The sequence below is a fragment of the Pelobates fuscus genome, chromosome 6 (assembly GCF_036172605.1).
Source record: "Pelobates fuscus isolate aPelFus1 chromosome 6, aPelFus1.pri, whole genome shotgun sequence".
In the NCBI taxonomy this organism is placed as follows: domain Eukaryota; kingdom Metazoa; phylum Chordata; class Amphibia; order Anura; family Pelobatidae; genus Pelobates; species Pelobates fuscus.
The window spans coordinates 27,820,161-27,892,249 of record NC_086322.1 but is presented as its reverse complement, the minus strand read 5'-3'; positions in this window follow the sequence as shown (position 1 = coordinate 27,892,249).

Sequence of the window (72,089 nt, the reverse complement as noted above, 5' to 3'; positions counted from 1 at the left end):
ACAGACACCAGGTGAATATGCAATCTAAATGTCTGAAACATACAGTCAGGGAAAAAAGTATTGGATCCCCTGCTGATTTTGAACATTTGTCCACTGACAAAGAAATGATCAGTCTATAATTTTAATGGTTGGTGTATTTTAACAGTGAGAGACAGAATAACAAAAAAAAAATCAGAAAAATGCATGTCAAATAAGTTATAAATTGATTTAAATGTCAATGAGGGAAAAAAGTATTTCATCTTAGTACTTGGTGGCAAAACCTTTGTTGGCAATTAAAAAAGTTCAGACGGCACTTGTAGTTGGCCACCAGCTTTGCACATATCTCTGGAGTGATTTTGTACTACTCCCCTTTGCAGATCCTGTCTAAGTCATTAACGTTTTGAGGCTGTCGTTTGGCAACTCAAACCTTCAGCTCCCTCCACAGATTGTCTATGGGATTAATGACTGGAGACTGGCTAGGCCACTCCAGGACCTTACTATGCTTCTTCTTGAGCCACTCTGTTGTCTTGGCTGTGTTTTGGGTCATTTCCATGCTGGAATACCCATCCACAGACCATTTTCAATGCTCTGGCTGAGGAAAGGAGGTTCTCACCAAATGGTACATGGCCCATCCATCATCTCTTTGATGCGGTGCAGTTTTCCTATCCCCTTAGCAGAAAAACACCCCCAAAGCATAATGTTTCCACCTCCATGTTTGACAGTGGGGATGGTGTTAAAATTAAAGACTGATCAGTTCTTTGTCAGTGGGCAAATATTCTAAATCAGCAAGGGATCACATACTTTTTTCCCTCACTGTATGTATATACATAACATATAAGTCTTTTCATAATTAATTTGACCTTGGTTTGATTATAATGTTGCATATTTTAATGCCACTGCAAAAAAGATAGACTTAGACAACTATTCTTGGGAAGATACTTAAAATATGTCTAATAAGCGCTGTCTTTATATAAGATTGAAAATTATTTATTTCAGTCAAATAGCCAATAGTGCAGTCTAGCAATATCCATTACTTTAAGACAAGGGATATAGTTGTGTAACAAATCTGAATGCAGGCAGTAGAGATAGACATATCTCACAAGTGGACTCTATGACGAATCTTAATACATTAAATACTAGGTAGACATAACTGTCTGTCTGTCTCTCTCTCTCTCTCTCTATGTAAGGGAGGGTTGTACTCAATTGTACTAAACTTGGTTATTATGCTAATACAAATCTTTCTTTGAAAAAAATATCCCAAGTCAAAGACTATGGGTAACAATTCTCAAAAAGAAAGGTTAACTTACCCACATGAGACATGTATAACTCTAAATGCTTGGTAAAAAAAAACACGAAAATTGTATAAACTTTATTAATATTAGTAAAAAGACAAATCTGCATAATAATGAAAAAAAAATTGTACTCATCCTTGATCTACTCAAATAGAAAAATAGTATCAATAGGACAGATGCTCACCATTACAATGTTATTCCAAGTGGAAGGCTAAAATATAGCCAATTACACGTAATGACTGCAATCTATGGGGATCTAAAGGATAGAGCTCAGCATTTAGATTAAAAGTTAGACACATTGAAATGTAGAGATATTAGAAATATTAGAGATGTTCAGAAAGTGAATATATGGTAGGGGTAGCTACAATGGTAGAGGTAATGTAGGACTATAAATATAAGATCCAGTAAACTGGTATATGGTGAAATATGATTATAAGGAACATGAAGGTAGGTGTAAAGAATAATAATTGCCTACCCCCACCTTAATAATCAAACAGAGCTTAATTTGAGAGAGCTAAATCTGCAGTAAATAAATAAATTAGGTTTAAAGGGAAACAAAAGGGTAGGATCATATGAAAGTTGCCTACCCCCTTCACACCAACCCTAGTTAGAGTATCCAAGATAAAAGGAAAACGAAACCAGCAGTCCTTCAAATGGGCTGGGTAAGATGAATATATTTGAAATATATCTCGGATTAATTAATGTAGCTAACCTAGGTAAATACTGTGTCCAAAGGCACCTAAGCCAGGATAGAATATACCACATAGAATCCCTATTGTGATACCTGTTGTGACGAAATGCCTTTTGTCACTGGGTTTATTGGTGACAAGCTGCCCTTTACCCCTGGCTGTTGGAGGAGCCTGATTGCCAGCCTCTTACCTGTTGACTATGGTCCCTGGCAGATTTGGCCTTTCAGGTGCAACATTTGGGCATATTGTATTTTATTGTGCGGCTACTGGCCCTTTAAGCACACTGAATGGACTTTTATAGTACTGTGCTGGCCTTTTAAAAACAGTGTATGGACATACTGAAACTTTTTGGACACTTCCTCTTCCCCTCCCCGTATCCATTGTTCTACAGCAGAGTGTTGTCCCAGGGACACTGCCAAACCAGTGGGAACACGTTTGGACAGGAAAAGCCATGCTTGCAAGTGAAAACCTATTCAAGTGAATTTTGGATATGTTTGTCCCCAAGTTATACTGGTTAAAATAATATAAGTTTTATGTATGTACGATGTTAACTTACAAAGTTATAAAAATTTATAAAAAGTGTAACTTTTCAGCTTGGAGATAATTGAGTAGATACAGTAATTGACTCAATTATCTCCTAAGCAGAAGGGAGGAATATGCTGGGTGTGTTTCTATTGTCCCATTGTGTCTGATTGGCTGCTGTACTTGCATTGTATGTGTTGTAATGTGTTTATTGGTTGTTCTGCAAAACCCTGTGGGCAGTACTATGTTTTGTGGATTGTGAATATAAGAGACTGCATGTGCCAGTACAGGGAGTTCCTGTTTAAACCCTCAAAGTGAAGTGTCGTCTCATTAATGGGGGAGGATTTATTGTATGCTGTTCCAGTTTGACTGCTAGGAGTGTAAACCTATTCGCATGGTTTTTCCTATTCGGCTGTATACAGCATTCATATGCTAGAGAGGATTCCTATGCTTCTCAGATTCGGTGGTTGTGGTGTCTGCTGCAGTGCTTGGAGTCCTCAGGAAGCGCTAGGAGCATCCGTCAGCGGAAGGTACCCGGTCGGGGTGCCAGCGGTTCCGTTACAGTGGTGGCAGAGGTGGGGTGGCATCCTAGTGCGAGGAGAAGCAGCTCGAGACACAGTTCGTTTGGAATTGCAATTTGAGGGCAACGCTAGTATTCGTACAGCGCCCCTATTCACAGCAAACATGACTTATCGCTTTGAGGGCGAGGCTTACAGGAAGGAGGTAGAGAGGCAGTTAACCAGGTATGGCCCGAATATTTCGGTAGAGACGCTCCTGGCCACTGTGCGCAAGTTGGATGAGGAGAATCGAGCGGCATGGGAATTGGAGCTCCGATTTTGGAGATTGGGGCTGTGGCCAATCGGTCTCTCCTCCCTGCAGCAACCAGCATCCCAGGGAGAGGAGATTATCGGTCCCTCGTCCCTGACACAACCAGCGTCCCAGGGAGCCGAAGGTGCCGTCCTTCCTCCCCAGAGGCAGTGTGTACCCCAGAGAGCAGAAGGTGTTGTCCTTCCTCTCCAGCGGCAGTGTGAGTTCCAGGGAGCTGAAGGTGCCGTCCTTCCTCCCCAGCGGCAGTGTGAGTCCCAGAGAGCAGAAGGTGTCGTCCTTCCTCTCCGGCGGCAGTGTGAGTTTCAGGAAGCCGAAGGTGCCGTCCTTCCTCCCCAGTGGCAGCGTGAGTTCCAGGGAGCCGAAGGTGCCATCCTTCCTCCCCAGCGGCAGTGTGTACCCCAGAGAGCAGAAGGTGTCGTCCTTCCTCTCCAGCTGCAGTGTGAGTTACAGGGAGCCGAAGGTGCTGTCCTTCCTCCCCAGCGGCAGTGTGAGTCCCAGAGAGCAGAAGGTGTCGTTCTTCCTCTCCAGCAGCAGTGTGAGTTCCAGGGAGCCGAAGGTGCTGTCCTTCCTCCCCAGCGGCAGTGTGTACCCCAGAGAGCAGAGGGTGTCGTCCTTCCTCTCCAGCGGCAGTGTGAGTTCCAGGGAGCCGAAGGTGCCGTCCTTCCTCCCCAGCGGCAGTGTGAGTCCCAGAGAGCAGAAGGTGTCGTCCTTCCTCTCCAGCGGCAGTGTGAGTTCCAGAGAGCAGAAGGTGTCATCCTTCCTCTCCAGCGGCAGTGTGAGTCCCAGAGAGCAGAAGGTGTCGTCCTTCCTCTCCAGCGGCAGTGTGTACCCCAGAGAGCAGAGGGTGTCGTCCTTCCTCCCCAGCGGCAGTGTGAGTCCCAGAGAGCAGAAGGTGTCGTCCTTCCTCTCCAGCGGCAGTGTGAGTTCCAGGGAGCCGAAGGTGCCGTCCTTCCTCCCCAGCTGCAGTGTGAGTCCCAGAGAGCAGAAGGTGTCGTCCTTCCTCTCCAGCGGCAGTGTGAGTCCCAGAGAGCAGAAGGTGTCGTGCTTCCTCTTCCGCGGCAGTGTGAGTTCCAGGGAGCTGAAGGTGCACTCCTTCCTCCCCAGCGGCAGTGTGAGTCCCAGAGAGCAGAGGGTGTCGTCCTTCCTCTCCAGCGGCAGTGTGAGTTCCAGGGAGCCGCGAAGGTGCCGTCCTTCCTCCCCAGCGGCAGTGTGAGTCCCAGAGAGCAGAAGGTGCCGTCCTTCCTCTCCAGCGGCAGTGTGAGTTACAGGGAGCCGAAGGTGCTGTCCTTCCTCCCCAGCGGCAGTGTGAGTCCCAAAGAGCAGAAGGTGTCGTCCTTCCTCTCCAGTGGCAGTGTGAGTTCCAGGGAGCCGAAGGTGCCGTCCTTCCTCCCCAGCGGCAGTGTGTATCCCAGAGAGCAGAAGGTGTCATCCTTCCTCTCCAGCGGCAGTGTGAGTTCCAGGGAGCCGAAGGTGCCGTCCTTCCTCCCCAGCGGCAGTGTGAGTCCCAGAGAGCAGAAGGTGTCGTCCTTCCTCTCCAGCGGCAGTGTGAGTTCCAGGGAGCCGAAGGTGCCATCCTTCCTCCCCAGCAGCAGTGTGAGTTCCAGGGGGAGGAGGCAACCGGTCTTCCTTCCCAGTGGCAACTTACCCCACAAAGGGGAGACCCTAATCCCCCAGAAGGTGCAGATGAGACCGTAGTCTATGCACCTGACATACAGGGATGCTGGACGGTCTATCCAGATCCCCAACTACCCTCACAAGAACACCAGACAGAAGAGGTAAGCGATGTCTCTCCTCCCCAACCAAGTTGCGTCCAGGCTACCCCAGCAGAAGCGCTGGCATTGGGGCAGAGCGCAGTTCACCTCTGCCCCCCCAGTCTCCACAGCGTGTTGCCCAGCAGCACCAGAGGAACCACCAGGTGCAGTAAATGTGTGTTGTGGGTGGGCTACTCATGTACTTGTTCACTGTGGGTGGGTTTATCGAATAACTCAGGCACTGACCGAGATCGAGGTCAGGTACCTGGTTAGTCTCCCCCCCCCCCAAAGGGGAGATGTGTGACGAAATGCCTTTTGTCACTGGGTTTATTGGTGACAAGCTGCCCTTTACCCCTGGCTGTTGGAGGAGCCTGATTGCCAGCCTCTTACCTGTTGACTATGGTCCCTGGGAGATTTGGCCCCTCAGGTGCAACATTTGGGCTTATTGTATTTTATTGTGCGGCTACTGGCCCTTTAAGCACAGTGAATGGACTTTTATTGTACTGTGCTGGCCTTTTAAAAACAGTGTATGGACATACTGAAACTTTTTGGACACTTCCTCTTCCCCTCCCCCGGATCCATTGTTCTACAGCAGGGTGTTGTCCCAGGGACACTGCCAAACCAGTGGGAACACGTTTGGACAGGAAAAGCCATGCTTGCAAGTGAAAACAAAGGCCTTCGACCTAACCGTTAAACCCCTGAACCTATTCAACTGATTTTTTACTGGTTAAAATAATATAAGTTTTATGTATGTACGATGTTAACTCACGAAGTTATAAAAATGTATAAAAAGTGTAACTTTTCAGCTTGGAGTAGATACAGTAATTGACTCAATTAACTCAATTAACTTTTCAGCTTGGAGTAGTTACAGTAATTGACTCAATTATCTCCTAAGCAGAAGGGAGGAATATGCTGGGTGTGTCCCATTGTGTCTGATTGGCTGCTGTACTTGCATTGTATGTGTTGTAATTAGTGATGTCGTGAACACGAATTTTTCGATTCGCGAACGGCGAACGGGAACTTCCGCAAACGTTCGCGAACCGGCGAACCGGGCGAACCGCCATTGACTTCAATGGGCAGGCGAATTTTAAAACACACAGGGACTCTTTCTGGCCACAAAAGTGATGGAAACGCTGTTTCAAGGGGACTAACACCTGGACTGTTGCATGCCGGAGGGCGATCCATGGCAAAACTCCCAAGGAAAATTACACAGTTGATGCATAGTCTGGTTTTAATCCAAAGGGCAGAAATCACCTAAAATTCCTAAATCACAATGGATATGGATTGACACCTGACATATTGACACCTCGACATATGGATTGACACCTGTCCTCAGAGACCCTGATACACACTGACACAGAGCATAATAGGGACTTTTCCCCCTACATAGGGTCACTTGGCAGATATGGATTGACACCTGTCCTCAAAACCCCTGATACACACTGACACAGAGCAGAATAGGGACTGTTCCCCATACATAGGGTCACTTGGAAGATATGGATTGACACCTATCCTAAGGATCCCTGATACACACTGACACAGAGAAGAATAGGGACTGTTCCCCCTACATAGGGTCACTTGGCAGATATGGATTGACACCTATCCTAAGGATCCCTGATACACACTGACACAGAGCAGAATAGAGACTCTTCCCCCTACATAGGGTCACTTGGCAGATATGGATTGACACCTATCCTAATGATCCCTGATACAGACCGACACAGAGCAGAATGACTGTTCCCCCTACATAGGGTCACTTGGCAGATATGGCGTGGTCGTGGGAGGAGGAGGATGACTTCCACCTCTTCCACTGTTAGATTCCCGTTGTGCTGTGACATCACCCTTATACGCTGTGTAAAGCATACTTTTTAATTTATTTTGCAAATGCTGCATCCTTTCCGACTTGTAATTCGGTAACATTTCCGCCACTGTCTGCTTATACCGGGTGTCTAGTAGCGTGGACACCCAGCACAGGTCGTTCTCCTTCAGCCTTTTTATACGAGGGTCCCTCAACAGGCACGACCCCATTTGCACAAGGTTGGATGCCGAGCTACTCATTTCCCGTTCCTCCTCCTCACACAGCGCAGAATAGGGACTGTTCCCTACATAGGGTCTCTTGGCAGATATGGATTGACACCTGTCCTCAGAGCCCATGATACACACCGACACAGAGCAAAATAGAGACTTTTCTCCCTACATAGGGTCACTTGGCAGATATGGATTGACACCTGTCCTCAGAGCCCATGATACACACTGACACAGAGCAGAAGAGAGACTGTTACCCCTAGATTGGGTCACTTGGCAGACATGGATTGACACCTATCCTAAGGATCCATGATACACACTGACACAGAGCAGAATAGAGACTCTTCTCAGTCCTCAGAGACCATGATACACACTGACACAGAACAGAATAGGGACTGTTCCCCCTACATAGGATCACTTGGCAGATATGGATTGACACCTATCCTAAGGATCCCTGATACATACTGACACAGAGCAGAATAGGGACTGTTCCTCCTACATAGGGTCACTTGGCAGATATGGATTGACACCTGTCCTCAGAGACCATGATACATACTGACACAGAGCAGAATAGGGACTATTCCCCCTACATAGGGTCACTTGGCAGATATGGATTAACACCTGTCCTCAGAGACCATGATACACACTGACACAGAGCAGAATAGAGACTGTTCCCCGTCCTCAGAGACCATGATACACACTGACACAGAGCAGAATAGGGACTGTTCCCCCTACATAGGGTCACTTGTCAGATATGGATTGACACCTGTCATAAGGATCCCTGTATTGGGGAACATTGTAGCCCAAACTAATTTATATGCCCATCAATTCCGAGCTACAAATCCGGACTCTTCTTTTTGGCAAAGATACACACTGTGACAGAATTTAAAAGATTCTGGGCATTGACTATGCTGATGGGCATCATAAAGAAGCCCTCCATCCGCTCCTACTGGAGCAGTAGCCCCATCTGCTCTACCCCCATTTACTCCCAATGTATGTCGAGGAAGAGTATGAAATGATTCTGCATTTCATGCACTTCAGCAACAACAGCCTGTTTCCTCCTAGGGAGCATCCCCAGTTTGACAGGCTGCATAAAATCCACCCCCTGATTACCCACTTTGCTGCCAGGTTTGCAGAGGCTTATACACCTGGAAGGAATATATGCGTGGATGAATCCCTGATGATGTATAAGGGAAGGCTGGGATTCAAGCAGTATGTTCCTTCCAAGCGCTCTAGGCATGGTGTAAAGATGTATAAGCTATGTGATAGCGAGACTGGGTATACTCAGTACGAGGGAAAGGATAGCCACCTTGACCCTCCAGGTTGCCCAGAACATATGGGAACCAGTGGCAAGATTGTCTGGGACCTGATATTCCCCCTGATGAACAAAGGGTACCACTTGTATACTGACAATTTTTATACAAGTGTCCCTTTGTTCAAGCTACTGTACTGTTTTGATACAGTAGCTTGCGGCACAATTAAAAAGAACAGCACAGGTTTCAAAGGACAACTTGCACGCACCCGTCTACGAAGGGGGGAGACCTCAGCTCTGCGCCAAGAGGAGCTGTTGGCAGTTAAGTACAGAGACAAGAAGGACGTCCTGTAAGCCTGTGTACTTATGCACAAAGCGCTGTACGATCAGATTACACACATGTGCCATGCACGGCACATGTGTCAACTTGCCCAACTTCAATGCCGCAAACAAATTTGTTCCATTGTCACAAACCACTTTGCCGATCTCCAGTTGCTGCGGAGTCAGCCACTTTTCCACCTGTGTGTTCAGGGCGGACAGGACTGCTTGTCCGGTGTGACTCTCTGCTTTCAAGCAAGTCAAACCCAAGACGGCGTGACACTGACGTGCCGTATCCGGGATGTGGAATAGTACCTGGGGAGCTGGGGGTGTGCCGTTGATGTGGAGCAAGATGCAGCAGCAGAAGAGGACTCAGCCGAGGAGGTTATGGAAGAGGATGGAGTAGGAGAAGTAGAGGAGGTGGCAGCAGGCCTGCCTGCAAGTTGTGGCGGTGTCACCAACTCCTCTGCAGAGCCACGCATTCCATGCTTGGCAGCCGTCAGCAGGTTTACCCAATGCGCAGTGTAGGTGATATACCTGCCCTGACCATGCTTTGGAGACCAGGTATCAGTGGTAAGATGGACCCTTGCCCCAACACTGTGTGCCAGACATGCCATTACTTCCTTTTGCACAATCGAGTACAGGTTGGGGATTGCCTTTTGCGAAAAGAAATTTCGGCTGGGTATCTTCCACTGCGGTGTCCCAATAGCTACAAATTTTTGAACGCCTCAGACTCCACCAGCTTGTATGGTAAAAGCTGGCGGGCTAATAGTACAGACAAGCCAGCTGTCAGATGCCGGGCAAGGGGGTGACTTTCTGACATTGGCTTCTTACGCTCAAACATGTCCTTGACAGACACCTGACTGTGGGCAGATGAGCAGGCCTGACACACAGACGCTTGGAGACAACTAACTGCTATTCAATCTATAACAGTGAAAAAGTTTTTTGGTTTTAAATGCACGCTATTGTGACACCAGATATGAGTGGCAAAGTACACTGGCAGAGGTCTGCAGAGCACACGCTGAAGGCCTGACACACCCGCTTTAGGGAAACTGACTGCTATTAGCTTACACTGAAAAACTTTTTTTCTTTGTAAAAGCACGCTATAGATACACCAGATATGAGTGGCAACTGGCAAAGTACACTGGCAGAAGTCTGCAGAGCACACGCTGAAGGCTTGACACCCGCTTTAAGGACACTGACTGCTTTTAGCTTACACTGAAAAACTTTTTTTCTTTGTAAAAGCACGCTATAGAGACACCAGATATGAGTGGCAACTGGCAAAGTACACTGGCAGAAGTCTGCAGAGCACACGCTGAAGGCTTGACACCCGCTTTAAGGACACTGACGGCTATTAGCTTACACTGAAAAACTTTTTTTCTTTGTAAAAGCACGCTATAGAGACACCAGATATGAGTGGCAAAGTACACTGGCATAGGTCTGCAGAGCACTCGCTGAAGGCCTGACACACCCGCTTTAAGGACACTGACTGCTATTAGCTTACACTGAAACACTTTTTTCTTTGTAAAAGCACGCTATAGAGACACCAGATATGAGTGGCAACTGGCAAAGTACACTGGCAGAGGTCTGCAGAGCACACGCTGAAGGCCTGACACACCCGCTTTAAGGACACTGACTGCTATTAGCTTACACTGAAAAACTTTTTTTCTTTGTAAAAGCACGCTATAGAGACACCAGATATGAGTGGCAACTGGCAAAGTACACTGGCAGAGGTCTGCAGAGTACACGCTGTAGGCCTGACACACCCGCTTGAAGACAACCTACTGCTATTCAATCTATAACAGTGAAAAACTTTTTTTGGTTTTAAATGCACGCTATTGTGACACCAGATATGAGTGGCAATGTGCAATGGCAGAGGTCTGCAGAGTACACGCTGTAGGCCTGACACACCCGCTTGAAGACAACTAACTGCTATTCAATCTATAACAGTGAAAAACATTTTTTCTTTGTAAAGGCACGCTATAGAGACACCAGATATGAGTGGCAAAGTACACTGGCAGAGGTTGGCAGAGTACACGCTGAAGGCCTGACACCCAGACGCTTGCAGACAACTAACTGCTATTCAATCTATTACAGTGATTTTTTTTGATTTTTTTTTAAATGTCATGCTTAAGCTATTGTGACACCAGATATGAGTGGTGGCACTGGGCAAATGGGCACAGTATCCACTGAGTCTGACATAGAAGCTGGCAGACAACTAACTGCTCTTCAATCTATTACAGTGAAAAAAAGTTTTTGGGTTTTAAATGCACGCTATAGAGACACCAGATATGAGTGGCAAATTACACTTGCTGAGGTTGGCAGAGCACACGCTGAAGGCCTGACACCCAGACGCTTGCAGACAACTAACTGCTATTAGCTTACAGTGAAACACATTTTTTGTTTTTAAAGGCACGCTATAGTCACACCAGATATGAGTGGTGGCACTTGGCAAATGGGCACAGTATCCACTGAGCCTGACACAGACGCTGGCAGACAACTAACTGCTCTTCAATCTATTACAGTGAAAAAGTTTTTTGGTTTTAAATGCACGCTATTGTGACACCAGATATGAGTGGCAAAGTACACTGGCAGAGGTCTGCAGAGCACACGCTGAAGGCCTGACACACCCGCTTTAGGGAAACTGACTGCTATTAGCTTACACTGAAAAACTTTTTTTCTTTGTAAAAGCACGCTATAGATACACCAGATATGAGTGGCAACTGGCAAAGTACACTGGCAGAAGTCTGCAGAGCACACGCTGAAGGCTTGACACCCGCTTTAAGGACACTGACGGCTATTAGCTTACACTGAAAAACTTTTTTTCTTTGTAAAAGCACGCTATAGAGACACCAGATATGAGTGGCAAAGTACACTGGCATAGGTCTGCAGAGCACTCGCTGAAGGCCTGACACACCCGCTTTAAGGACACTGACTGCTATTAGCTTACACTGAAACACTTTTTTTCTTTGTAAAAGCACGCTATAGAGACACCAGATATGAGTGGCAACTGGCAAAGTACACTGGCAGAGGTCTGCAGAGCACACGCTGAAGGCCTGACACACCCGCTTTAAGGACACTGACTGCTATTAGCTTACACTGAAACACTTTTTTTCTTTGTAAAAGCACGCTATAGAGACACCAGATATGAGTGGCAACTGGCAAAGTACACTGGCAGAGGTCTGCAGAGTACACGCTGTAGGCCTGACACACCCGCTTGAAGACAACCTACTGCTATTCAATCTAAAACAGTGAAAAACATTTTTTGGTTTTAAATGCACGCTATTGTGACACCAGATATGAGTGGCAATGTGCAATGGCAGAGGTCTGCAGAGTACACGCTGTAGGCCTGACACACCCGCTTGAAGACAACTAACTGCTATTCAATCTATAACAGTGAAAAACATTTTTTCTTTGTAAAGGCACGCTATAGAGACACCAGATATGAGTGGCAAAGTACACTGGCAGAGGTTGGCAGAGTACACGCTGAAGGCCTGACACCCAGACGCTTGCAGACAACTAACTGCTATTCAATCTATTACAGTGATTTTTTTTGATTTTTTTTTAAATGTCATGCTTAAGCTATTGTGACACCAGATATGAGTGGTGGCACTGGGCAAATGGGCACAGTATCCACTGAGTCTGACATAGAAGCTGGCAGACAACTAACTGCTCTTCAATCTATTACAGTGAAAAAAAGTTTTTGGGTTTTAAATGCACGCTATAGAGACACCAGATATGAGTGGCAAATTACACTTGCTGAGGTTGGCAGAGCACACGCTGAAGGCCTGACACCCAGACGCTTGCAGACAACTAACTGCTATTAGCTTACAGTGAAACACATTTTTTGTTTTTAAAGGCACGCTATAGTCACACCAGATATGAGTGGTGGCACTTGGCAAATGGGCACAGTATCCACTGAGCCTGACACAGACGCTGGCAGACAACTAACTGCTCTTCAATCTATTACAGTGAAAAAAGTTTTTTGATTTTAAATGCACGCTATATAGACACCAGATATGAGTGGCAAATTACACTTGCTGAGGTTGGCAGAGCACACGCTGAAGGCCTGACACCCAGACGCTTGCAGAAAACTAGCTGCTATTAGCTTACAGTGAAACACTTTTTTTGTTTTTAAAGGCATGCTATAGTCACACCAGATATGAGTGGTGGCACTGGGCAAATGGGCACAGTATCCACTGAGCCTGACACAGACGCTGGCAGACAACTAACTGCTCTTCAATCTATTACAGTGAAAAAAGTTTTTTGGTTTTAAATGCACGCTATATAGACACCAGATATGAGTGGCACATTACACTTGCTGAGGTTGGCAGAGCACACGCTGAAGGCCTGACACCCAGACGCTTGCAGACAACTAACTGCTATTAGCTTACAGTGAAACGCTTTTTTTGTTTTTAAAGGCACGCTATAGTCACACCAGATATCAGTGGTGGCACTGGGCAAATGGGCACAGTATCCACTGAGCCTGACACAGACGCTGGCAGACAACTAACTGCTCTTCAATCTATTACAGTGAAAAAAGTTTTTTGGTTTTAAATGCACGCTATATAGACACCAGATATGAGTGGCAAATTACACTTGCTGAGGTTGGCAGAGCACACTCTGAAGGCCTGACACCCAGACGCTTGCAGACAACTAACTGCTATAAGCTTACAGTGAAACACTTTTTTTGTTTTTAAAGGCACGCTATAGTCACACCAGATATGAGTGGTGGCACTGGGCAATTGGGCACAGTATCCACTGAGCCTGACACAGAAGCTGGCAGACAACTAACTGCTCTTCAATCTATTACAGTGAAAAAAGTTTTTTTTCTTTTTAAATGTCAAGCTTAAGCTATTGTGACTCCAGATATGAGTGGTGGCACTGGGCAAATGGGCACAGTATCCACTGAGCCTGACACAGAAGCTGGCAGACAACTAACTGCTCTTCAATCTATTACAGTGAAAAAATGTTTTTTCTGTTTAAATGTCAAGCTTAAGCTATTGTGACACCAGATATGAGTGGTGGCACTTGGCAAATGGGCACAGTATGCACTGTGAGCCTGACACAGAAGCTGGCAGGCAGGCAACTGCAATTAAATTACACAGAAAAAAAAAAAAGCAGACTGATGTTCTAGCCCTAAAAAGGGCTTTTTGGGGTGATGTCCTTACAGCAGAGATCAGATGAGTCCTTCAGGACTGTAGTGGACACTGAATACGCTAGCCTAGCTATCAATTTCCCTATCTAATGAACAGCAGCTACACTTTCCGTCCTCTCACTAAGAATGCAGCTTCAGAATGAATCTAAAATGGATGCTGGGAGGCAGGTGGGAGGGTGTGGAAGGGAGGGTCTGCTGCCAATTTGCTGGAATGTGTCTGCTGACCATGAGGCACAGGGTCAAAGTTTGCTCAATGATGACGAATAGGGGGCGGATTGAACCGCCCATGTGACCGCCCGCTAGATCGCCTAGTGTTGGCGTCCTCTTCAACGCGCGTTTCAGTGCTATGTTGCACCTTTGTGAAGAGTAGAAATGGACTAAGTTCACCGGCTGTTTATATGTAGTAGCTCCGCCCCTCAAATGACGCCATACGGTCAATCAGTGTCAGGGCACCGCGGGCGGCTGTAAGGGGACCGCAGTCTCCCCTTCCCCTACCTGTCAGCGAGCGGCGTCCTCTCCGCTCCAGGCGCCGCTCGTGTCCTCCTCCTCGCCTCCCAGCGGCAGCATGTATAACGCTGCACGCTGGGAGCCCGCTCGCTTTTACGAACGCCAGGGTCGGTCACGTGACCCGGCGTTAAAGTCACAGTACAATAATCATAGTGGGAGGTGTAAATATCTCCCACGTGTGATTGTTAATTCTGATTGGAAGTTATCCAATCAGAATTAATCATAGGATTTATATACTTACCTTTCCTGTCTCTCAGTGCCCTGTTGTGGTCTTGTGATACCTGTATTGCAGTCTGTTCGTGCGTCTCTCTCTGGTTACTGATTATTTGGCTTGTTATTCCGATTTTCCCGTATTCTCCACTCCTTTGACCACGGCTTGTTTCTCGTTCTCCTGTTTTCTGGCTCCCTTTACTTGGCTTATCTCCTGACTATTCTTAGTGTGCTTAACCAGGCCATTCTAAGGACCGGTATTGCACCCTTTACTTTCTGTGACCTGTTAGCATGTTAGGTTCCCGAATCGTGACAATCAGTTGCCGAGACATCAGAGAAGGCAGAAAAGGGCTGCCCAGGAGCCCCCCCACAATCAGTGATACAGCTAACCTGTAAGTGCAGGTTAACCCCTCAAGGTGGGAAAACAATACAGAAGCCTGTTTGAGCCAATGTATATTATTTATTTATTTATAAAAAAAATTTACCAGGAAGGATACATTGAGATTTCTCTCATTTTCAAGTATGTCCCGGGTCCACAAAACATTGCATTGATACAATAGGGTACAGTAAAATACAAAACCAATATTAATACACAATATATACAAAATTTAACACAGAACAGGTAAGAAATATATAATTAACCATGACAGGTGCATTCTGTTTTGAGATATGTAGGGAGGGATCTCTTAAAGGATTCTAGGCCTGGGGAAGATTTGAAAGTGTGCGGGAGGTTGTTCCATATTTGTGGTGCTCTGTAGAAAAAGGAGGATTGAGCCGCTTTCTTTTTGTATTGAGATAGACTAAATAAAGTGCTGGTACTGGATCGGATGTTATAGGAGGTGGGAACAGCCGGGGAGAGCATTCTGCTCAGGCAGGGCAGGAGCTTCCCAGAAAAGCTCTTAAACACAAGGCTGGAAAGATGAAGTGTGCGTCTGGATTCCAGCAACAGCCAGTTTAGTTCTTTCAGCATGTCACAAAGGTGGGTCATGTAATTACATTGTAGCACAAATCGGCAGAAACTTATACAATGTATTACGTTTATTAAGGCGGCCTTGCAGTGCTTGTGCATATACTACATCCCCATAATCAATGATTGGCATCCGCATTTGCTGTGCAATCTTTTCCTTTACTGTAGAGCTTAGGCAGGATTTGTTTCTGTACAGGGCACCTAGTATTGGATAAAGTTTAGATGCACCTTTTTCTATGTGGAGGCCAAAAGATAGATTGTGGTCTAACAACATACCCAGGTATTTGAAAGAGTGGACTGCGGTCAGTGTGCTATTTGATTTTGTTTTGATACCTAGATGTGAATTTAGTAATTTGTGTAATTTAGGTGCTGTTCCAAATATCCTTGTGACAGTTTTGTCAGTGTTTAGGAAGAGTTAGATTTTTTTTTTCCCCAATTCTTTATTTATGTATCGACAGGCATTCAGCACATTATATTTGGTAGGTTAGTAATGTGTACAATATATAGCGGTGATACAATTCAAGTGGCTTGCACAGAAGCCATTGTTATGGATGGTTTTGCTTTGCCAATCATGTTTTTTCTTTTACTTTCAATAAACAGGTAAATATACACAGTAAAATAACAGAATAAAAGAAAACTGTGGGTAAAGCTAGCTGTATTACCCTGTATTGCACTATTGTCCTCCCCCCGGCCCCCCGGCCCTCACCCCTGAGCGGTGGGCGGGGGCCCTAAAATTAACAATAAGTCGGGGGACCTACTGTCCCCCCCGGCCCCCACCCCTGAGCGGTGGGTGGGGGCCCTAAAATTAACAATAAGAGGGGGACCTATTGTCCCTCCCCGGCCCCCACCCCTGAGCGGTGGGTGGGGGCCCTAAAATTAACAATAAGGGGGGGACCTATTGTCCCCCCCAGGGCCCCACCTTTGAGCGGTGGGCGGGGGCCCTAAATACAAAGGGGGGGGGACCCTAGTCAACCCTCCCCCCCAAAAAAAATGTATCCCCCTACCTACCCCCCTCACCCTAAAAATAATGAGGGGGGGACCTTTAACTAAAAACCTGTAAAAACAAAATTAGATAAAAACAACTTACCATTCAATGTTTTCTTTCTTCTAAAATCTTCTTTTTTCAGCCCCAAAAAAGGCCAAATAAAAAACCATAATAACCGCCGCAATTTAAAAAAAAAAAAAAAAAAAAAACAGCGCAAAAAATAAAGAAAATCCATCTTCACCCATGGAGGGCTCCGCGCAGACTGAGCTCTGCAGGGCGGGGGAAGGCTTATAAAGCCTTGCCACACCCTGCAATTAGACTAAGAACACTCTGATTGGCTGGTTTAAGCCAATCAGAGTGCTATTTGTCATTTTACACAGCGTGGGAAAATTGAACTTTCCCACGCTGTGTAAAATGACACAGAGCACTGTGATTGGATGGATTTTAAGCCATCAAATCACAGTGCTCTGTGTCATTTTACACAGCATGGGAAAGTTCTTTGGAATTTTCCCACGCTGTGTAAAATGACACAGAGCACTGTGATTGGATGGCTTGAAATCCATCCAATCACAGTGCTCTTTGTCATTTTACACAGCGTGGGAAAATTTAACTTTCCCACGCTGTGTAAAATGACACATGTATAATAAACACAGGTTACTGGCTATGGAGGGATAATGTATAATAAACACAGGTTACTGGATATGGGAGGATAATGTATAATAAAAACAGGTTACTGGCTATGGCGGGATAATGTATAATAAACACAGGTTACTGGCTATGGGAGGATAATGTATAATAAACACATGTTACTGGCTATGGGGGGATAATGTATAATAAACACAGGTTACTGGCTATGGAGGGATAATGTATAATAAACACAGGTTACTGGCTATGTGGATAATGTATAATAAACACAGGTTACTGGCTATGGGGGGATAATGTATAATAAACACAGGTTACTGGCTATGGAGGATAATGCATAATAAACACAAACACACAAAAAAAATAATAATACAAAAAAAAAATGCAGTATCAGAATTAATCTAAATTGTATGCTGTCTAGGAGGTGGGAGGGAGGGTCTGCTGCTGATTGGCTAGAATGTGTCTGCTGACTGTGAGGTACAGGGTCAAAGTTTACTCAATGATGACGAATAGGGGGCGGACCAAACATCGCATATGTTCGCCATCCCTGGCGAACGCGAACATGCTATGTTCGCCAGGAACTATTCGCCAGCGAACCGTTTGGGACATCACTAATAACTATCTATAAGGATCTCTTGATCCCTTTTGGATACTTCAATCTACACTAATGCTTATTTACCTAATATTATAATCGTTACTCTAAACATTATTGCACCCAGACGCTGCCTGTATCAAACTGTAGTTCAGACACAATTCTGTGGGGTTCCTATGTTATTAATATGTATTTTGGGGGGTATTTTAGAAATATTGTATGTTTTCCTGTATCTGAGAGATAATTAAGTTATAGTTTTCTCATGCAATTATCTCTCAGAAACAGGGGCTTTTTGGAGGAAAGCCCTTGTATTTTTGATGTAGAGACTCCATGTTAGGGGTCAGTGCATAAAAGCCATGTGTGGCCAAAATGAAGTCAGTTGTTTTCCAGAACTATGTGTCATTTAGTTGTTGGGGGAAAAGGGTCTAGGATTATTACAGTGCTTCTTTCAGCTTTGAGGAAGGAATAGCGGAGATACCTATGCGTGGTATCAGAGCTCAGCTACAACCAGCATATGGAAAAAAGCAGAGAAGAAAGGCAAACCACTAGTGCAATTTGGCAATAAATTATGGGACAGACAACACTTATAGTGGGTGTTAACTCACATATGATACGGCTATAACCAGCTCTAATTGAAACAGCATTTAGTGGTTTACAATGCCCACTTGTAGGATATCCCTCTAAGTATGGCAAATTACAACTTGATAGCGATGAGGTAGATCACATAAAAAGGAAGTCAATAGTGCACTCTACAAGTAAGTAAGTATGATAAAGGTGATTTGAAATATACTTACAATAACATAAGTGGTCTAACCACTCTGTGCATCAGGCGTGGCTTGTACAATCCCCACCTAGGATTCTTTGGTCTTTAGTGCGCAAATAGTTCAAGAGGATAAATCCAGGTGTCAGGTAGAATAAAAGTAATAATAAATATTAAAAGTATATGGCTACAAACAAGCAAAAAGAACCAGAAAATACATTATTAGAATCAAAGATAAAACCACAACGCACAACGAGTTTCTCCCCTTTGGGCATTTTCAAGTGGATAAACATATACCTGACAACATGGAGTTTATATAGGCTACCAAACAATTTAAAAAAATGGTGCCAAATAGTGATGTCCCGAACGGTTCGCTGGCGAATAGTTCCTGGCGAACATAGCTTGTTCGCGTTCACCAGGGTTGGCGAACATATGCGATGTTCGGTCCGCCCCCTATTCGTCATCATTGAGTAAACTTTGACCCTGTACCTCACAGTCAGCAGACACATTCTAGCCAATCAGCAGCAGACCCTCTCTCCCAGACCCTCCCCTAGACAGCATACAATTTAGATTAATTCTGAAACTGTATTCTTTTTTTTTTGTGTTTATTATAAATTATCCTCCATAGCCAGTAACCTGTGTTTATTATACATTATCCCCCACAGCCAGTAACCTGTGTTTATTATACATTATCCCCCCATAGCCAGTAACCTGTGTTTATTATACATTATCCCCCCATAGCCACTAACCTATGTTTATTATACATTATCCTCCCCATAGCCAGTAACCTGTGTTATTATACATTATCCTCCCATAGCCAGTAACCTGTGTTTATTATACATTATCCTCCCATAGCCAGTAAACTGTGTTTATTATACATTATCCCCCCATAGCCAGTAACCTGTGCTTATTATACATTATCTCCCCCATAGCCAGTAACCTGTGTTTATTATACATTATCCCCGCACAACCAGTAACCTGTGTTTATTATACATTATCCTCCCATAGCCAGTAACCTGTGCTTATTATACATTATCCTCCCATTGCCAGTAACCTGTGTTTATTATGCATTATCCCTCCCATAGTCAGTAACCTGTGTTTATTATACATTATCCCTCCCATAGCCAGTAACCTGTGTTTATTACACCTTATTCCCCCATAGCCAGTAACCCGTGTTTATTATACATTATCCCTCCCATAGCCAGTAACCTGTGTTTATTATACATTATCCTCCCATAGCCAGTAACCTGTGCTTATTATACATTGTCCCCCCATAGCCAGTAACCAGTGTTTATTATACCCATAGCCAGTAACCTGTGTTTATTATACATTATCCCTCTCATAGCCAGTAACCTTTGTTTATTATACATTATCCCCCCCATAGCCAGTAACCTGTGTTTATTATCCATTATCCTCCCATAGCCAGTAACCTGTGTTTATTATACATTATCCTCCCATAGCCAGTAAACTGTGTTTATTATACATTATCCCCCCCATAGCCAGTAACCTGTGCTTATTATACATTATCCCCGCACAACCAGTAACCTGTGTTTATTATACCATATCCCCCCACAACCAGTAACCTGTGTTTATTATACATTATCCCCCCATAGCAAGTAATCTGTTTTTATTATACATTATCCCCCTCATAGCCAGTAACCTGTGTTTATCATAATTTGCCCCCCATATAGCCAGTAACCTGTGTTATTATACATTATCCTCCCATAGCCAGTAACCTGTGTTTATTATACATTATCCTCCCATAGCCAGTAACCTGTGTTTATTATACATTATCCTCCCATAGCCAGTAACCTGTGTTTATTATACATTATCCTCCCATAGCCAGTAACCTGTGTTATTATACATTATCCTCCCATAGCCAGTAACCTGTGTTTATTATACATTATCCTCCCATAGCCAGTAACCTGTGTTTATTATACATTATCCTCCCATAGCCAGTAACCTGTGTTTATTATACATTATCCTCCCATAGCCAGTAACCTGTGTTATTATACATTATCCTCCCATAGCCAGTAACCTGTGTTTATTATACATTATCCTCCCATAGCCAGTAACCTGTGTTTATTATGCATTATCCTCCCATAGCCAGTAACCTGTGTTTATTATACATTATCCCCCCATAGCCAGTAACCTGTGCTTATTATACATTATCTCCCCCATAGCCAGTAACCTGTGTTTATTATACATTATCCCCGCACAACCAGTAACCTGTGTTTATTATACATTATCCCCCCACAACCAGTAACCTGTGTTTATTATACATTATCAACCCATAGCCAGTAACCTGTGTTTATTATACATTATCCTCCCCATAGCCAGTAACCTGTGTTTATTATACATTATCCCCATAGCAAGTAACCGGTGTTTATTATACATTATCCTCCTATAGCCAGTAACCTGTGTTATTATACATTATCCTCCCATAGCCAGTAACCTGTGTTTATTATACATTATCCTCCCATAGCCAGTAACCTGTGTTTATTATACATTATCCTCCCATAGCCAGTAACCTGTGTTTATTATACATTATCCTCCCATAGCCAGTAACCTGTGTTATTATACATTATCCTCCCATAGCCAGTAACCTGTGTTTATTATACATTATCCTCCCATAGCCAGTAACCTGTGTTTATTATGCATTATCCTCCCATAGCCAGTAACCTGTGTTTATTATACATTATCCCCCCATAGCCAGTAACCTGTGCTTATTATACATTATCTCCCCCATAGCCAGTAACCTGTGTTTATTATACATTATCCCCGCACAACCAGTAACCTGTGTTTATTATACATTATCCCCCCACAACCAGTAACCTGTGTTTATTATACATTATCAACCCATAGCCAGTAACCTGTGTTTATTATACATTATCCTCCCCATAGCCAGTAACCTGTGTTTATTATACATTATCCCCATAGCAAGTAATCTGTTTTTATTATACATTATCCTCCCATAGCCAGTAACCTGTGTTTATTATACATTATCCTCCCATAGCCAGTAACCTGTGCTTATTATACATTATCCCCCCCATAGCCAGTAACCAGTGTTTATTATACCCATAGCCAGTAACCTGTGTTTATTATACATTATCCCTCTCATAGCCAGTAACCTTTGTTTATTATGCATTATCCCCCCATAGCCAGTAACCTGTGTTTATTATACATTATCCTCCCATAGACAGTAACCTGTGTTTATTATACATTATCCCCCCATAGCCAGTAACCTGTGCTTATTATACATTATCCTCCCATTGCCAGTAACCTGTGTTTATTATACATTATCCCTCCCATAGTCAGTAACCTGTGTTTATTATACATTACCCCCCCATAGCCAGTAACCTGTGTTTATTATACATTATCCCTCCCATAGCCAGTAACCTGTGTTTATTACACATTATTCCCCCATAGCCAGTAACCCGTGTTTATTATACATTATCCCTCCCATAGCCAGTAACCTGTGTTTATTATACATTATCCTCCCATAGCCAGTAACCTGTGCTTATTATACATTATCCCCCCATAGCCAGTAACCTGTGCTTATTATACATTATCCTCCCATTGCCAGTAACCTGTGTTTATTATACATTATCCCTCCCATAGTCAGTAACCTGTGTTTATTATACATTATCCCCCCCATAGCCAGTAACCTGTGTTTATTATACATCAGCATGATGTCTTAGGCTGGCCCAGAGAGTGAGTGAGTGAATAATATAATATATATGTTAAGAAACATATTAGTAATATATGTAAATCGGGTTCATTCAAAGAGGGTGAAAAGGTATTAAAGAAAAACACACTTATTGCATCAAATTTACAAAGCCAAACTTTTAAAAGCTTTCCTCATTTCTTTCTCGGGATGAGGAATATATCAGTTGTAGACTGAGGATTTCCATCTGCCTAATCTTTTAATAATATGTACTGGAGTGTCAGTGTTGAAGGAGACCGAAGCTGCCCCTATTCTAAATGAAAGACCCTAGACATGGATACAACCCAATCTTAGGAGTAGTGTTCTGATGTAGAAGATTAATTTTGCCGTAGTCAGAGGGATTCAGTGAGAGTAGTGGTGAAATGTGTGTGGCATGACTGAGTGTGGGTAAGTAAGAGTCAAGTATTTTAACTGGGCACTAGTTCTAAGTGGGATAAAGTGGTATAGCGGATTGATGAGTAGTTTGGTTCGTTTTAGAGGTTTGTCGAGAAAGTATATAGTGATCATGAATTTTTGCGATATCCAATATTTTTAAGCTGGTCTCAAACAAACATAAAATGCTATACAAAATGTGTGGGAATATTGAATAGTCGATCGGTAACCTGGATGAAGTAGGGGGTCTATCTGTTTTATTAAATACGCGGTAATATGCTTTTAATGGGATAGGACGTTAGGAAAGGTGTGTGATTGGGATAAGTGGTTGTGGCTGTACTTACCTTATCCTGGGACCGACCTGGCTCCTAAGCTTGAGCCGCACGTGGCTGGATCACTCCTGCCTCCACATGAGCCGCATGTTGCTTGATCTTCTCTTCTGACTTAGCCGCGTGCACTGACCGCAGTGATCGGTCACGTGGCCCACCTGGCACTAGGAGCATGGCTCGAGTCACAAGCTCGCTCTTAAAGGGGCAGTGGGAGCCAAAAGTTGATTCAGGCTCCCATTGGCCCACATCATTTCAGCACCCCCACACACTAACGTTTTGGGGGCATAGGCATGACGTGGGCCAATCAAATGTTAAAGGATATTTAAACTTCCCTAGCCCTATCCACTTTCTCCTATCGTGGTTTCTGTGTCAGTACCCTTTAGTGCGTTCCTTGATCTATTTTGTTTATTTTGGTATTGACCATGGCTTTGTTCTTGACTCTGAATTTAACTTTAACCCTTTCCTGTCTTGTTTGCCCGTGTGACTGATTACCATCTACCTGACTCTGGCTTGTTCTCATTTTCGTAGTCTCTCTGTTACCATGACCTTGTCTCGTTTCTGATTACTCTTTATCTCTGTCTGACGTTTAGTCTGGCCATTCTAAGTCCAGGTAATAAGTTATATCCTAGTCTTGTCCCTTGCTATCCTAAACTCTGCATGTTGGGGTATTACATCATGACATTATGATAGGACCATGGGCCCTGCAGGTTTAGGACAGCAAATGGCCTCCTATGAGGCAAGATTTTAAGAACAGGATCACCGTATGGACCAGATTGCCCAGGCCCATCAGACACTTTTGTCCAGAAATGCTTATTTGGCCCCTGAGACACTGGTATGCGTACCATCTCAACCCGTACCTCCCATTCCAGAGGCATCTATCCTGACTAGAGATGTCCCGAATAGTTCGCTGGCGAATAGTTCCTGGCGAACATAGCTTGTTCGCGTTTGCCATGGGTGGCGAACATATGCGATGTTCAGTCCGCCCCCTATTCGTCATCATTGAGTAAACTTTGACCCTGTACCTCACAGTCAGCAGACACATTCCAGCCAATCAGCAGCAGACCCTCCCTCCCAGACCCTCCCACCTCCTGGACAGCATCCATTTTAGATTAATACAGGAGCTGCATTCTTAGTGAGAGGAGGGACAGTGTAGCTGCTGCTGATTTAATAGGGAAATCGATAGCTAGTCTAGTGTATTCAGTGTCCACTACAGTCCTGAAGGACTCATCTGATCTCTGCTGTAAGGACAGCACCCCAAAAAGCCCTTTTTAGGGCTAGAACATCAGTCTGCTTTTTTTTCCTGTGTAATCTAATCGCAGTTGCCTGCCTGCCAGCGTGTGTGTCAGGCTCACAGCGTATACTGTGCCCACTTGCCCAGTGCCACCACTCATATCTGGTGTCACAATAGCTTGCATTTAAAAAATGTGTGCGTTTCAGGGCCTGCCAGGGCACAGTGTCACACCAGTGCAACTCATATCTGGTGTAACAGTAGTGTACATTTAACAAAAAATACAGGGGGCTTGTTGTCACCTTTCGGGGACCCTTGGTGTTGTACGTGGTTGGGTGGAGGAAGAGACCTTCAATGACATCAGTGAGGACAAGGAACGGGACATGGCTAGCTTGGTATCCAACCTTGTGCAAATGGGGAGTTTGTGGTTGTGCAAAGGGACTGTTTGTGGTTGTTTGCGGTGCGTTAAACGGGGAGTTTGGTCTGTCACTGTGTGTAACGCTCAATTGTTGATAAGATGGAAACAACTGCAGATTTCTGAGTTTGATAACGTTTATTACTTTAAATAAAAAAGATAATCAAAATGAACTGTCTCTTTAATTCCTGGCAGGTTATAACCAGCAGCGGTGTTTGAAGTTGTTTTAGGATAAGGTAATTTTAACACAACCAGCGAGAAGTTCCAAAGTAGGATGCAGATAAATAAGTAGGTGTTGGAAATAAGATTATGAGTTGATGTGGAGCAGATAGCGAACCACTTAGATTTAGGATGGTTATATATTAAGGTTGAGCCAATCTGGTTTACTTAACTTATGAAGGAGTGATAATCCAAATTGGTGATGGAGATTCCAGAGAGAATCGAGGTTGCAGCAGGCAAGAGAATATCCAAAAACAGTCCGAGGTCGTAGGAGAGGAGAAGGAGGGTAAATGATTAAACAGTCCGGGTCCGATACACAGTAGAAGTAATTATTCAGGTTGAAGTTCGCGGGAGCTTTCGAGTTGATCAAGCACTGTGGTGTTGACGCGGACTCTCTATGAACCCTGGGAACGACCACGTCATAGGAGGGGGAGTGGCCGCGCTCCGAGAACCCGGAAGTCCACGGTTAGCGAATGCCGGAAGGTCTGACAGAACCCCCCTCATAAGAAGCAGCCACCGGATGCTGTCAACGAGGTCTGGATGGGTAGCGAGCATGGTACGCGTTGATAAGTCGACGAGCGTGCACCGCGGAGGACGACACCCATGAGTCTTCGTCAACTCCGTAGCCCTTCCACCGGACAAGATATTGTAAGGAACCACGATGGATTCGTGAGTCGAGAATCCTCTGAACCTCGTATTCCTCTTCACCTTGTACCAGAATGGGATCAGGAGTGGTATGAACATCCCTCATGAAAGGGTCGGAGTGGTGTGGTTTAAGCAACGACACATGGAAGACTGGATGCAGCTTCATGGTAGGTGGAAGTTTCAATTTAACCACGTTTTCGTTGATGAGTGACAATATACGAAAAGGCCCAAGGAAGAGTGAACTTAGTTTCTTTGAGGGACGGTTGGTAACAATGTTTTTTGAAGAGAGCCATACTAGATCACCAACCTTGTAAGTAGGGGAAGGTCGTCTACCAGTATCGAAAAACTTTTTCTGAGCAGATGATGCATTTTTAAGGTTATCACGTAACCTGAGGAAGAGGGCAGACATGAACGAGTTATGGTTGGAGACGTATGGATTAGAAGAAGGAAGTCCTTGATCGGGGAATGAAGAAGGATGGAATCCAAAATTTGAGAAGAATGGAGTCATTTTGCTACTAGAGTGTACCGAGTTGTTGTATGAGAACTCTGCCATTGGTAACCACGTGATCCAATCATCTTGTAAATGAGAGCAATAACATCGCAAGTATTGTTCAAGACATTGGTTAACTCTCTCTGTTTGTCCGTTGGTTTGAGGATGATAGGCTGAAGATAATTTACGTTGAATGTTGAGGGAGGAACACATCTCATTCCAGAATTTGGAGGTGAACTGTGTTCCTCTGTCTGATATGATTTCTTCAGGAAGACCATGAAGTTTCACGATGTTGTTGATGAATACTTTTGCAAGTTCAGATGAAGAGGGTAATTTCTTTAAAGGAATAAAATGGGACATCTTGGTGAAACGGTCTACCACTACCAGAATGGTGGTATGATGTTGCGAAGGAGGGAGTTCTACCAAGAAATCCATTGAGATGGACTGCCAAGGTCTTTCTGGAACAGGTAGGCTCAGTAATTGACCGAATGGTGGATGATGGTCAGATTTTGATCTCAGACAGGTTGGACAGTTTTTGACATAAGATTCTATGGTTCTGTCCTGGCGAGGCCACCAGTAATATCTTTTAGACAGCTCCAGTGTTTTTCTTGTACCAGGATGACCAGCCATAGGGGAATCATGAATCAGGGAGAGTATCTTATTCCTAAACAAGGGAGGAATGTATAACCTGTCTTTGAAGTAGTACAAACCGTCCTTTTTTGATAGATTGCCTTGTTTGGGAAGTTCAAGATCTTCTTCTTTGAGATGTTTAATATCATCAGTTAATGACGAAATAATACCTATGATTTTAGGAGGTTGAGTTTCGTTTGCAGGAAGATCTTGGTGAATTCTGGACAGGGCATCTGCCTTTTTATTTCTGGATCCAGGTCTGTAGATGATTTGAAAATTGAAACGGGAAAAGAAAAGATTCCAGCGTACTTGTCTGGCAGAGAGTGTTTTGTTGGAATGAAGATATTCAAGGTTCCTATGGTCGGTATAAACAATTACAGGAGTGCGTGTGTCTTCAAGTATGTGACGCCAGTTTTCGAATGCAGCTTTAATACTTAATAATTCTTTTTCTCCTACAGGATAATTTCGTTCAGCAGGAGACAAGGATCGTGAAAAAAAAGCTACTGGATGGAGAGGATCTTGAGGCGTTTGGTGTTGAGAGAGGACAGCCCCGATAGCTGTATCAGAAGCATCCGTTTCCATGACGTAGAGAAAAGCAGGATTAGGTAGTTGAAGAATGGGTGCACTTGTGAATCTCCGTTTTAATTCATCAAAGGCTGCTTGAGCCTCTTCGTTCCAAGCAAAGGACCGTTTACTGCTATTGAGCAGGTTGAGGGGATGAGCAACCTTGGAGTAGTTTTTAATGAACTTCCTATAGAAGTTGGCAAATCCCAGAAAACGTTGTAAGTCTTTAGTATTAGTAGGAGTAGACCAGTTGACAATGCAATCTATTTTGGAGGTATCCATACTTATTGAATGAGGGGAGATAACATATCCCAAAAAAGTGATTTCATTGACTTCAAATATACATTTTTCTGGTTTTGCGTATAATTTGTGTGTTCTTAATCTGGATAATACCCATCTCACGTGTTTTCTGTGTTCTTCAAGGTTGTTGGAGTAGATGAGAATATCATCTAAGTAAATGATGACACAAACGTCTAGGAGATCTCGGAAGATATCGTTAATGAAATGCTGAAAGGTTGCAGGGGCGTTACATAGCCCGAAGGGCATGACAAGATATTCGTAAAGACCATATCGGGTTCTGAACGCCGTTTTCCATTCATCATTGGCTTTGATTCTAACAAGGTTATATGCCCCACGAAGGTCAAGTTTAGTGTAGATGGTAGCTGTTCTTAATCTTTCAATCAACTCATTGATCAGGGGAAGAGGGTAACGATTCTTGATAGTTATTTTATTTAAAGACCTGTAATCGATGATTGGCCGAATAGTCTGGTCCTTGTTTCTTACAAAAAACATGCTGGAAGCGGCTGGTGAACAGGAAGGTCTAATGAACCCCTTCCGGAGGTTTTCATCTAGGTATTCCTTGAGGGTTTTTAGCTCTGATTCAGAGAGGGGATAAATATGTCCAAAAGGGATAGGGGCACCAGGAACAAGGTCAATCGGACAATCATAGGGTCGATGAGGAGGAAGTGTCTCTGCTTCCTTTTTACTGAACACATCAGCGAACTCCGAATAGCTGGAAGGTATAGTGGATTCCCTAGTAACATGCAAAATGGGGATGTGTTGTAGACATGTTTTCTGGCAATATGCAGAGTTAAACGTGAGAGAGAAAGGAGCCCAGGTAATAAGTGGGTTGTGAGTCCGTAACCAGTCTATCCCTAATATTATAGGATAAAGAGGAGAATTTATGACATCAAAAATAAGAAATTCAGAATGGACATAATTAGTAGTAGTCCTTAAAGGGACAGTTTCAAGGCGAATGGGCCCCGAGGAGATTAAGGAGCCATCAATAACTCTGACAGAGACGGAATTACGTTTTTGAACACAAGGAATTTTATTTTTTGTAACAAAGGATGAGTCCAGGAACACCCCATTAGCACCGGAATCAATAATGGCCTTAGTCGTAATTCTTTCTTTGTCCCACTGTAATATGAGAGAGACAGAGGAGAAATGAGAGGTTGGTTTAGAAGGAAGTACACTCATTATAGTCGTGGTAGAACCATGCTTACCGCCTCTTGGACGTTTCAATAGGGGACAGTCTGGGACCACATGTTCTTGCGAAGCACAGTACATGCAGAGGTTCAGTTGTCTTCTTCTGGTTCTCTCTTCTGGAGTAAGAGAACTTCTCACAACCCCTATTTCCATAGGTTCAGCGGGAGTTATAGGTTTCTCCGGTGCCTTTGAAGAGGTGAAGGGTTTTTTCCATAGAGAGCTAGTGAGTGATTTCTCAGCTTTTCTTTCCCTAAGTCTTCTGTCGATACTGATTGACAGTTGAATAAGTGTATTTAGTGTAGTAGGTAGTTCAGTTCTGGAGAGCTCATCTTTGACAGCTTCAGATAACCCAATACGGAACTGGTTACGTAGAGTTATGTCATTCCACTGAGTTTCAGGTGCCCATCGTTTGAATTCAGCAATGTAATCTTCAACAGGCCGGTTTCTTTGCTGCAGTGTTCTAATGGTTAAATCTGCAGTCGCTTGTTTGTTTGGGTCTTCGTAAAGGAGAGACATGGCTTCAAAGAATTCATCCAGAGAATCCAATATGGGATCATCATTCTCAAGAAAGGAATGAGCCCAGGCCATGGGTTCACCTCTCAAAAATGAAATAACAGAACAGACTTTAGATCTTTCTGTGGGATATGATCGGGGTTTTAATGCAATCAACAACTTGCAGGAATTGATGAACTCTCGGTATTGGGACCTGTCTCCAGAGAATTTTTCGGGGTTGGAGACAGCAGGGTCACTAGCCGAGTGTGTAACTGTGTGAGGAGTATGGGTTTGCAAGTCCCTTACATAAGTAAGGATTCTTTCATTGGTGATCTGTAGATCTTGCATGCCTTGAGTGAGAGTATCCACCCTTTGGTTTAATCTGGTGATTTCAGAAGTGAGATCTGCTGTATCCATTAATTAGGCTTGATCAATCTGTAACGCTCAATTGTTGATAAGATGGAAACAACTGCAGATTTCTGAGTTTGATAACGTTTATTACTTTAAATAAAAAAGATAATCAAAATGAACTGTCTCTTTAATTCCTGGCAGGTTATAACCAGCAGCGGTGTTTGAAGTTGTTTTAGGATAAGGTAATTTTAACACAACCAGCGAGAAGTTCCAAAGTAGGATGCAGATAAATAAGTAGGTGTTGGAAATAAGATTATGAGTTGATGTGGAGCAGATAGCGAACCACTTAGATTTAGGATGGTTATATATTAAGGTTGAGCCAATCTGGTTTACTTAACTTATGAAGGAGTGATAATCCAAATTGGTGATGGAGATTCCAGAGAGAATCGAGGTTGCAGCAGGCAAGAGAATATCCAAAAACAGTCCGAGGTCGTAGGAGAGGAGAAGGAGGGTAAATGATTAAACAGTCCGGGTCCGATACACAGTAGAAGTAATTATTCAGGTTGAAGTTCGCGGGAGCTTTCGAGTTGATCAAGCACTGTGGTGTTGACGCGGACTCTCTATGAACCCTGGGAACGACCACGTCATAGGAGGGGGAGTGGCCGCGCTCCGAGAACCCGGAAGTCCACGGTTAGCGAATGCCGGAAGGTCTGACACTGTGAAGCGGGCGTAACCCTTACACTACCTGATCGATACAACATCATACCTGATGTTTTAAAGCACGTTATTCCAAACAATTTAGGAATGTTAGGTGATTTATGCCCTTTATGGATTAAAACCAGACTCTGCATCAACTATGTAATTTTCCATGGGAGTTTTGCCATGGATCCCCCTCCGGCATGCCACAGTCCAGGTGTTAGTCCCCTTGAAACAACTTTTCCATCACTATTGTGGCCAGAAAGAGTCCCCGTGGGTTTTAAAATTCGCCTGCCTTTTGAAGTCTATGGCGGTTCGCCCGGTTTGCCCGTTCGCGAACATTTGCGGAAGTTCGCGTTTTTGAACGGAAAATTTTATGTTCGCAACATCACTAGTGCCAAAATTACGTCATTGTCACATCACCGTAATAGCGATCATGTGACTCTGACTTTAGAAATACAAATTTCTATAGTGCAAACAAATGCCTATGGATTATACTGTTTCACATTTAAGATTGTTTGCACTATAGAAATTTGTATTTTATTACTAATTTTAGTCCAATTGTGTAACATTAATGTTACTATGGTATATGGTAATAAACATTTTTATTGTAGCACAATATTGTATAGTAGTATCTTCGTGTATAAATGCGCATTACATTCTCCAGCAAAAACATTTTTCAGCTTCCAGGTTTAAAAAATTGAGGTAGGTGTTAGAAGGTGCATTAGATTCGAGTAAACACGGTATATATTATCACATATTAATACATTTGGAAAAGCTGATCTCAAAACATTAAACGCTAAATTGTAATCACAATACACATAGAAAATGTAAGTCAAATTAGCCAAGCAGTGACAATAACTAAGTTGGAGAATGTTTTGTTTTACTTGAATTCTGTCATTCATATTTCAGTTTAGTGAATGTTGTTATTTTGCTTTTTCATTTACAGCTTTATCACTACCTAAAAAATACCAAAAACATTTTTACAAAGGTGCAAAAATCATTGTTTGATGAAAGTGGAGAATTTTCCTATTATTATGTTATTAAAAACTGGCTTGTGCTACCCAACCGCTCTGTAACTGAGACGAATGTGGGCATGTTCACAGAAATAGAAGAACAGCAATTATTCCTTCACCCAAAATCAGAAATAACATGGAACAATGAGAACAATGAGGTGACAAAATATATTAATTGAAATCACTTATGTTCAATTAATATTCACTAGCAGGAGTAAATATGAAGCATCGCCATACAGACTATGAAATGCCAGAGAGATCAAAGTAATTTTAGTTTTCATGGAAAATATTTGTCAAACAGCAGGTTTTCTACTTTGCTTAAAGAGAGGCATTGAGTGTATTAACATATACACTTATAACCCACAACATTAAACCTCTGACAGGTCAAGCGAATAATATTGATCATATTGTTACAATAGCACCTGTTATGGGGTGGGATAATTTAAACAGCAAGTGAACAGTTAGTTCTTGAATTTCACGTGTTGAAAACAGAAAAAATGGGCAAGTGAAAAGATCTGAGTGACTTTGACAAGGGCTAAATAATGATGGCTAGACCATTGTGTCAGTGCATCTCCAAAATGGAAAGTCTTGTGGAGTGTTTCTGGTATGCAGTGATTCGTACATGCCAAAAGTTGTACAAGAAAGGACAAGCAGTGAACTGACATAAAGATCATGGGCAACCAAGGCTCACTGATGCATGTGGGAGTGAAGGTTAACCGTCTGGATCACACAGAGATTGGTGCGGGCCACATAAACCCCTTGAAAGCAATGGTGTTCCCTGATGGCAGTGCCCTCTTTCAACGGGATAATGCACCCTGCCACACTACTGAAAAATATTTAGGAATGGTTTGAGGAACATAACATAGAGTTAAATGTGTTGCATTGGCCACCTTGCAACTTAAGTTAAAGGATCTCCTGCTAATGTTTTGGTGCCAGATACCACAGGACACACTCAGAGGTCTTGTGGAGTCCTTGACTCAATGCATCATAGCGGTTTTGGCAGCACGATAGTAGGAACGTGCTTTTAATGTTGTGGCTGATCAGTTATACATGCTAAAAGGTGAGCTCAGCTATTATGTATCTATAATAATAAAGTAGGGACAGATGCATATTTCTCCACAAAACAAAATGTAGGTATTAGCATGTCTTTTAACCCCTTAACGCCGTTACGGCGTTCTATGCCGTCGCGGCTTTAAAGGGCTTTAAAGCCGTTGCGGCGGCATAGAACGCCGTAACGGCTGAAGCCCCCAGGAGGTAAGCTATACTTACCTCCGCCGCGATCCTCTTCTGGGGGTCTGCCTGAGAGCCCAGGCAGCCCCCCTCCGGCAAATGAGGCCCCCGGGGGGCCATGTGATCGCTCTCAAAGAGCGATCACATGGCCCCCTATAGCTGGCTATGGATCTGCCAGCAGGGGGACTGTCTAAAATATTAGAGAGTCCCCCTGCTGGTAGGTAGTGTAAAAAAAAAATTAAATACACATGTTAAAATAAAATACAAGTATTTATATATATATATAATATATGTATATATATTATATATATAATATATATACATATTATATATATGTAACGTCATACGTAATGTATTTTAATATTAATATTAGTATATATATTAGTATTAAAATACACTTAGAATGACGTTACATATATAATATGTATATATATATTATATATATAATAGATCTACATATATATATTATATATATATACGTATAATTACAATAATAAATAAATAAAATATTGAAACAAAATTTAAAATAAATTATATATTCATATGTAATTTCATTCTAACTGTATTTTGTTATTAATATATATATATTGGAAACAGAATACACTTAGAATGACATTCTATATATATCTATCTATATATAAAATACAAATAACCGCAAATATATATAGATAGATAAATACATATAATTACATGAAAGATTACATTAGTATACACGTAGAATTTAAATACCTATAAATGCATATATATTAAAATTCTACGTGTATATTTAAGTAATTTTTTAACATAATTATGTCATTTAATTAATTAAAATTTGATTGACATGCCTGACAACACAGGGAGAAAGTGCAGAGAATTTAATTCGCAAGCACTATATTTGACCCTGTAACTCTCCAAGACACCATAAAACCTGTATATAGGGGGTACTGTTTTACTCGGGAGACTTCGCTGAACTCAAATATTAGTGTTTCAAACTGGTAAATTGTATCACAACAATGATATTTTAAGTAAAAGTGAAGTTTTTTGCATTTTTTACAAACAAACGGCACTTTTATGGACTATATTATTGTTGTAATATGTTTTACTGTTTTAAAACACTAATATTTGTGTTTAGTGAAGTCTCCCAAGAATAACAGTACCCCCCATGTACAGGTTTTATGGTGTTTTGGAAAGTTAGAGAGTCACATATAAGGCTCGCATTTTATTTTTTTGACATTGAAATTTGCCAGATTGGTTATGTTGCCTTTGAGACCGTATGGTAGCCCAGGAATAAGAATTACCCCCATGATGGCATACCATTTGCAAAAGTAGACAACCCAAGGTATTGCAAATGGGGTATGTCCAGTCATTTTTAGTAGCCACTTAGTCACAAACACTGGCCAAATATTAGTTTTTTGCTTTTTTCACACAGAAACAAATATGAACGCTAACTTTGGCCAGTGTTTGTGACGAAGTGGCTACTAAAAAAGACTAAACATACCCCACGTTCAATACCTTGGGTTGTCTACTTTTTCAAATGGTATGCCATTATGGGGGTAATTCTCATTCCTGGGCTACCACGCCGTCTCAAAGGTAACATTACTAATCTGGCAAATTTCAATTTGAAAATGGAACGTTCTATATTTGACCCTGTAACTTTCCAAAACACCATAAAACCTGTTAATGGGGGGTACTGTTGTACTCGTGAGACATCGCTGATTACAAATATTTGCATTTTGTTGCAGTAAAACCTAACAGTATTATGACATTTACAGCTAAAATGTGAGGCGGAACTACAAATTAAAAAAAAAAATTCTAATTTCTTACAGTTTTTTTTTTATTTTATTCATAATAAATTGTTTCATATATAAATATTTTATATGAAATGAAAGCCCTGTTTCTCCTGAACAAAATGATATATAATAAGTGTGGGTGCATTTAATATGAAAGAGGTGAATTACGGTTGAACAGACATATAGCGCAAATTCCAGTTTTTGTTTACGTTTTGTTTTGATCAGAACGTGCACTATTGACTCCGTCCTGAAGGGGTTAAATAGTACTCACAAATTGACACAATTGGTAAGAAGGGAGGCTAAAGAGAGATAGTTAGTAGTTAAATAAAGTAAAATATGGAAGTGGAGTACCTCAGCTACACAAAACCAGTGTAGCCTTTATCAATAGCATTACTGCTGCCTAAACTCAAGCAAGATCATCTACTATAGTACAGAGCCTGTAACCAAACAACAGTTCTGAGGCTTGTTAAATATATAACATAACGTACAGGGATATAATTTATAATTAGTGGGGTATTAGCTGCTTGATCCAAGGAGATATCTAACTGCTATTTTGGGGTCAAGAAATAATTTTTCCCTAGTTTGTTGCAAAATTGAAAATGCTTCAGACTGGGCTTTTTTCCTTCTTTTGGATCAACATCAAAAACATATGTGAGGAAGGCTGAACTTGATGGACACGAGTCTCTTTTCAGCTAGGTAACTATGTAACTATGTAATTATATATCATATGGTCCTGTCTCCTAGCTTAAAAATCCCTGCTAAATATACACTTTGTTACTCATTCTAAAGATACATCTGCTGTGGCTAGTCAATACCTACTTAACCATTTAAAAGACTATTCGATGTACTGCCTATGCTATTGACAAAAAAATCAATCAGCCCTTAAACCCCAATCTCCTTAGTTAGCACTCGGGAAGAAGGAAACCTAAAGTTACAACTAACACATTGTGACAGAGAAAACTAGTGAAGCCATAGTGAAAAACACAAACAAACAAACAAAAAATAATAAAAATGTTTTTTTTTTCAGTGCTTCAATGCACTTTCATTATGGTCAAATCTTTGTAAATAGTATTTAAACAAATGTTAATTTAGATTTTCTTCTTGGGAACCAGGATATGGTTGCAATAACACTGTACAAATGTATTTTCATTTATTAATACGTTACTGCAGTGATGGCGAACCTATGGCACGCGTGCCACAGGTGGCATGCCGAGCCCCCTCTATGGGCACGCTGCCACAGGTCGCCGGAGGGAGGGAGGGTGCGCTCTGCCGGCGCATCCATAAGGCGGTACAAGTGGCCGCCTTAGGGTGCACCAGCCCGGCGGGCGCAAAACCGGAGTGACCGGCAGGAAGTGAGCGCACGGTCTCCCAGCGTGCAGCGTTATACATGCTGCCACTGGGAGACGAGAAGGAGGATGCGAGCACCGTCCGGGGCTGTGAGGACGCTGCTCGCCAACAGGTAGGGGAAGGGGAGACCGCGGGCGGCGAAGAACTGAGGGTGAGTGGTGCAAGCGGATTGCAGCCTCCCCTAACAGCCACCCGCGGGATCCTGACAATAACAGTGTAGCAAACTGTGTTAATTAAATACATGAGACATTATGGAAATATTATCTTCACAGTAAAAATTGTTACTTTGGTAAAATTACATTTAAGGGAACCAGTCATGCCCAACAATACTTTTTTTCTATTTAGAGGAACACTGCTTGGCGCTCCTTGCATCTGGACCCACCCCCAATCAGCCTCTTTTCATTACAGCATAAAAATTGAAAATCTCAGGCAATCACAATGCTTTCCCATAGGAAAGTATTGGATTAGCTGAGATTGTCAAGGAGGCGGATCTGGGCATCGCCAACCACCGATCTGGCCAATCAGCATCTCCCTTGAATCAATGCATCTCTATGGGGAAAGTTCAGTGTCTCCATGCAGAGCATGGAGATGCTGAACATAAATACTGCATAGTGTGGAGGGGGAAAGACACCTACAACCTAGACAATCAATACATTACCAATACTGGTGACAGGGTGATAAAAACACGAGGAATCTGGGGACCTACATAAAGTGTCTGTCTTCCATCCCAAGTGATAGTGAGTACCGTCAAAGTCCCCAATTGATGTTCAGTGCAAAATTTTGTTCAGAAACCTGGTTTTATCATCCTCCAATTTTACAAGTCACTGAAAAAAATGACATACCTGGGCATTATAAGGATTTCAAGGATGTATTTATTTTATCTTTTCCCCCTCACATTATCTATGACTGTCTAATGGATCTCCTCCATGGAGCTTCCTTACCTTTTGGACATATTTATCCTTTTTATGAATATGAACTGAAAGTATTAAAATAATATCTAGAATAAAATATTTGGAAGGGATTCATTAAACCCTCTACATCTCCAGCTGCCTCATGAATCTTTTTTTGTGAGAAACAAGGATAATACTATTTGTGACATAATTGACTACTGTAATTGAATAAAAAGACCATTAAGAACAGATAATCTCTAGCACATAGAACACATGTTAGATGAGTGATTTCAAGATTAAGAACACAATCTCTACGCTAAACCAGAAAAATGTTTATTCAATGTCATAGAGATTACTTTTTAGCATATATATAATTTCTCCTCAAAGCATAAGAATGGATGATTCCAATATCGCTTTTATATTGAATTAGCCTACTCCTTTTAATGTGAAAGAGATACAAAGTTTCCGTGGATTTTCAAATTTCTATAGAAAACTTATGAGGAATTGTTTTCAGATTGTTCATTTTTGGTGGCTTAAATTTCATGAAACTGTTACATCATATGTCTCTACTTATTCCATATGTCAAAAACCATCCTTGTGGACTTCTAATGAATCTACCCATTCCTGATAGACCGTGGATATTCATCTCTATGGATTTTATTGCCAAACGTTCTCCATCTAAAAAACACAACACTATGTTAGTTGCGGTCGATAGATTTACTACAATGTAACATTTCATTCCTTTGCCTAAAGTCCCCACTTTATCTGAACTTTCTAATGTGCTTATTCAAAACGTAGTAAGGCTTCATGGACTTCCTGATGAAATCATTTCTGAGAGAGGCTCTCACTTTACTTCAAAATTTTGGAAGGAATCATGATATTCCCTCAAATTAAAACATGCACTCTCCTGTTCTTAACATCCTCAAACAAATGGTCAAACAGAGAGAGTCAATCAATGTTTTGAACAATGTTCACAGTGTTACTGCACTCTTCTCCAAGATGATTGGTATTCTTTACTTCCTCTAGCCGAATTCGCTTAAAACATGGCTGCCCAACAGGTAGATTCCCAGATGTTGTAGAACTACAACTCCCATGAAGCTTTGCATGCCTTTAGAATGCATTTAGAATGACAAAGCATCATACTCCAGATCCTTTTAACAGACACATTGATCCAGTTCCTGATCCTGTCCTAGTAGATGGAGAATTAGAATAGGAAGTTAAAAAATTCAAGATTTCATCATGGTAAACTGCAATATCTTATCAGTTGGAAAGGATATGATGCTAAAGTAGACACTCGTAAAGACTCTTCTACTGTTCATGCTAACAGATTGGTGAATGCTTTCCATAAGAGACATCCTACAAAACCTGCCAGCGCCTGGGGTGAGCTCCTAAAGGGGGAGGTCATGTCAGGACTATTAAAACAGCAATTCCCTCTGTACCACTTCTGGGTTTCACCAATTGCTAATCTCCGTCCCCTTTTCTGACATCAAACGCCTTCATGATTTATTGAAGCTTTGACAGCTTTGAAATCGCTCAGGTTTTTTGTTTCAAAGCTGGCTTGAGCTCCATCTTACCAAAACTCTGTATACTGAACTTTGCTTACCTGATTGAATTTTTGTCTTCTGTTGCCTTCTGATGTCCTGACCTCGGCTTCGCGAACGGCGAAAGGGAACTTCCGCAAACGTTCGCAAACCGGCGAACCGGTCGAACCGCCATTGACTTCAATGGGCAGGCGAATTTTAAAACACACAGGGACTCTTTCTGGCCACAAAAGTGATGGAAAAGTTGTTTCAAGGGGACTAACACCTGGATTGTGGCATGCCGGAGGGGGATCCATGGCAAAACTCCCATGGAAAATTACACAGTTGATGCAGAGTCAGGTTTTAATCCATAAAGGGCAGAAATCACCTAACATTCCTAAATCACAACGAATAAGGATTGACACCTGACATATGACATATTGAAGCCTTGACATTTGGATTGACACCTATCCTAATGATCCCTGATACACACTGACACAGAGCAGAATAGGGACTGTTCCCCCTACATAGGGTCACTTGGCAGATATGGATTGACACCTGTCCTCAAAACCCCTGATACACACTGACACAGAGCAGAATAGAGACTGTTCCCTGTCCACAGAGTCCATGATACACACTGACACAGAGCAGAATAGAGACTGTTCCCCATCCACAGAGACCATGATTCACACTGACACAGAGCAGAATAGAGACTGTTTCCCCTACATAGGGTCACTTGGCAGATATGGATTGACATCTGTCCTCAACGCCCCTGATACACACTGACACAGAGCAGAATAGAGAATGTTCCCCCTACATAGGGTCACTTGGCAGATATGGATTGACACCTATCCTAATGATCCATGATACACACTGACCCAGAGCAGAATAGAGATTGTTCCCCCTACATAGGGTCACTTGGCAGATATGGGTTGACACCTATCCTGAGGATCCCTGATACACCCTGACACAGAGCAGAATAGGGACGGTTCCCCCTACATAGGGTCACTTGGCAGATATGGATTGACACCTATCCTAAGGATCCCTGAAACACACTGACACAGAGCAGAATAGGGACTGTTCCTCCTACATAGGGTAACTTGGCAGGTATGGATTGACACCTATCCTAAGGATCCCTGATACACACTGACACAGAGCAGAATAGAGACTGTTCCCCCTACATAGGGTCACTTGGCATATATAGATTGACACCTATCCTAAGGATCCCTGATACACACTGACACAGAGCAGAATAGAGACTCTTCCCCCTACATAGGGTCACTTGGCAGATATGGATTGACACCTATCCTAAGGATCCCTGAAACACACTGACACAGAGCAGAATAGAGACTGTTCCCCCTACATAGGGTCACTTGGCAGATATGGATTGACACCTGTCCTCAGAGACCATGATACACACTGACACAGAGCAGAATAGAGACTGTTCCCCCTACATAGGGTCACTTGGCAGATATGGATTGACACCTATCCTAAGGATCCCTGAAACACACTGACACAGAGCAGAATAGAGACTGTTCCCCCTACATAGGGTCACTTGGCAGATATGGATTGACACCTATCCTAAGGATCCCTGTTACACACTGACACAGAGCAGAATAGAGACTGTTCCCCCTACATAGGGTAACTTGGCAGATATTGATTGACACCTATCCTAATGTTCCCTGATACACACTGACACAGAGCAGAATAGGGACTGTTCCCCCTACATAGGGTCACTATGTGCCTTTTTTTTGGTTTGGTTTTTGAAGCCACAGTGCAGCACCAGAGGGCCGAAAAATTAGGCATGTACACATGCCTGAAAAATTAGGTATTGTTGCAGCCGCTGCTGTAGCAACGGCCATAAAAATTGATGTTTGTTTCCCAGGCAAAAAGTGCCCTAAAACATTGCGGCTTGAACCCTAGTTGGTGGCGGATAAGTCACGCAAGTCAACCGGCATTCAGAGCTAAAATACAGCAGCGTGTGGACCATTTTTAGCCCAAGGCAGCTCATCTCATCAGGCCTTTTTTAGTCGAATGTATCGCCCAGTGTCAGTCCCTTCGGGATCCATCCATCATTCATCTTAATAAAGGTGAGGTAATCTAGACTTTTTTGACCTAGGCGACTTCTCTTCTCAGTGACAATACCTCCTGCTGCACTCAAGGTACTTTCTGACAGGACACTTGAAGTGGGGCAGGCTAGAAGTTCTATGGCAAATTGGGATAGCTCAGCCACAGGTCAAGCCTGCACACCCAGTAGTCAAGGGGTTCATCGCTCCTCAGAGTATCGATATCTGCAGTTAAGGCGAGGTAATCTGCTACCTGTCGGTCGAGTCGTTCTCTGACGGTGGATCCCGAAGGGCTGTGGCGATGCATAGGACTTAAAAGCTCCTCATGTCCTCCATCAACAAAACGTCTTTAAAGCGTCCTGTCCTTGCCGGCGTGGTCGTGGGAGGAGGAGGATGACTTCCACCTCTTCCCCTGTTAGATTCCCGTTGTGCTGTGACATCACCCTTATACGCTGTGTAAAGCATACTTTTTAATTTATTTTGCAAATGCTGCATCCTTTCCGACGTGTTTAATTAGGTAACATTTCCGCCACTTTCTGCTTATACTGGGGGTCTAGTAGCGTGGACACCCAGTACAGGTTGTTCTCCTTCAGCCTTTTTATACGAGGGTCCCTCAACAGGCACGACAGAATGAAAACCCCATTTGCACAAGGTTGGATGCCGAGCTACTCATTTCCCGTTCCTCCTCCTCAGTGATGTCAATGAAGGTATGTTCTTCCCCCCAGCCACGTACCGAGCAACTTGAGCAATCTCCGCTCATCTGCCCACAGTCAGGTGTCTGTCAAGGACATGTTTGAGCATAAGAAGCCAATGTCAGAAAGTCACCCCCTTGCCCAGCGTCTGACAGCTGGCTTGTCCGAACTTTTAGCCCACCAGCTTTTACCATACAAGCTGGTGGAGTCTGAGGCGTTCAAAAAATTTGTAGCTATTGGGACACCGCAGTGGTAACAACGAGCACCCTGGGATGCTAGTTGTGGTTGGTCTTCCTCCTCCTCCTCAAAGCCACATTCCTCCTCTGACTCCTCTTCCTCACAATCCTCTTCCAGCGTTGCTGCAGGTCCAGCAAGCGATGCTGATAAGGCTGTTTCTGGTGGTAATGGGGACCACAACTCTTCCTCTTCCTCTTCACGCTCATCTATGGCCTGATCCAGCACTCTTCACAGGGCACGCTCCATGTAGAAAACAAATGGTATGATGTCGCTGATGGTGCCTTCGGTGCGACTGACTAGGTTTGTCACCTCCTCAAAAGGACGCATGAGCCTACAGGCATTGCGCATGAGCGTCCAGTAACGTGGCAAAAAAATTCCCAGCTCCCCAGAGGCTGTCCTAGCACCCCGGTCATACAAATATTCATTAACGGCTTTTTCTTGCTGGAGCAGGCGGTCGAACATTAGGAGTGTTGAATTCCAACGTGTCGGGCTGTCGCAAATCAAGCGCCTCACTGGCATGTTGTTTCGCCGCTGGATAACGGCAAAGTGCGCCATGGCCGTGTAGGAACGCCTGAAATGGCCACACACCTTCCTGGCCTGCTTCAGGACGTCCTGTAAGCCTGTGTACTTATGCACAAAGCGTTGTATTATCAGATTACACACATGTGCCATGCACGGCACATGTGTCAACTTGCCCAACTTCAATGCCGCCAACAATTTTTTTCCATTGTCACACACCACTTTGCCAATATCCAGTTGCTGCGGAGTCAGCCACTTTTACACCTGTGCGTTCATGGCGGACAGGAGTGCTTGTCCGGTGTGACTCTCTGCTTTCAAGCAAGTCAAACCCAAGACGGCGTGACACTGCCGTATCCGGGATGTGGAATAGTACCTGGGGAGCTGGGGGGGTGCTGTTGATGTGGAGCAAGATGCAGCAGCAGAAGAGGATTCAGGCGAGGAGGTTATGGAAGAGGATGGAGTAGGAGGAGTAGGGGAGGTGGCAGCAGGCCTGCCTGCAAGTCGTGGTGGTGTCACCAACTCCACTGCAGAGCCACGCATTCCATGCTTGGCAGCCGTCAGCAGGTTTACCCAATGCGCAGTGTAGGTGATATACCTGCTCTGACCATGCTTTGCAGACCAGGTATCAGGGGTGAGATGGACCCTTGCCCCAACACTGTGTGCCAGACATGCCATTACTTCCTTTTGCACAATCGAGTACAGGTTGGGGATTGCCTTTTGTGAAAATAAATTTCGTCCGGGTACCTTCCACTGCGGTGTCCCAATAGCTACAAATTTTTTGAACGCCTCAGACTCCACCAGCTTGTATGGTAAAAGCTGGCGGGCTAATAGTTCGGACAAGCCAGCTGTCAGACGCTGGGCAAGGGGGTGACTTTCTGACATTGGCTTCTTACGCTCAAACATGTCCTTGACAGACACCTGACTGTGGGCAGATGAGCGGGAACTGCTCAAGGCGGGAGACGGAGTGGCGGATGGTTGAGAGGGGGCAAGGAGGACAGCAGTGGTTGACGTGGCTGAAGATGCTGGACCAGAAGGAGGATGGCGGCTTTGAGTTTCCGTGCTGCTTGTACTCATGTGTTGATCCCATAGGCGTTTGTGATGTGCGATCATGTGCCTACGCAAAGCAGTTGTACCTAGGTGGGTGTTGGACTTCCCACAACTCAGTTTCTTTTGACAAAGGTTGCAAATGGCATCGCTGTTGTCAGAGGCAGACACACAAAAAAAATGCCACACTGCTGAGCTCTGCAATGACGGCATTCTGGTGGTGGACACAGCATGCATTGATTCGCGTGCTGTCGGGCTGACCCCGGCTGCCGATGCATGCTGTCTGACTTTGCCATTAGCTCCTTGCGACGACCTCCCCCTGCTTCCAACTCGTCTCCTCCTCCTCCTCTCTGTCTCCCGATCTGAACTTTCGCCCTGTTCTTCTTCTTGCCGAGCGGGCACCCATGTGACATCCATGGACGCATCGTCATCATCAACCGCTTCACTTGTATCTGACAACTCAGCAAAGGAAGCAGCAGCGGGTACAACATCATCATCATCACACCGTACGTCCATGTGTGTAATGCTGTGACATATCCCTGTTATCTACATCCTTTGGCAATAATGGTTGCGCATCACTCATTTCTTCAAACGGATGTGTGAATAACTCCTCTGACATACCAAGTGAAGCGGATGTCTTGCTAGTTTTGGTGGTGGCGGCAGGCGGGTGAGTGGTATCTTGAGAGGTGCCTGAAGCTAAGCTGAAGGAGGATGGTGCGTCAAGGTTCCGAGCGGAAGCTGTAGAAGATTGGGTGTCCTGTGTTAGCCAGTCATCTATGTCCTCAGAACTTTTCAAGTTCAGGGTACGTGGCCTATGAAAACTGTGCATTATTCTAGGGCCAAAGGGAATCACAGCAACACGACCACGATGGCCCCTGTGGGGTGGCCTGCCTCTGCCTGTAATTTTTTTTTGGATTAGTGGTACCATGCGTGCAAGCTACTGTGAGACCAGATATGAGAGGCACTGTGCAGTGGCAGAGGTTGGCAGAGTACACGCTTTAGGCCTGACACACCCGCTTGAAGACAAATAACTTCTATTCAATCTATAACATTGAAAATTTTCGTTTTTAAAGGCACGCTATTGTCACACCAGATATGAATGGCAAAGTGGACTGGCAGAGGTTGGCAGAGTACACGCTGAAGGCCTGACACTCGCTTGAGGGACACTGACTGCTATTAGCTTACAGTGAAAAACTTTTTTTTGTTTTTAAAGGCACGCTATAGTCACACCAGTTATGAGTGGCAAAGTGCACTTGCATAGGTTGGCAGAGTACACGCTGAATGCCTGACACCCAGACGCTTGCAGACAACTATCTGCTATTAGCTTACAGTGAGAAACTTTTTTTGTTTTTAAAGGCACGCTATAGTCACACCAGATATGAGTGGCAAAGTGCACTTGCAGAGGTTGGCAGAGTACACGCTGAAGGCCTGACACCCAGACGCTTGCAGACAACTAACTGCTATTAGCTAACAGTGAAAAACTTTTTTTGTTTTTAAAGGCACGCTATAGTCACACCAGATATGAGTGGCAAAGTGCACTTGCTGAGGTTGGCAGAGTACACGCTAAAGGCCTGACACCCGCTTGAAGACAACTAATTGCTATTCAATCTATAACAGTGAAAAAAGGTTTTGTTTTTTTTTTTTTAAAGGCACGCTATTGTCACACCAGATATGAGTGGCAAAGTGGACTGGCAGAGGTTGGCAGAGTACACCCTGAAGGCCTGACACCCAGACGCTTGCAGACAACTAACTGCTATTAGCTTACAGTGAAAAACTTTTTTTCTTTGTAAAGGCACGCTATAGAGACACCAGATATGAATGGCAAAGTGGACTGGCTGAGTTTGGCAGCGTACACGCTGAAGGCCTGACACACCCGCTTGGAGGACACTGACTGCTATTAGCTTACAGTGAAAAACGTGTTTTCTTTTTAAAGGCACGCTATTGTCACACCAGATATGAGTTTCAAAGTGGACTGGCTGAGTTTGGCAGAGTACATGCTGAAGGCCTGACACCCAGACGCTTGCAGGCAACTAAATGCTATTAGCTTACAGTGAAAAACTTTTTTGTTTTTAAAGACACGCTATAGTCAAACCAGATATGAGTGGTAAAGTGCACTTGCTGAGGTTGGCCTGACACCCGCTTGAAGAGAACTAACTGCTATTCAATCTATAACAGTGAAAAAAGTTTTTTGTTTTTAAATGTCAAGCTTAAGCTATTGTGACACCAGATATGAGTGGTGGCACTGGGCAAGTCTATCTAATGAGCAGCAGCTACACTTTCCCTCCTCTATCTAAGAATGCAGCTTCAGAATGAATCTAAAATGGATGCTGTACAGGTGGTGGGAGGGTCTGGAAGGGAGGGTCTGCTGCTAATTTGCTGGAATGTGTCTTCCGACCGTGAGGCACAGGGTCAAAGTTTGCTCAATGAACAGCGAACAGTTCGGCACATCACTATTTATTTAATGACAGTTGCAGGAAAATAGTCAGGGTGTGGGGAAGGAAAGCTTTTGACAGTTTAATTGATAAGCTTTCCTGAAGATCTGAGTTTTCAATTATTTTATTAATGAAATGAGAGTGGGTTAAAGTCTAACAGAGAAGGGAAGGGAGCAGTGTAGCGCTAGACAAGTCTTGAAGGCGAGCATCAGAGATGGGCGTATTAACAGAGGTTAGACATAGGTCTTGAACAGAGCACTGGGGCCCAGGCGAGACATATTTGTGCATTAGGGAGGATAGGTAGATTGGAGCAGCATTGTGTAGAGATTTGTAAGTAAGTAACACAATCTTCAATTGTGCCCTATATCTTTCAGAAAGTCAATGTAGGGACTGACAGAGTAGGGGAGAGTGGGAGGTGCAGGTGGACATGAAGATGAGCCTTGGCGCTGCATTCATTATAGACTGTAATGGGGCAAGTTTGGAAAACATAAGACCACTGAGAAGTGAATTGCAGTAGTCAAGGCGAAAGAGGATAGTGGCATGGACTAGCACCTTAGGCCCGTCCGGTGTTAAATAGGGGCGGATGCATGCTATGTTTTTGAGATGGAAGTAGCAGGACTTTACATGAGGGGTGAAGGAGAACACCTAGCCAGTGAGCCTGCGAGGTAGAGCTGACAGTATTGCTGTTGACTTACAGGGAGACAGACACAAGAGTAACAACACTTGAGGGAGGAAAGACCAGAAGTTCTCTTTTGGACAGGTTAAGTTTAAGCAATCCAGTTGGAAATAGCAGAAGGGCAGTCAGGAATACATGTAAAAAGCGGTGGCAAGAGATCAGGAAAGGACAGATAGATTTGCGTGTTATCTGCATAGAAACTATACTGAAAGCCAAAGGAGCTGATGAGTTTACCAGTATAGGCAGTATAGATCGAGTACAGTAGGGTGACCAAGGACAGAACCTTGTGGAACACCAACAGATGGGATTGTGGACAAGAGGCAGAGCCAGAGAAAGAAACATAAGATTGGTAGGAGGAGCACCAGGAGAGAGCAGTATCTCATAGACTAAGATTACAGAGGATGACAAGAAGCTGCTGATGATCAACAGGGTCAAAAGCAACAGAAAGTTCAAGGACAATTAGTGTGCGATACCATGTAATAGGGTTGAGGGAACAGGTGGTGGGGCGGGAAGAATGGAGCAGAGCAGAAAACTCTTCCACTATAGTGGAGCATACAACATTGAAGGGAGTGGGATCGGGGGAAGTTTTAGTAGGAGAATTAGAGAGATGAGAGATTTCTTCTCTGATTGTAGAAATCTTCTCAGTTAAGTGAGCTGCAAAGTTTGTGGCTGTCGAGTTGGTATGAGGATGGGCAGCAACAGGGCAAAGAAGATAATTAAAATTGTGAAATAAACGTTTTGGTTCTCAGGAGAGTGTGGTTATCAGGGTATTGAAGCAGTTTTCTTTTGCAAAGAAAAAAGCCAGACTTTAGGAGCGCTGCATACATTTATAGTCCGATGCAGACCGCTCAGCAATTCTGGAGCATTTTTGGAGGTATTGGGTCAGCTTGGTGTGCCTGGGTTGTAATTGGGGGCTCTTGTTGCATTTAAATGTAGGAGGTGCCACAATGTATATTTGAAAGGAGAATGTGGAATTGTAGAGGGAAGTTGCATGGTTAGGCCAGGTGAGGTTTGAGATGGGTAAAAGGGGAGTTTGGAGGTTGATGGATAATCACTGTTGGTCATGTAAATAGAGAGATTGATGTGCTGAGGGTGGTGTTTAAATTGAGTATGTGGTATGCCGATGACAGGGTCAGCAGATGATGGTCAGATAGAGGAAATGGAACATTGGAGAGATTACAGGAAGTACAGAGATGGGTGAAGATGAGATCAGGAGTGTTTCTTGCTGTATGAGTTACTGAATTAGACCATTGCATGAGGCCAAAGGAGGTGGTGAAGTAGGTCACGAGAGGCAAAGAGAGGAGACACAGTGTTGTAAAAAACACTGGGAGAGGCAAAGAGCAGCGTTGAAGAAAGCTGGGAAAAGTGTAATGTAATGGATTGGAATGAAACAAGTAGAGGTAGAGAGGGAGAAGATTGGATGTTAGGGGTTATGAAAGTGTAGGGGCATGCTGATTAGAGGCAGTTGTGTGTGATATTCTATCTAGAAATTGAATAATGAGCTTGGGTTGAGTGAGTGGGTGAGGTCATCAGGTCTGATGTAAGGTAAGTTTTAACTCAGGCTGTGGGAGAGAGAGATAGATATATGAGGCTCAGATAGGCCTGCAATACAAGAAAAAGGATAGGGAGATGCATCTTCACAGGAGTTAGTCAGGCAAATCAAACATTTGGGACTCTGCAGTGCAAGGCCCAGGAAATCAAAAAGGTATAAATTATAAGGGTTAAACATATATATTGCTATATAAGCATTCTATTGCTTGTATTGCAGGCCTATCATATATGAATCATGTGTGTATATATATATATATATATATATATATATTTGAAGGCTTGGCCTGTAGTTGTGGGAGGGGCTTGGTTTCCCTATAAAAGGGCTACCAATCCACTCTCACCTTACCGTTAATGGTCTGGCGAGTCTGAAACGTTTACTTCTGGTTCAGACCGCCATCTTGGATTCTTCTTACCTGTTCCTCGTGGTCTCCTGGTCCAGTGCTCTCCTGGGTTGTCCGGTGCTTTCCAGGCTTTTCTTCCCACCGCCGGCGTATGCACAGCTCGTCCGGTACTTGCCGCCGAAAAAAACGTAAGTTAGGCCCGCCGTAAAGCAAACCGCTGCAAAATTCACGGCTTACACGCCGGAGCCCCGTTCGCATCAACCACGTTCGGTACTTTTCATTTGTATAAAGCATGCCGCTCGGCGATTTAACCACTCGCATGTCAATATCACTGAAACTAATAAATGCTGCATTCGGCTTTACACATAGCAATTTTTCTCAACTCAATTAAACGTATCTATTCGTATGTAACCATACTCCATCTAAATTCGCGCATTTACTCACGAATTATACACGATTTTCATCCAATTCTTAAGGGGAATTTCGCCCCTACCGGTCAAAAACTATATTACACTCATTATTTCTATAATAGATATAAATATGCTACACTTGATTGGTGTCCTGATTTTCCCTGACATCTTCCCACAGGTTTTTCCTTACCAGGGAGTCGTACTAAGATTTGGGGATTCTGACATCTGTATCATTTGTATTTTCTTTATAGGTGGGTAGGAATTGTCATATGATTCATGTAATGGCCAATAATACATATGATATTAGTTAAGTGTATAATTTACTCTTCTAGGTTCTCAGTCATTGGACGGTAGCTTTTACAAGCAAGAAAGCCGTTCACTTTCTTTCGGTTATATCCCCTCTGCAGATTATCGGGTAGATTCTGGTTCTAAGGTCCATGATCTGGCCTAACCACTACCGCATATTCAAATATTTATATATCATCTTACACCCACAGGTCAACTACCCGACAATATCACAGTTACTCTTCATTGAGAGCTCAGCCTGACTCACTTTTCAGGTACTACGCCAGAACCCATTACTTCCTAAGCTTTAAGGGGTACTGGTCCTAGATTAGATAAAATCCCAATTAGATAAAAAAAAAAATCTGGTCTTAATCCATAGGCTAGTGGTCCCGCGAGGCCAACCTCGCGACCAACCTCATACTCGGAGGTAATACGCCCCTCGGGCCAAATCATAGCTAGCCGCCTCGCAACAGTGCAAAGAGAGGGCCTCACCTGTCACTCCCAATCTTTCTTATGCTTTAATTGACACCGAGAGGCCAACACCCTGCCACAACGTTCGGTGGCCTCAAAACTTCCCCTCGGGCCCACGCATAGATAGTGCCTCTCAAGCCACTTGGCAACTAGCAGGGACTCATCTGTCACGCTCAAAAAAGCTTAATTGTTTCACCGCTTGGTATTTAGCTAGCCCACCAGTACCCACCCACAAAACTATTACATACGACTGACTATATATATTTTATCATTTCAGTTATGTCACTAACGCCTGATATCCCTGAAGAACTATCACTACCTAGCACACCCGCTAGGCCTGCCACCCCTGGTCCTGGTACAGATGTGAATAGCCCTGCATCCCTTAGATCATGGACCATACCACGTCTTACAGCAGAACTCAGAAGACGCTGCATCCCTTTCCCAGCTACAGCTAGAAAGGCGGAGTTGTATAGGCTACTGAACGCTACCACTGACAATTCCGAGGCAGGGGAAGGCCCTAGCGGGACCCAAGTACCAGCATTTCATGCTATGATAACGTCCCTTATGGCATCCATTGGTACAATCAGCGACAGACTGGACAAATTGGAGGCCGGTTGTGCTAGTCAGTCCACAACAAACACAACGGTCACCACTCAGCCTCTTGCTAACACCTTAGCCGGTAATACCCTGACAGCTACGGCAATTATAGAATCTATTGATCCCTCACATATGGTCCCAGCTCACCTTAAAAAGGACATTCTGGAGGGCAAGGATGTTAACCTAGCTTCATTGCTCATTGCCTCCCAGGATGTCCTAGAGAACAGGACATTTGCTTGTGGGGACATTTCGGTAGTCCTAAGGGCTAGAGACCCTCGCCTGAACAAAAAATTGAACATCCCAGAATTTGTATTAGGGTTTGGTATCTATAGGGATGTATATTGCACTGTTTACCCAGGGAAAAGAGCCGAGCTGGATGCGTACATGCACAAGATGGTGGATCTGGGGCAAAAACACGGTGGTACAGCGTTTTACGATTACCACTGTTCCTTCTCTGCAAAGGTGGCTGCAGCTCTGGCTCAGTTAAATTTAAGCATTAATTGGAATAAGTTGGACACTGAGCTATTCTGCAGGCACTTTGCAGGCCTCAGACCCCCAACTTGTGCAGTATGCTCATCAGCAACCCACAGCACACATTTCTGCCCTAATACAGCCGAGGTTGAGCAAAACCAAGCAGCAACTAACCTCCCAAGACCTACTAAAGGTTTGAAAGACAAACTGGGAAGAGATATTGTCTTCTTAGGCAAATCCCAAGTGTGTAACAATTTTAATGCAGGCAATTGTGGTTTTAGCTCTTGTAGATTGAGGCATGTATGTTCACACTGTTTTAGGGCCCATTCCAAGACAATGTGCCCAAATAAAGCTTTCCCAAAACCCTATCTCACATGCGTGAACCTCAGCTTATTCACCGATTTGCTACATCTACACCCATCACGACATTTCAGTGACTATCTCATAACAGGACTGTCAGAGGAATTTCACACAGGGTTGATACATTTACCTACAGGCACACTGGAATGTGACAACCTACTTTCCACACTATATGACCCACAGCTGGTACATAAACTCATCACAACCAAGGTGAACCAAGGGTTCTTGCTGGGTCCTTTCCTTTCACCACCCTTCACTTCTTGGAGAACCAATCCCATTGGGATTGTCACGGGGAAAAACTCACTTAAACCTAGGCTGATCATTGATTTATCTGCACCACATTCCTCCACGGTCCCTAGCCTAAATTCCCTCATACCATCTGAAGAGTTTTCACTACATTACGCCACTATCAACCATGCCATTGGGGCTATCATTAAAGCAGGCACGGGGGCATGGTTAAGTAAAACGGATGTAGTGAATGCCTTCAAATTACTTCCCATGCACCCTACACTTTGGCACCTTCACGGCATTAAATGGGAAGGGTTATATTATTTCTTCACCTGTCTCACTTTTGGCTCTAAAAGCAGCCCGCATATTTTTGACACATTTGCAGAGGCTTTATGTTGGTTGTTACTAAATGTATGCAAATGCCCCTCAGTTATTCACTATTTAGACGATTTCCTCACGATTGAGAACAACACACTTCCACCCACAAGTTTAAAAAACAGGTTGGCATTATTTGAGTCACTTACTATCCCAGTCTCCCCACACAAGACATTGGGGCCCGACACTCAGATGCAATTTTTGGGGATACAACTGGACATCGTACACATGCAGGTTAGCCTCCCTCATGAGAAAATTGAGCGTATCCTGGCAAGCATTGACCATTACCTACGGCAAGGTTGTTGCACAAAAAAAGACCTACAATCATTGCTGGGATCTCTTAACTTTGCGATGAGAATCATTGCCCAGGGCAGATAGTTTATTTCACACTTACTATCCCTATTTCCACAATTTACCTCAGACACAGCTAGTATTTCATTAGACAACCATGCAACATCCGATTTGCGCATGTGGAGAATTTTTCTCACTTCTTGGAACGGGCGAGCCATGTTTATACCACCTCACTCTGACACTTCACCTACACTATGGACAGACGCAGCAGCAAACACAGGATTTGCAGCCATCTGGGGAGACCAATGGCTCGGGGGGCCATGGCCAACTGAGGTCAAATCACTCACAAAATTCACAGAGACCACAGCTTTATTCGAATTGTACCCCATCGTGGCGGCGGCCGTTACCTGGGGACCCCATTGGTCCGGTCACACGGTTAGGTGCTATTCTGATAATATGGCTACTTGCCATATTGTCAATAAAGGCCGGTCATCATCCCTGGTAATTATGAGACTCTTAAGACGACTCACATGGGTAGCAGCCACTTGTCAATTCTTTCTAACATGTATTCACGTTAAAGGGTGCACAAACATCGGTGCTGATCACTTGTCTTGATTTCCTTTTCAGGAATTCTTCACGACACTACCCACCGCCTCCAGACTGGCAACTCCAGCCCCACTTTTCAAAGACATGAGAATGGATTAAAAGCTTTGTTAGATCACGCACGTCACATTTCTCACCTGGCACTTTCGGTAAATACTAGAAACACTTACGATAGAGCATTTCACATATTCAAGAAATTCATCACTGATTTTCACATTCACAACATGTTCACGTTAGAATCAATATTGGGTTTCACTTCCTTTTGCCACATTAACCTTAAACTATCTTTTAACACGATAAAACTATACCTTACGGGAATTCAACACCACATGCTTATTCAACAACCCAACGCTATGAGTTTCCCGTCCTCATATCACATCAAGACAGTACTTAAAGGCATTAAGAAATTAGACGCACATGTCCCCGCAAAACGCCTACCTATAGATTATTATTATTATTATATTATTTATAGAGCGCCGTCAAATTCCGCAGCGCTTTACAATGGGTGGACGAACAGACATGTAGTTGTAACCAGACAAGTTGGACACACAGGAACAGAGGGGTTGAGGGCCCTGCTCAATGAGCTTACATGCTAGAGGGAGTGGGGTAAAATTACACAAAAGGTAAGGATAGTATTAGACTAGTGACAGTTGCAGAAGAGGAATCAGTTGGGAGCTATTAAGAATTTAATTGATACGCTTTTATGAAGAAGTGGGTTTTTAATGATTTTGTGAAGGAGTGGAGACTGGGTGAGCATCTAACGGAGGAGGGAAGCGAGTTCCACAGGAACGGTGCAGCCCTCGAGAAATCTTGAAGGCGAGCATCAGAGGTGGGAGTACGGACAGAAGATAGATGTAAGTCTTGAGCAGATCGTAAGGGCCTAGACGGGACATACTTGTGTATAAGGGAGGATAGATAGGTGGGAGCAGCATTATGTAGACATTTGAAAGCAAGAACCAGAATTTTAAATTGAGCTCTATATTTTATAGGAAGCCAATGTAGGGACTGACAGAAGGGTGAGGCATGGGAGGTGCGGGCGGACAGGAAGATGAGCCTCGCCGCCGCATTCATTATGTACTGTAACGGAGCAAGTTGGGAGCACGTAAGACCACTGAGAAGCAGATTACAGTAGTCAAGGCGAGAAAGTACAGTGGAATGGACCAACACCTTAGTCGCATCTGGCGTTAAGTAGGGGCAGATGCGCGCAATGTTTTTGAGATGGAAATGACAGGATTTGGCGATAGAGTGAACATGAGGCTTGAAGGAGAGGTCGGAGTCAAAGAGAACACCTAGGCAACAAGCCTGCGTGGTGGAGCTGATGGTAGCACCATTGACTTGGAGGGAGACAGACACAGGAGTAACAACACTTGAGGGAGGAAAGACCAGAATTTCAGTTTTGGTCAAGTTTAATGATATACAAACAAGGACAGCAAGATATGTGAACACAACCCAGTGAAAAGTAAATATAAATAAAAGCAAACCAGGACTTCCCCTATATTTTAGGTGGAGTATCCAGGTGAATCCCCGAAGACTTCCTCTTGTCTTCAATAGGTATATGCAAATAGGATAGGGGACAATCTGCTAAATACAAATAAAATAAAACAACATAGCGTATAACTGTGTGGAGACTGGCACTGATATGTATTCACAATTGGTCACTCACAAATTTGTGGAGATAAAACAGCCTTGAGTGATATATTTTTCCTTCAGTGTCCAGAGTGTTGTCCCTCCTCACAAATTCATCAATCCATAGATGTATATATCTCAAGAAAGGGAAAATATATACAAAAAATGTAGTGCACTTCCAGAGTATGAATAAAAAAAGTATTTAATAACTTACATTCAAGTTTAAAACAAACAGCATGTCACCATAAAGCGTCCTACGCGTTTCGTCCTTAGATTGGACTTCCTCAGGGACTTGGTGTCAATAAAGTGCAGTAAAATACAATAGCAGCAATAAATATATCCATCCCACAGTCCTTTTATACATCCCCATTCAGTGTTGAAGATCTTTCAGCTGGTGTTCAATTTTCATTTTCGCGGCATGAAACCGCATGACGTCATCACGTACGTTGCGTGCGTTCCACTTTGCGTTTCACAGACCCGGAAGTGGGTCGCGATCGTTAGTCTGTCTCACTTGTTCTATTACACTGACTCAAAGCATATACAAGTGGGTGGACAAAACGGGGAGGGGGAAAGGGAAACAGTTAAAAAAGTTATCTGGATAGCACTACCTTCACAAAGTAAAAGTGAAATAAAAACGAAAAGGATATATGTTTACAATACGGTCTGAACTTATAAATTTATGAGTATGTATCCCATTTTCACAAATGAAAAATACAGATCTATATAAAGACATATGTTTTTTACTTGTTTTACATATATATACAATTCATATAACTCATACTAGAAAAAATATACACAAAGCTATATAAAAGAATCTGTTATTTAACATCTCATATAATTAAAAATACAAATAAAAATAAAATAAAAAAATATATATATATAATAAAATAAAAATCCATAATTTTTGAATGAGAGAAAAGTGCAATGATTCCCAAGCATTCCACAGAAACAGAATATGAGATTGGTGGTGCATTTAGTTTAAGGAAGTGGGCAGCCATCCAGTTAGAAACAGCAGAGAGGCAGTCAGAGACACTAGTCAAGAGGGATGGGGAGAGATCAGGAGAAGACAGGTAGATTTGCGTGTCATCTGCATAGAAATTATATTGGAAGCCAAAGGAGCTAATGAGTTTACAAAGGGAGGCAGTATTAATGGAGAACAGTAACTGGATACTTTGGTCAGTGCCGTTTCCACAGAGTGCATAGCGCGGAAACCAGACTGAAGTGGGTCTAGCAGAGAGTTTGATTCGAGGAAGTCTGTCAATCTCGCATACACAATTCTTTCAAGGATCTTGGATGCAAAAGGCAGTAGCGAGATAGGACGATAGTTGGATGGGGAGTTAGGGTCACGATTGGGCTTCTTTAGAATTGGAGTTACAGTTGCATGTTTGAAGGGCGATGGAAATATACCAGAGGAGAGAGAGAGATTGAGAATTTTAGTGAGAGGTGGAGAAAGAGAAGAAGACAGAGTACGGATGAGATGCGAGGGAATTGGATCTAGGGAGCAGGTGGTGGGGCGGGAGGACTGGAGCAGAGCAGAAACCTCTTCCAATGTAGCGGGTGCGAATGAACATAGAACAGCAGAGGGAGTGAAGTTAGGGGTAGTATGTCAGGGTCTTACCTGAGTTGGGAGTCTGTAGTGCAGATATGTTGCTCACCCTTGCAGATAGCCACAGGCCAAGGTGGTCAGGTAAGAATTCACCCGGCCTGTGGGTCTGTGCACGGGGGCTGTGCAGGATGCAGTACCAATACGCAGGGCAGGCAAGGACTGAACCAGCAGGATCGTCAGGGAATAGCCGAGGTCAAAGGATGCCAGAGAACAGGAACAACGAGGAGTAGCCGAAGTCAAGGGATGCCAGAGGTCAGAGTAAACAAAGTCAGAAGCCGGGGTCAATAACAAGTAGCAAATCAGACGACAGGAACACTGGTACGAAACACACAACAGGATCAAAGACTTGATACTGAGCACAGGTGAGGCTGGGCTTGCTCACTGAAGGAATGGGCTTGCAAAGTTGGGGAATCAGGCTGTTGAATAAAGAGATGTGAGGGTCAGAGAGCTTGCAATAAATGTAAGGGAGGGGGAAATGTATCTAGGTACAGAGATGGATATTCAAATAAAAACAATATTCCATGCACTAGTCAATTCGTTAGATTCCTCTCTTTTTGAGCCGAGGACGAACACGGTAATAAAGACAGCTATATATCTAGCATTTTATGGATTCCTCCGTCCCAACGAATTCACGACTAAGACAATTACAACCCCCGATTACTTGAGAACTATGGACTTGGGGAAACAGAACGACCATTACCTACTCATACTAAAACAATCAAAAACCAGCACCATAGGTCATACCGTTACGATCCCCTTGTACCCTACTCATAACAAATGGTGCCCTGTACAAAATGTTGACAATTATCTTCACTCACTCCACAAACAACCTTTACAACCTTTGCTAGAACTGCACGGTAACGTTCTAACTACAGCAAAGTTTATGCTCTATGTACGTCTGCTGTTGACTAGACTCGGCTTGAACCCTAGTCAATTCTCAGGTCATTCTTTTCAAATCGGGGCAAATCTACAGCATCTGCTAACCACATACCCCCACACATCATCAAAACAATGGGACGCTGGAAATCCTCAGCTTATACTCTTTACATACCCAATCCTGTAAAAGAATTAAGACTAGCTTAAGAGTATTGGTCACCGTATTATGTCTTATGGTATTACGGCTGTATTGCCATGACCACAAATTTGAAGGCTTGGCCTGTAGTTGTGGGAGGGGCTTGGTTTCCCTATAAAAGGGCTACCAATCCACTCTCACCTTACCGTTAATGGTCTGGCGAGTCACCCTACCCGGCACTCCCTCTATTACAAACACCCTCTAAGGTGGGCCCACTTTTTACAGGCCTACTGCTCTGTCGGTTTCGGCACACCACAACCGACTAATTCCAACTAATTTATATTAATGTTATTATATGCTATGATTCCGTATATGGCTATATTGCCACGACCACAAATATATATATATATATATATATATATATATATATATATATATATATATATATACAAATGAATTATACATGAATTGGCTTGCACTCACGATCTTTGAAAGATAAAAGTTCCATACTTTATTGAAAGCTATTAAAACATATGTGGATCGATATTTCAGTCCCCATGCAGGACTTTCCTCAGGATCATAGACTATATTTATACTAGTGGAAGACTTGCGGTATGCTCAAAACACATGCACTATTTAAAGAGATAGTTAAAGCTCTGGTGGTTATAGCACAGATGGTAGACTCTTGGGGAAAGACAAGTGTTCTGCAAAATATAACCATAATATAACAATACGTAAATATTTTTCAGTAGCAGTACACTGATAGAAACATTTCCCCACCATTTGGTTCACAGGTCATATACGAAAAAGTAACCAATAGAAGAAAAAAAAACAGGATAAATCCGTAAAAAAAAAGTATCTATATAAGTTTCTTAAACATATGATATAGGAAGATTGTTTCCACTGTTTCTGCTTTTTTTCTATCTATTGCTCACCTTTCACTTGATCTGTGAATAAAATTAACACTTAGCAACTGTCTCCTACCCAGCAATCACCTTATTTCCCATAAACCATTTTTCCCACAATGATGGAATCCAGAATTATGATCTAAAATAAACGTACTTGTCCATTGCTCATTTCAGTTAGTTCATGATTTAGGTACATTTTGTCTTCGTGTTTGGGAATTTGACCAATCACCTGATTCTGAAGCACTTTTTAAAGTGCTTTTACTGTCTCAGTGTATTCCTGTTTTTGATATATGCATGTATACTTTTACAATATCATGACTTATGTAAGAAATATTTCTGGCTTGTGGATTTTACTTCTTGAATACATAAATATATATATATTTATTTTTATTTTTAGATTCCATTCTCACGATGCTCAATGACCTGTGTTCCTGGGTATAGGAAAGTGCAAGTAGTAGATGTCTGTTGTTATCTATGCACACAGTGCCCAGAGGGAGAAATATCCAATGTAACTGGTAACTGGTATAATATATCAGAACATATAGCACCTGCAAGGTTACTTAACATTGTTTGCCCAATTCCTCTTTCGGATTAGGTAGTAGTGGCCTCATTTAAAATTTCAACTGGCCACTTTTCAATAAAATTCAGAAGTACATATGTCAGCAATGTATTTTTGCACAGGCTAGCTAGGCCCAGTTTAAAAGGCTAATTGGTCTGACTCTTTAGCTAACTTTTTCTTTAACCCCTCAATTACTGCATTATGATTTATGCCGTCATGCAGTGCAGGACTTTAACACTCATTGATGGCATTAGCCATCATGCATTAAAACTGCCAGCAGAATTAAATCCCTTGTTGTACCAAAGAGCCCCAGATATCTTGCGATACCATAAGGTTCCCCCTATCAACTTGGGTCACAATTAATGGCGCAGACTGACTGGATTTTTTCATCCCCAATTGTGTATATACATTTGAGGAGAGTTGTATGCAGCTGTCAGTTAGGTCATTAATTTGGGGCTCCCTACCACATGTGGGCTGTTTAAATGCCCCTTATATTGTCGAATCACTGTCATCATGGGGATATTGCTATTTTCTGTGAGGCATCACAGAAATAACTCTATTGATGTCCAAAAATGGAGACAATCATGGTGAGAGCCATCCGTGTGACTTGCATGCCTATCAAGCCAGGCAGCCACGGGACCTACATTACAACTTCTACACAACTCACAACTTGTACAGCCCTACGTGTTCTTTGAAAAAGCAGAGTATATTATGTATGGGTACATTTAAAGGAAAGTGTTAAAAAAACAGATAGATAGATAGATCTCCGTCAACAGTTATTATTGTGAGCAATGTATACAAATGTGATATCACATTCACCACCAATAGAGTAGTACTTAACCGCTAGTCTATCCAGATGTGTGGATGTCTAAAATTGCATCTGTAGGAAACATCCCTTTACAGTAAGAACAATAAGGATGTTTAATACAGCTGTAATCAAAATAAACATACACAATAGTGTAGTACAAAAATACTAAATTTGATACAAAAATATAATTGCACTCACAGGAAATGTTGATATGTCAGCGTATTAATGGCACCTCCCACAATTTATGGGGGGCTAGAGCTGGATCTGGATCACTGTATCCCATAATGCACAGACTCCAGCAAGTGTATGGCAAGAAAAATATATATTAAAAAGTAATACATAAAAAGCCAATAGTACAAAGCATTTGCCACTTCCTCAGGGACAACAACAACAAATAACATTTATAAAACCTCGCTGTCACACACACACATGCTCACTGGAGACAAGCTCACCATCTGCTCAGCCCCATGTGTCTGATTGCCCCCCCCCCCCCCCCCGCGGCCTCCACATATCTCATTCCTTCCCCTAAGCCTCTCCCCTTTCTCTCCCCTATCCCCAGCCCCACCATGTTTCTCTTACCCTCTCCTACTCAGCCCTTCCCTTGAATGTTTCTCTCCCCTACCCCAAGCCCCTCCATGCTTTTCTCCACATACCCTCCATGATTCTCTCCCCCCTCTCCTGCATGATTATCCTCCCCCTCCTTTGCTTACCTTTATGTCGTGTGCGGTACCCGGTGTGCCAAGAAGTACTCTCACACTGTGCTGTGTGCTCCCCTCAAGCCGGTCTCCAGGTGACCCTGGCCCACCTGAAGTGATGCTGGTGACCCATGGTTGCAGGGGTTAACAGAGCTGCTTGGCCCCCTAGAGTGACTGGCCCGGTCACAGTTAGACCCCTGCGACTGTGGTAGTTCTGCCACTGTTTACAACCCACATCAGTCTTCCTTATCTGGTAGAAATTGAGGTAGCTGAGATGTCTACAAAAGGATTTTAAGCTAGATTGTTAACACAGTCAATCCCTACTACCCTAGTTAACCCCAGTGTCACATAGTGATAAGCGCTCAACTAGCTAAAAACAAGGTCCAACACATATTTCTGTGCCTCCCTATTTGCAAAAACCGGGTGCATTACCAGGGCCAAAACATCAGAAATTCAGATAGTGTGGCTGCACTCACGGAGGATTTCTTTAAAATATAACTTTTATTATATTTCCATATAAAATCGACGTTTCAGTCCAACATGTGGACTTTCATCAGGATTAATAGACATTCAAAAACATGTTACATATAAAGGAATGCAATAATTGTAATAAGTGTGTGTAACTCACCCCAGGTGTTGATTGTGCAGTTACCGGCGTCCTACCTGGCGATGTGCGCATGTGTAATGGTGTGCCTGCCCATTCGTGTGACGTAACCACGTTACGTTGCCGCCGTTGCTATGGGAACGCGGGACAACAGAGTTCCGTCACCATAGCAATGCTGAAATCTCACCCGGACACTGTGATCGTAAATTAAATGTGCTGGATTTGATAGATAAAGTGCAAAATATGTAAAGTGCAGAATATGTAATAGAATAAAAGCTGTCATTTACATGAGGGGTCAAAAACTCCCCAGAAGTCATAGTGTTGAAGGCAACTATCAAAAGTTGCTATTGAAAGTATTAAGAGGTGGCTAAAAATGCCACGTGCTTAAAGTACTTAACCCCTTGAGGACGCTAGACGGTTCAGGACCGTCATCGGCATTTTTCCCTTGCCGACCGACGACGGTCCTGAACCGTCCTAAATTTAAAATGTACTTACCCGATCGCCGTCGTTCCCCCGGCGGCGATCGGCGGTGCTCCCGGTGTGGGGAGACTGCCTGCAGCCCAGACAGTCTCCCCATGGCGGTTTAGGACCCCTGGGGCCATGTGATCGCCCAACAGGGCGATCACATGGTCACAATAGGTGTCCTAGTCTCTGCCTGCAGGGGGACTGTGCTGACAGGCAGTCTCCCTGCATGTTTAAAATCATAAAAAAATTTAAAGTTATAGTTAATAAAAAAAAAATATTATTATATATGTGTATATATATGATATATAGACATATATTATACCTATATAATATATGTCTACATATCATATATATAATGTCATGCTAAGTGTATTTTTATATTAATATGTACATATATTAATATAAAAATACACTTATAATTAATTTACACACGTATATATATAATATATATAATAACTATATATATATTGTATATATATATTATTATAAAATACGAATAATAAATAATTTAAATTAAATTAAAAAAATTAAAAATAATAATAAAAATAAAAAAAAATTATATATCTATACGAAATTTTATTCTAATTGTATTTTGATATTAATATATATATATTTATATCAAAATACACTTAGAATGAAATTGTATATATATCTATGTATATATAAATAAATAAAAAGAATGCGAACTATTCATGTCCATATACAAAATTACATAAATAATTATATAAATATACACGTAGACTTCAAATATATAAATATGCATATATATTTAAATTCTACGTGCGTATTTATGTAATATTTTTTACATAATTAAGTTATTTTATTGATTGCAATTTAAGGGACCTGCCTGCCAACCCAGGCCGAAAATCCAGAGAATTTAATTTGCTATCACTGTATTTTACCCTGTAACGTTCTACGACACCCTAAAACCTGTACATGGGGGGTACTGTTTTACTCGGGAGACTTCGCTGAACACAAATATTAGTGATTCAAAACAGTAAAACATATCACAGCGATGATATTGTCAGTGAAAGTGACTTTTTTTTGCATTTTTCACACACAAACAGCACTTTTACTGATGATATAATTGTTGTGATACATTTTCCAGTTTTGAAACACTAATATTTGTGTTCAGCAAAGTCTCCTGAGTAGAACAGGACCCCCCATGTACAGGTTTTATAGCGTTTTTGAAAGTTACAGGGTCAAATATATGGGTCAAATATTTTTACATTGAAAATGGCCAGGTTGGTTACGTTGCCTTTGAGAGCGTATGGTAGCCCAGGAATGAGAATTACCCCCATGATGGCATACCATTTGCAAAAGTAGACACCCCATTTGCAATACCTTGGGTTATGTCCAGTCTTTTTTAGTAACCACTTAGTCACAAACACTGGCCAAAGTTAGCGTTCAATTTAGTTTTTTACTTTTTTCACACACAAACAAATATGAACGCTAACTTTGGCCAGTGTTTGCGACTAAGTGGCTACTAAAAAAGTCTGGACATACCCCATATTGAATACCCTGGGTTGTCTACTTTAAAAAAAATATGTACATGTGGGGTGTTATTTAGCAATTTATGACAGATAATAGTGTTACAATGTCACTATTGATACATTTTAAAAATGTATGTTTTGAAACCGCAATATCCTACTTGTACTTATAGCCCTATAACATGCAAAAAAATAGCAAAAAGCATGTAAACACTGGGTATTTTTGAACTCAGGACAACATTTTGAATCTATTTAGCAGTTTTTTTCATTCGCTTTTGTAGATGAGTAAAAGATTTTTCACATAAAATTCAAAAAACGTGTATTTTTTTCAATTTTTCATCATATTTTTTCATTTTTTTTAAATTAAATTACATGAGATTATATAAATAATGGTATGTAAAGAAAGCCCCTTTTGTCCTGAAAAAAACAATATATAATTTTTATGGGAACAGTAAATGAGAGAGCGGAAAATTACAGCTAAACACAAACACCACAAAAGTGTCAAAAAGATGCCTGGTCGCAAATGTACAACATCGCAAAAAAAGTCCGGTCCTTAAGGGGTTAATAGAGTTGCATAATGGGATGTGGTCAATCGCCACAAATTTCAATGTGGCCAGGGGGTGTCCAAGTTCCAAGAAATGTTTTGCCACTGGTTTGTCCGATTGGCCGTCCCTATAGGCCAACCGTATGCTGGACCTATGTCCCCTGATGCACTCACATATGGCAGTTTCAGTTTTCCCTATGTAGCAAAGACCACATGGACAATTCAATTTATAGATTACGTGTGTAGTTCTACACGTTATTGTAAACCTAATGGGGTAAACCTTGTTGTTATGTGGGTTATTAAATTTCTTTGCCGGGATCATGTGACTGCACGTGACGCATCCTAGGCCTCTAACCGATCCCCTTATTTGAACTTTAGATATCCTTTGGTAACTTGCTACAGGGTCCGTATGTACTAAAAGGTCCTTTAAATTCTTGTTCCTTTTAAAACAAACCAACGGTGCTTGCTTGAATTCTCTTGGAAGTGTTTCATCACTTGCTAGTATCTTCCAATTCTTCTTGACTGAGGCTGCTACCTGTGGAGATGCTGGTTGATACAACATGGGGAAAACTAGTTCTGAAGACTTCTTTTTCTTCTTCTCTTCGGCACGCGCACTCTGTGCTTCTTGAAGCGCTTTATCAAGAATTCGGCTATTATAGCCTCTTTGTAAAAATGTTGTCTTCATCTCTAAAATCTGTTCCCCCATAGTTTGGACATCCAAATTATTTCTGATGACTCTCAAAAACTGTGCTTTTGGTAATGAGTCTTTGAGTGCCTTGGGGTGTGCACTTTGATAATGTAGTGTTGTATTCCTATCTGTGGGTTTAGTATAAAGAGAATACTGGAGGCTTGTGTCTCCCACCTCTATCTGAAGATCCAGATAATGCACTGTTTCTGTGCTTATCTCTGCCGTAAATCTAACCGGTAGTGGTAATTGGTTAAGGTCTCGAATCATCTCTTTTGCTTCCTCAATTGATTTATTCCATATGATGAGCAGGTCATCTCTAAATCTATAGTATGATATAATATTGTTGGTATATCGCTCCAATACTTGTTTTTCTTCATAGATGAACATGTACGCATTGGCGTACATAGGCGCCATAGCTGACCCCATGGAAGTACCTGCTATTTGGAGGTACCACGTTTCCTCAAACCTAAAATAATTATTTTGGAGAATTAAGGTGAGGAGTTCTAACACAAACTCTATGGGCGGACCTTTGTATACAGTAGATCTTGTCAAAACTTGTCGCATGGCTTCAACGCCATCTTCATGCAGAATAATCGTATACAAGCTTTGTACATCCATGGTAATGAGGACAGGTTTATGTTCATCATACTGTATCTCTTTAATGCTGGAGATGAGTGTCGGTGTATCTTTAATGCAGGTATGCAATTGTCTTACTGGGTCTAGGAACTCTCCCATATTTCCAATATTGCTCCCCACAATTTCACGTGGGCTGGCAAAAAAATCTTTAAGTCTCATAGTTCTTCCAAATTTGTGCAATTCGATTTTCCTTTTAAATTGATCTGGTTTTGATGTAGGCACAAACGATAGACCCCTACTAAGGAGGTCTATTTCTGCTGCATCTAAACACCTACGTGACAAATTAAATATGGGGATTATCTTCTGCGCGGTGGTTTCCCCTGTGCAAATCTTCTTCCCTTTGTGTCCCCTCTGTGTTCTTCATCTACGCTTCCTTTGTCTCGGCTTCTCGTCACTGCTCCACTCCCCATAGTGTCTAAAAAGGTGCTGTTTTTGCTTGATTAGGGTTATGGATGTCTGTATCCGAAGCTGACTCAACAGAGGTTATATCAACGGTAGGTATTTGAGGGCGTTGTATCCTCCTGCGTTGCCTTCTTGGTCTCTGAGTGTTTATCCTGCCAGTCAGTCATCCATAAACCCTATGGTCAAGGTAGTCCTGGGTCACCTTTTCAAACTTTTGTTTCTTAAAGTGAATTAATTCTGTTTTATATTTCAATATCTCTTCTTTGCGTTTGTGTGCTGCTTTCATACCTTCTGGCGTTGTTTGCAGTATAGCATGTTCTGTTTCTAATTGAGTGATTTTTTGGGTGGTATCTGTTAAATCTGTTTTGACATCCTTAATAATGATGAGCATCAGATCAAATGACGCTTTATTGAGGACGTGAGTCCAGTCTCTGCAGACCGTTGCTTTTGCCCGTCCAATCGATGGAATATTATGAATTCTGAACCTTCTTGGAATTCTCTTTGCTTTAAAGTAATCTGATAAAAAGGTGCCATGCAGATCCAAATCAACCTGTTTTCTATATAAACGTAAGAGCTTGAATAAACATCTTTTACAGACAAACCATGAGGGAGATCAGTGCTGGACTGGTGCCACAAGATAGTTTCAACTTCATCTTTTGAAAAATATAGTGTCTCTGCTTCTGTGCAATATGCCCCTGCTTGCTCCAAAAATTCATCCATAATGAAAAAAATATTACAAAATATTGCAAAAATATGCTTCAATGGCGTTAACTGCAATTATGCTACAAAACACATAGCAAAAAAGTGCATAAAGTTCAAAGTGGCTGGTGCATAGGTTGGAGTGAAAAAAGCCCACACTCCTAGATACAAAAATATATACTGTACCTTGCACACAAGCTGCCAGTATTTGCAAAAAACGGGTGCATTACCAGGGCCAAAACATCATAAATTCAGATAGTGTGGCTGCACTCACGGAGGATTTCTTTAAAATATAACTTTTATTATATTACTTTAGATTTATAGATGACCTGCTCATCATATGGATTAAATCAATTGAGGAAGCAAAAGAGACTCATTACCAAAAGCACAGTTTTTGAGAGTCATCAGAAATAATTTAAATGTCCAAACTATGGGGGAACAGATTTTAGAGATGAAGACAACATTTTTACAAAGAGGCTATAATAGCCAAATTCTTGATAAAGCGCTTCAAGAAGCACAGAGTGCGCGTGCCGAAGAGAAGAAGAAAAAGAAGTCTTCAGAACTAGTTTTCCCCATGTTGTATCAACCAGCATCTCCACAGGTAGCAGTCTCAGTCAAGAAGAATTGGAAGATACTAGCAAGTGATGAAACACTTCCAAGAGAATTCAAGCAAGCACCGTTGGTTTGTTTTAAAAGGAACAAGAATTTAAAGGACCTTTTAGTACATACGGACCCTGTAGCAAGTTACCAAAGGATATCTAAAGTTCAAATAAGGGGATCGGTTAGAGGCCTAGGATGCGTCACGTGCAGTCACATGATCCCGGCAAAGAAATTTAATAACCCACATAACAACAAGGTTTACCCCATTAGGTTTACAATAACGTGTAGAACTACACACGTAATCTATAAATTGAATTGTCCATGTGGTCTTTGCTACATAGGGAAAACTGAAACTGCCATATGTGAGCGCATCAGGGGACATAGGTCCAGCATATGGTTGGCCTATAGGGATGGCCAATCAGACAAACCAGTGGCAAAACATTTCTTGGAACTTGGACACCCCCTGGTCACAGTGAAATTTGTGACGATTGACCACATCCCATTATCGAGAAGGGGTGGGGACCGGGGAAAGATACCTTTAAACAAAGAGGCGTTTTGGATACACGAACTTGATACTGTTTCTCCTAGGGGGCTTAATGAATCGTTGTCACTTCATTCGTTTCTGTAAAAACATAACAGATTGTTTGCCCTAGCTTGCGGAAGAATACAAAGAATACATAGAATATATACAATGTATTAGTATATTTATTCTGTCATTTAAAAAAAAAATTGATATACAAATGGTGGCGTACAATAGAGGTCCAGTATGATGTAGATATACAATATTAAGTGCTATCAATAATTTAAGAAATAATTGGAAATATGGACGACACATATACTATTTTTGTACATAAATAATTTTTGCACACATATATATACCTCTACAGTTTTTCTAGCCATCCATTTGCAATATCAATATTTTAATATTAATATTTTATGTGTTTGAATATATATGTATATATAGAGTTATGTATTAGTTATGCACTACCAGCACTTTAATTGATTTCACTATTTGTCACTTTTAATAACTTGTCACTTTAAATACAGCACATATATTTGCAACTCTATTAAGTACTTTAAGCACGTGGCACTTTTAGCCACCTCTTAATACTTTCAATAGCAACTTTTGATAGTTGCCTTCAACACTATGACTTCTGGGGAGTTTTTGACCCCTCATGTAAATGACAGTTTTTATTCTATTACATATTCTGCACTTTACATATTTTGCACTTTATCTATCAAATCCAGCACATGTAATTTACGATCACTGTGTCCGGGTGAGATTTCAGCTTTACTATGGTGACGGAACTCTGTTGTCCCGCGTTCCCATAGCAACGGCGGCAACGTAACGTGGTTACGTCACACGAATGGGCGGGCACACCATTGCACATGCGCACATCGCCAAGTAGGACGCCGGTAACTGCACAATCAGCACCTGGGGTGAGTTACACACACTTATTACAATTATTGCATTCCTTTATATGTAACATGTTTTTGAATGTCTATTAATCCTGATGAAAGTCCACATGTTGGACTGAAATGTCGATTTTATATGGAACTATAATAAAAGTTATATTTTAAAGAAATCCTCCGTGAGTGCAGCCACACTATCTGAATATATATATATATATATATATATATATATATATATATATATATATATATAACAGAAAGTGCTCTCTCTTTTTTTTTTAAATGTATTATATGCTTGGGGGAATTTAACCCCTTAAGGACCAAACTTCTGGAATAAAAGGGAATCATGACATGTCACACATGTCATGTGTCCTTAACCCCTTAAGGACACATGACATGTCATGATTCCCTTTTATTCCAGAAGTTTGGTCCTTAAGGGGTTAAGGGGTTAAAGAGAAACCCTTAAAATATGATGGAACACACACAGCATAAATTATAAAGATTTGTTTTAAAAGTTGGACAGTTGGCCCTGTCCTTAAAGGGTAAAGGGGGCAGTGTCTCTTATTGATGCTTGACAGAAATTTTCCATCAAGCCAGACCTACCCTTAAGGATGCTTGATGGTAAATTTCTGTCATTCACTAAAGTTAACCCCAGATCGCTGCGATCGATGAGATTAGCGATGAAATGGCTACATTAAAAGTGTCAAAATAACCTTAGATAAATAGCCTCTGATATCTACTTTATATAAATATATACTTTTCTGTGGCAAGTTTGTTTTCTATGTTGGCTACTAAACCTACAAGACAAACATACCAACTTCTAGAATTGTTTCACATTAAAATGTTATTTGAATCCTTGTATTTTGTGACCTGTAACTTTCAAAATAAGCTGAACTCCTATACATATTATGTAGTCTATAAATCAAGACACATAAATGAATTTATTTTGAATTACTTTTTGTAAGCTGGACATATTATGCGCACGTTATTATTGCCAAAACTGTGAAAAAAAGGTTTTTTTTTGTTTTTTTTTTTCGTTTTTTGGCATTTGTTTTATAATTAATCAGAATTTATCTATGTATATGTCACATCAAATTAAATCCTTTTTTTGCCCTCTAAAAACAGTATATAATATGTGTTGGTGCAATAAATGACAGAGATATTTGAACACAAACAGCAAAAAATGCAAAAATAGCTTGTGTCCTTGAGGGTCTGTACAGCTTCTGAAGCTGCGTCCTAAAAGGGTTAATCCTGCTAATGGGCACTTCCATCCATGGGCGTAGGAACCCCAAAAAATCTGGGGGGGATAGCATTTTTACTCGCCGGGTATATTCTTATTCCGTAAACTAGGAGTTGTTTATGCCATTGTACAGCGCTACGGAGTTTGCTGTCGCTATATAAATGATAAAATAATAACATTAAAGGGTCACTACAGGGAAGGGGTTTTACTTACCCGGATACAGCGCCGGGATCCTCCTGATGCCGCGCCCCCTATTTCGTCAAAATGACGCTCCTGCGCGGAGGGGGAGGTGCTCTCCTTCCCAGTCTGCAATGTGTGCGGTTCCCTGATGGAGCCGCACGCAGCCCAAAGGCATCCGCGGCCGGCGGAGCTGGGGGGGATTTCTCTATAACATTATTTGATGGGAGGGCATGCGTCCCCCCCATACCCCCCGGTTCCTACGCCCATGCTTCCATCTTAGCTCCTTGTCAATGTAATTATAAGCTCTGCCCTTTGCACCTGGCAATCAGCATGGAGAAAGTACAATGTTTCTATTTTTGCTCATCGTTTTTTATGCTTGTCCCAATTTTACCTTCTCTGTATTGGATAAGGATGTTATTTGCTAAAACTTAATTATAACTCTAATAGAAAACAAAACATCTAAGAGTAGAAAAGTTTAACACAAGTTATTGGTAATTGTCAATATTTTATAACTTTCAGCTCCCCTTTAAAAATATAGCCCCAATTACATTAAAGTGTAATTTATACAAAATACATTAATATAAAGGTCCCTATAATAAATTAGATAAAAGGCTAAAAAAAAAATTTGTATTTTAATCAACGACCCCCCAAAAAAGTTATGCCCTCTGGATTGAAGACTATACAAATGAGCCCAAGGGAGATTTCCACTTTTGTGTACAAATTTTTATTCAATATTCCTGCCAAGTTACAATCTTTGGTAAATAAACACAAGCTATACATTGAATGTTTAGATATATGACTATACTCTACTTTATTTAGTTATATTGACAGGTTTTAATTCATGTCACACAACGAACGTTTTATACAGTATGATTTAAATATATTTTACATGAAAAAAGAAAGTTATAAATTGCATTATTTTTTGTCTTATTTTTTTCAGACAGTAATGACTGCACCAAATGTCCAGACAATGAATGGCCAAATGAGTGGAAGAATCAGTGTATTCCAAAATTTGTGGAATTTTTGTCATTTAATGACGATGCAATTGCTGTGCTCTATTCAGTTGCTTCACTTTTGCTCTTCCTCATAACCACTGTGATATTATTCATTTTTAATTTGTTCAAAGACACAGCAATTGTTAAAGCCAATAATAAGAATCTCAGTTTTATCCTCCTGGTCTCCATCATGCTGAGTTTCCTTAGTGTGTTTCTGTTCCTTGTGCGTCCTGTGGATATAACCTGCATGCTGCGTCAATCCACTTTTGCCATCATCTTCTCAATAGCGATCTCTTGTGTTTTGGGGAAGACTGTCATGATTTATATTGCTTTTAAAGCTTCCAAACCTGGAAGTGCCTGGGGAAAGTGGGTCAATGTCAAGGTGTCCAATTCAGTAGTTTTAATTTTCTCCTCAGTTCAGATATTAATCAATATTATCTGGTTGATTATTTATCGTCCATTTCAGGAGCTGGACACACACTCTTATGAAGGAAAGATTATCGTTCAGTGTAATGAAGGTTCAGTTATTGTTTTCTACTCAGTCCTGGGTTACATGGGGTTCCTGGCAGCTGTTAGTTTCATTTTAGCTTTTTTAGCCAGGACATTACCGGACAGTTTTAATGAAGCCAAGTACATCACCTTCAGCATGCTGGTATTCTGCAGTGTTTGGATTGCAACGATCCCAGCCTATCTGAGCACCAAAGGGAAATACATGGTGGCTGTAGAGATTTTTGCCATATTGACGTCAAGCGCTGGACTTCTAGGATGTATATTTTTTCCCAAATTGTACATTATTGTTTTTAAACCAGAAATGAATACAAAAAGCTATTTGCTTGCAAGCAAAAATAAAGCATTAAACACATATTAAAACATTATTCCATGTGTTTCTTCATGATTCTTTTCATTTTTCTCCCATCTGCAGCTGAGTTAAGCTTTTGAACATCCAACACGCCACACCTAATTTTTTGGCAAACTTCTAAAAACACTCTTCTTTATTAAAGCATTCTCTGTCACCTTTTAACCCAATACCTAACTTGACCCTTGAAGTTAAGGTCTCTGATCATATATTCTTTTATACTGTATACTGTACACTCCTTGTTTTCTATTTTTTCCTCATTCCCTGTATAGTAAACTTGTCCACGTTTAAGTTTTGGTTCTCCGGAATATTTTTTTTTCTCTCAAGATATACAATTTGTAGAACACCTGAAATTTGTCCGGATGTTGTTTCTGCTTAGCCGTATGTTAATTCAGAACTTAATCAGAAGAACATACCAAAAAGGTGCAAAAATAGGCTCAATCAGTATTCTGCTAAATATATACATAGTATAATAGTATATATATATTTTGCAGTAGCAGTATATGGATAGGACACTTTCCTGCCATTTGGTTTACAGATCACGTGAGAAAAAGTAACCAATAGAGGGAAAAAGAGGAGTCGTAAAAAATAAAATCTATATTTCTATTTGTATATTTTCTCTCTATTGCTAACTTCTTACTTGATCTGTAATTACAACCAATAACATGTTTGGCATTGCATGGTTCATTTAGATTGCACAGTTGGGGTATATTAGGAATCAGAATTAAGAAATTTGACACAAACACTCGACCAGCTCAAATTCAGACAAATTTTTGGTCCAAAATAAATCTAAGACTATATAAGTAAATATATAAATATATGAATATAAGTCTCCTGTATAGTAATATTAATGTACTCCTTTTTTTTCTATTTTCAACATACTTACTGTGTTCGATGTACTGACTGTAAATCAGTACTCCTTATAGTGGCACAATTATGGATACATTTCAGATATATATTCTAAACATTAAGTACACCTACCACCTGCACCCAGCTACCATGCCATCAACTTGATCTAAAAGAAAAGGTGATTCATCAGACCAGGCAACCTTCTTCCATTGCACCATGATCACGTCCCCATTGATCTCACTTTCAGCGGTGGACAAGTGTCATCATGTTCACTCTGGCCAGTTTGCGACTACGCAGCCCCATACTTAGCAAACTGTGATGCATTGTGTGTCCAGCATTAGGTTTTTCAGCAATTTGAGCTACAGTTGCTCTTCTGTGTGATCAGTCGGCTTGCATTTGCTCTGCACATGCATCAATGAGCCTTGGGATCCAATGACCCTGATGCAGGTTCACTGGCTGTCCTTCCTTGCACCTCTTGTGGTAGGTACTAACCACTGCATACCAGGAATACTCCACAAGACTTTTCGTTTTGGAGATGCTCTGATCAAGTTGTCTAGCGATCATTATTTAGTCCTTGTTAAAGTCACTCAGCTCTTGTACAATTTCCCTGCTTCCAATACATGAAATTCAAGAACTTACTGTTTACTTGCTGCCTAATATATCTCACCCCAATAAAAATGGGTTCATAACTTAAACCTTGATTTAATAATCCCAATTAATTAATTTAATACTCTTTGATTAACTTCTAAAAATATTAATTTTTTAAAACACTTATATCAAATGTTAAACACATAAAAACATCTAAATACAAAAATATTAAACCATTTTCTACACTATTAAACCTCAAATTCAGAAATTCTGCAACAATTGATTAATCTGTTACTACAAAACCCTAACTTCAGGCCTTAGTTCCAAATAATGAATTGTGCTAGGGCGAGATTGCCTAAAGCACACACTCCCTCCTTGTTAAATTAGTATATTATTTCTTTATTTCCTCTTCTGCATCAGTTTGCCGAAATATCTTCTAATGAGGTCTCCCAGCAAAATGCTTTCAATTTACCAATACAAATATAATAAATACAAGTTCAATAAATTAGATTTGCCTCACTTACAAACGTACTGATTTCAGCATAAATTGCTTCTGATCAATATTAAAAATACAGTTTCACCATTGCTATGATCAATGAGCTAAACTAGATGACCCTTACTTTGGATAAACCATACTACCCTCTCTTTTTTTTATTTTTATTAATGGTGTCAGGACCATGACAGTATATAAACAGGTGATAGTTGAAAAATTAGAATATTGTGAAAAAGTTCATTTATTTCAGTAATGCAACGTAAAAGGGGAAACTAATATATGAGATAGACGCATTATATGCAAAGCAAGATAGTTCAAGCCGTGATTTGTCATAAGTGCGATGATTATGGCTTACATATTTCTTGACACAAACAAATCAATGTACATTTTAAAGAAAAGAGTTAACTCTGAGCTGGACAATACTCCCCTAATATTATATTTTTTTAAGGAGAGCTATCTCCTTAGCCTTCCAGTTTGTTTCCAATGAAAGCATCACGTTCGCGATTAGTCACTTTGCAATGGGACATATGGATCCACGATTTGATCAGCTGCATTTTGTGGGGCCCCTTTCACATAAGATGTAACAAGC